Source organism: Aedes albopictus, chromosome 1 (genome assembly GCF_035046485.1).
Source record: "Aedes albopictus strain Foshan chromosome 1, AalbF5, whole genome shotgun sequence".
Lineage (NCBI taxonomy): Eukaryota > Metazoa > Arthropoda > Insecta > Diptera > Culicidae > Aedes > Aedes albopictus.
The window spans coordinates 192,178,661-192,250,749 of record NC_085136.1 but is presented as its reverse complement, the minus strand read 5'-3'; the positions used below and the strand labels follow the sequence as shown (position 1 = coordinate 192,250,749).

The following is a 72,089-nucleotide window of genomic DNA, read 5'->3' as shown; positions in this document are numbered from 1 at the left end:
GTTTCCCCCAGAAAAATCGCCCAATACTGATTTTTTAACGCGACGCTTCTAACGTCAGCTTGCCCATTTAGTGACCATGACAACGAATGAATCACTTGTTTATTTACTACATGAGGGGAAGAAAAAAAATGTACGATACATCTTTCTGACAAAACGTTCGGTTTGTTTTAAAAAGGTTCCACAATCCATTTGTTGTTCATCACTAGCGTGCGCAGGGTTCTTGCTTAGGGGGGGGGGGCACTATAATAATGGTGCAATATATGTATGATCATGGTGCAAAATAGAATGATGGTGTTACACGCAATATGAATTCCCTAGTAGGGGTTTCAACATGTTGTGGTGCCAACATCACCAAGTACTTCATATTGGGATTCTAGAGAAGGCTTCGGATGGTAATGATTTCAAGGCAATACGAAACTTAAATATGAAGTCATTATCTCGACTCTTATCAAATTTAATAAACGTATCAAATACAATGGAGAATATCTAGAAAATTATCAATTATAGAAAAAAAAAATATTGTCGTTGTGAAAGAATTTTGATCCTAGACAATAAATGATGCTAGGAGAATGTCAGAACTCCTAGATAGAACATTTTGATCGGAATCCTTATTGCAATCTACAGAGATTCCTCCAGGATTTCTCCAAAGATTCGTGCATGAGTTCCTCCAGGAATTCCCTCAAAAAATCTTCCAATAGTTCCTTCAGAAATTCCTCCAGGAAGTCTCATATATTTCTCCAGAAATTCCTCAAATAATTCCTCCAGGAATTCCTCCAGTAAATACTCCAGGAATTCCTCCAAAATTACCTCCAGGAATTCCGCTCGAAATTTCTTCTAGGAAAAATCCACTAGAAATGTCTACCCCCAATATTTCCTCCAGGGATTCCTCTAGGAGTTGTCCCACCGAATCCCCCAGAAAATCCTTAAGGAATTTCTGAAGAATATCTTCCTGGAATTCCTTGAGAAATTCCTCCAGGAGTTCCTTCAGAAAATTATCCAGGAAATTCTCAACGAATTTCTTCAGGAATTTCTTCAGGGATTCATCCATGAATCATTCCAAAAAATCCTTCTTAAATTCCTCAACAAATTCCTCCAGAAATTTCTCGAAAAATAACGCCAGAAATTCCTACAGGAATTCCTAAAAAAAATCCTCCAAGAATTCCTCACACGCAACCTGAGATTGGCAGATTCTAATACAATTGGGTATGAAACATATACAAATATTGTATTAGGGCCTTGCAAATACAAAAATTGATAGGTGGCAGTATACCAAAAATTGTATTGGCTTCCTAGAATCTGGAAAAGAAAAATTTCGCATGTGTGCGTGTGTTCTGTCGCACTGGTTTCTCATTATTTGTTCTATTTTTAGACTGATCATGGCAGCAGCGGCGGCATCAAATACCAATACATGTTTAAAAAGAAATACGGGCGGCGGCGGGAATCGAACCGAGACACTATCATGGTGATACACAGTATCCTGCGCTCTAACCAGTCCGGCTATAACTGCACATGAAAAGACAAGAGGCTGAAAGCCATCATCATCAACACAAACGTGGCTTGGTGATGGAAGTGATACAGCCGCCACACTGCACAATGGGTCCAGAGCCGTATTTGCGAAGACAAGACTGTTTAAGCTTCAGCTTAAAGTTTTTAGACACATATTGTGTTTTAGAAAGTTTATTTTCAATTGTTGACCCTATTCCCTATTATTGTTATGTTAGGGTGGTTCGTCTGGTTAAACTGATTCAAAAATCTGCTTTCTAATAATTTTATTTGCGATGCCATGATGGATGGTGATGGATCGTTTAATTAGAAATTCCTCCAATAAACGGCAAATTCTAAATTTCATATATCTCAGGACTCTCACCACTTAGAAAGTTGGTGTCTTCGACAACGTTGTTAAGTGAGTCAAGGGCTTACAGTTAATGGTCCACTAGGCGGCGCTAGTTACACATTTGCAAAATCATTCAAATGATTGATATTTTTTCGTGAAGTAATCAACAAGCTGTAAGTTTGTTTTCTTTGAACGTGTCTAAGTCAAGCCAAAGGTTTTTCAAAGAGCTATGTATTAGTCATAATTGTGCAATGTCGCATTTCATTCGGTTCACTTGATCCAGAGATATAGCAATTAAACGAAGAACACTCAAATATGGACAACTGTATTAGAGTTGCTCCAATTTTATGTAAAGCTATCCAATCGAGCCCAAATTTGTACCGTTTATAGCTTATTAGTTGTGCAACTGGCAGGAAAAATTTGAGAATATTTGGTGCATTTTTGAAAAAGTTACAGCTTGCTGAATATATTTGAAATAATAAATAAAAGTTGCATGCTTCAATTAATTCGTAACTAGCGCCGCCTACTGACAGAACCTTGAACCAATCAGCTAATCAACTGAGCGGCCGTAACCAACCTAACAACATCGCCGAAGACATCAACTTTCTAAGTGATCTGAGTCCTGAGATATATGGAATATAATATTTGTTTGCTCACTAGCGCTGCCTTGTGGTGAAATTTTGAATCAAACGGCTCATCATTTGTTAGTTCTTGACCAGCCAAATAATATTGCCGAAGACATCAACTCTCTAAGTAACCAGGATGATGAGATATTTGGTATAAACATTTCATCAGTGTTACGTCTAATTGTCTCTGGTATGACAGATCACAGACAGCAAGACGTAGCACTGGCGAAATTTCCATACCGTACATCTTTGCACCATGATTACTTAAATATTTGGTATACTTGGCAAAGTTGTTAGGTCAGCCAAGGTTTCACTGGTGATGGGCCGTTTGATTCAAAATTCCACCACTAGGTAGCGCTGACGATAAATTAATTATTATATTCCATATATCTCAGAACTCTGATTACTTAGAAAGTTGGTTTCTTCGGCAATGTTGTTTGGTTTATTAAGGCGTTTCAGTTGATTAGCTGATTAGTTCAGGATTCTGTCAGTAGACGGCGTTAGTTGCAAATTAGTAGAAGCATGTATCTTTTACTTATTATCTAGAATATATTCAGCAACCTGTAACTTTCTATAATGTGTAGGGAATATTCTCAAATTTTATCTGCTAGTTGCACAACTAATTAGCTATAAATGGTACAAATTTGAGCTCGATTGGATAGTTTTACATGAAGCTGGAGCGACTCTAGTAAAATGTTTCATATTTGAGTGTTCTTCGTAAATTTGCTATATCTCTGGATTAAGTGAACCGAATGAAATGAAATATTGCACATTTATGACTAATATATAGCTCTTTGAAAAACCTTTGACTTGACTTAAATATGCTAAGTTTTAAAATTGCCTAAAACATTTTTAGCAAGTTGTATCCTTTTATAAAGTCCACCAAAACTATTCAAATTTTGATTACTTGTTCCTCAACGAGTTTGATTTAATTGGTGCAAATTTGGGCTTGATTGATTATTCAACTTTACACGAAATTAGAGCCCTTCTATCTATATCTAGTTTTTGACTTCCGTTTATCAAATAACTGTACCTTAGGACTAAGCGAACCGAATTAAATTAAATTTTGAAAGTTTGTGACTAATGTATTGGTCTTCATGTATCGTTGGACTCGACTAAAATATGACCGAAGGCAAAAAAGTTGCAATTTATTGAAAACTTTTGGAAAAGTTCTAATGATTCGAATGTTTTATCCAAGGGCTGAAAGTCTTTTGAATAAAGACAAATCAATCAAATCAATCGAATGTGTTATTTTTGTAAATTTGCTATAACTTTGTAAAACATTCTGATATTGTATAGAGAATGATTAATCAGCAGATTTTTGGATAAGCCACACTTGATTGACCGTAATCATTTCACAATAATGAAAAAAAAAACCCAGATTAATCCACCTAGTGGTGATAGTGCCTTTCTCGTCGAATATGTATTCAAGATTTTTCCTGAATTCTGAGAACTGAACTCTATAACGAAAAAAAAAACTTATTTTCTTCTTTGGTCGAGCACTGCGACTCGTTTGTGGGATCTCATCGGATTTGGTAAGAAATTTTCTGGAGGACTCTAATTTCACCATAAAATTTAAAAGTTTATTGAGTTATTTATTTTTGCCCTTCTTCAAAATAATGAATTCCGACCAAAATTTTCCAAGGGGGGTCCCTCTTGACTCAAATTTATGTTCTTCAGAAAAGCAAGAATTTATCAAAGCCATAATTGAATTTGGAAACTGATTGATGGCTCAGATTTTAACGTTATGTAAATGTATAGGCAGAGCTGAAAAATATCAAACCTCTCATTTGACTGCTTGACCACCTTCACTAGCACTGGATGCCGATCATTATCAGGACATTTCGGCAAAAAAAAATTCTGCATACTTTAGCCTTTATTGTATTATCATTGGTTATATAATTCATGTAAAATTTGACAAAAAAAGTGCTATCTAGTGAATTTTCCCATAATAAAACCCATTCAAATTTCAACCGTGTTACAGAGCGCGAGGGCTTAACCAGTTGCGCAATTGTGCGCAGTAATTTAAGACGCAAAAGGGGATTGATGCAATAAAATTTAAATTTTACGGTACAACGTTGATCCATCCTACTCTATAATTACACCTTAAGAATCTGAAATGGTTTGATTTGACAAGATCGCTTACATTTTTATCAAGATTTGGTTCTTCGACGCATATTTATTGCTTGCATCGATTTTGTTCACCTTTGAATTTTTAGCGATGCATCCCGATTCTGCAACACTGCCGGTATCTTAGGAGTGGTCAGAGACTATTTTCTTGCTGCCCGTTTATCTGGTTACAGAGCGCAACTTTTTTTGTCTCAAGAGCAAATTTATGTGTCTCTGACAGATTTTGGGCCGCTGCATCCGAATTTGGACTCAAATTTGCTCCAGCACGTCATAATTTTGAGCTATATCTCCATTTTTAGGGTAAAATATGCGATTTTGGGCTTTTTTGACTGCAAGCCATTAAGCATGGAAATATTTTTTTGAAGTAATTAAAAGGTAAATTGGTCAATTAACATCTAAATTAACGACTCATGCAAAATATTTCGTTTTATCAAATCAAATTTGAAAGATTTAAGCACTTTATGTTAGTATGTAAACTTTTGGAGGGCGACTTGTATGGGAAATATTGTACCTAACGTAAATCACTAAAAAATATTAAATTTGATTAGGTAAAACGAAATATTTTGCATGAGTCGTTAACTTAGATGTTAATTGACCAATTTACCTTTTGATTGCTTAAAAACATATTTCCATGCTTAAAAACTTGCAGTCAAAAAAGCCCAAAATCGCATATTTTGCCCAATACATTGAGGTGTAGCTCAAAATTGTGACGTGCTGGAGCAATTCTGAGCTCGGACTCGGATTCAGCGGCCCAAAATCTGTCAGAGACACATAAGTTTGTTCTTGAGGCAGACTAAGAGTTCATTTTTGTTACGCTGTGTGATTATCGAACATTTTTAATGATTTGATGTTTCGCATGCATGGGTTTGGTTCACTTTTTTAATTGGTTATTTCCGACGGGACACCTGGAACCGATTCCGGAACACAACCTGTTCAAATATGTTATTTGTGGACTGATTGGTAATTATCGGTGAAAAATATCGGAAACAGCTTGTTTAGCGTGACGTGTTTCGACCTACACAGATCGAAAAAAGAGTGTAAAATTCTGTGACATATGATGCACATAATTGGAGCGTGGGATATCACAGAAGTTTACATGACATATCATGTAAAAGTCATGAAATATCATGTAAACTTCCATTATATGTCATGTAATTCAGCATGACTCTGAGAGTTTACATGACATATAACACAAATTTACATGATATATCATGTAAACCATCATAACAATAAGTTTACATGACTAAAATGAAGTTTACATGGCGTGTAAATATCATTATTTTTATCTGTGTACTATTCTTCGGTCATCATCAGACGCATTTAGCTGGATACATCCCTTCAACTTCGTCAGTTTAATATATAAGTGGTTCAGATTTGGTCTGAAACTATTTTCCTACTTACCGTTCATCTGGTTATCAAAAAAGCCGCTATTTGATGTGTCGCATGCCTGGGTTTGGCTCACTTTTTTAATTGACCACTTCCGGCGGGACACCTGGAGCCGGTTCCGGAACACAACCGGTCCAGACATAGTTTGAAGCTATTTTCCTGCTAACTGTTCATCTGGTTATCGAAAAAACAGCTATTTGATGTGCCGCATGCCTGGGTATGATTCACTTTTATTAATTGGCCACTTCCGGCAGGACACCCGGAACCGGTTTCGGAACACTACCGGTTCAAATATGGTCAGAAATTTCTTTCCTGCTTACCACTCAACTGGTTATCGAAAAAGCCGTTACTCGTCGTGTAGCATGCATGGATTATGTTCACTTTTATATTTGACCACTTCCGGTGGGACTCCTGGAACCGGTTCCGGAACACTACCGGTTCAAATATAGTCTGAGACTTTTTTCCTACTTCCCGTTCAACAGATAATCGAAAATGCCGTAGTTTGATGGGTCGCATGCATGGGTTTGTTGCATTTTCATATCTGGCCCCTTCCAGGGGTACCGGTCTGGAACACCTAAATGGCCATAACTCCGGAACGGCTGGACCGATCTGAACCATTTTCAATAGGAAACAATGGGACCAGATGCCGCGTCGAATGAACCATCGGTCGTTGAAATCGGTTCATATTTACTATCTAAAAATGAGGTGACCTTTTTTGTACACATACACACACACACACATACATACACACACACACACATACATACACACAGACATCATCTCAACTCGTCGAGGTGAGTCGATTGGTATATATCACTTGACCCCTCCGGGGGCTCTATCGAATTTTCGTTTTTGGAGTGAACATATAGCCTTTCGGTACACCTTGGTGTACGAGAAAGGCAAAAAGAAATGACAGAACTTGGCAGAAACATTTTTGACTTCGTAAATACGACTCTAGACCCATTGTGCACTGAAAAGCCCGCATCCAGCAGGTTGCTGTTTGCAAGTGGAAAATTCCATGTAGACAATAGGACGCGAAGCTCAGCAGCGAAGCGAAAGTTATTTTTAGACGCAACCCGGTTCAACTTCTCGGGTTTGAATGGAGGTGTTTTTGTGTAGTGGTATGGAAGCTATGGAACCGTGTAGCGCATCTAAATACAACGAATGGATTATGATTTATCACATTTTCTGTATGTTTTTAATACATAAATTGGTAGAAAAGGCATATCTCAATTTTTGGTAGCTTTTCTTGTTTTGCGTGCATGAAATTCCTCCAGGGTTTTCTCCAGAAAATCCTTTAGGAATTTCAGCCAGAATTTCTCCAGAGAATCCTAAAAGAATGTCTCCCGGAACTCTTCCAAAAATTTCGCGAGGAATCTCTACAGGAAATCTTCCACAGTAGTTTCTCCAGGATTTTTTCCAGGATTTTTTTCAGGAATTCTTTCAGGGATAATGAATTTCTTTTAAAATTCTTCCAGATATGCCTTTAGAATTTCATCGAGGGGTTCCTTCAGACATTTCTTTAGAAATTTCTCCAATATGCAACCAGTGATTTCTTTCAGGAATCCCTCCACGGATTCCTGCAGAAAATCCTAAAGGAATTTCTTCCAAAACTCTTCCAGGAATACCTCAAAGCAATCCTGTAGGAATTTCTTTAGGTTTTTTTTCCAAAAATTTCTTAAGGAATTTCTCCAGGGATTCATTACTGAATTTCTTCAGAAATTCCTCAGAAACTTCTTCCAGAAATTCCTCCAGGAATTCCTTCAGAAATTCCTCGAGGAGTTCTTTCAGACATTTCTCCAGGAAACCTCATATATTTCTTCAAATACATCCCCCAGGAATTCCTCCAGAAAAATACTCCTAAAATTCCTCCAGAGATCCCTCCTGACATTTTTCTAGGAAAACTCCTGAATGTCTGTCTCTCAGAATTCTCCCAATATTTCCTCCACGGATGCCTCCATAACATGCTTAAGGAATTTCTCACGGAATTCTTCCAGGTATGCCTCAAGAAATTTCTCAAAGGATTTTACCATGGATTCCTTCAGGGAATTCTCAAACAATTTCATCAGAAATTCCTTCATGGATTTCTTCAGAAATTCCACAAAAAATCCTCCAGAAATTCCACCAGGAATTCTTTCAGAAATTTGTCGAGGAAGAACTCCTGAAATTCCTCCAGCAGTTCCTCCAGGCATTGCTCCAGAAAATCCTCTAGGAATTTCTGCCTGAGTTCCCCAAGAATGTCTCCCGGAACCCTTCCAAGAATTCCTCGAGGAATTCCGCAAGGAAGTTGTCCAGGAAATCCTCCACGGATTCCTTCAGGAAATTCTTCAGGAATTTTTCCAGCAATTTATCCAAGAATTCCTGCAGGAATTCATTCATAAATTTCTTCAGAAATTCCTCAAAAAATTCCACCAGGTATTCGTTCAGAATTTGCCCGAGTAGTTCCTTCAGACATACCTCCAGAAATTCCTCCGAGATGCCTCCAGAGATTTCTCCCCGAAATTCATCCAAGGACTCCACCAGAAAATCCTAAAGTAATTTCACCCGAAACTCTTTCAGGAACTCCGGGAGTTTCTCGAATGATTCCGCGAGAAATTCCACCAGGGAATCCTCCGCGGAATCTCCTAGGAATTTCTCCAGGATTTTTTTCCTGAAATTTCTTCAGGAATTCCTCCAGGGATGCAATAATCAATATCTTCGGAAATTCCTCCAGATATTCCTTCAGAAATTCCTCGAGAAGTTTCTTCAGACATTCCTCCATTTATTTTCCAGGAATTCCTCCTAGAATTCCTCGAAAAATTCCCCCATGGATTCCTCCAGGAAATTCTCAAGGCATTTCTTCAGGAATGCCTCTGAGGATTCATTTATGAATTTCTTCAGAAATTCCGCAAAAATTCTTTCAGAAATTTCTTAAGGAAGAGCGCCAGAAATTCTACCAGGAACTCCTCCAGGGATTCCTCTTAAAAATCCTCTGGGAATTTTCACCAGAACTACAGGGATTTCTCCTTGCATTCCTCAAAGAATTCCTCAAGAACTTTTTCGAGGAGTTTCTCAAGGAGTTCCTGCAGGGATTCGTTAAAAATTTTCTTCAGAAATTCCTAAAAAAAATCCTACAGAAATTCCTCCAGAAATTCCTTCAGAAATTTCTCGAGGAGTTCCTTCACAAATTTCTCCATGGAGCCTCATATATTTCTCCAGAATTTCCCCAAATAATTCCTCCAGTAAATACTTCAGAAATTTCTTCAGAATTACCTCCAGGAATTCCTCCAGAAGTATCCCCAGGAATTCCTCCAGAGATTCCTCATGAAATTTCTTCTAGAAAAAATCCTTTAGGAATGTCTGCCAGAATTTCTTCAATATTTCCTCCGGGATTCTTCAAGGAATTGCTCTACAAATACCTCCAGAAAATCCTAAAGGAATTTCTCCCGGAACTCTTTCAGGAATTCTTCCTGGGATTTCTCGAGCAATTCTTCCATGGATTCCTCGAGGACATTCTACAGGAAATTCTCAAGGACTTCTTCAGGGATTCATTCCTTCAACGATTTATTCATGAATTTCTTCAAAAATTCATCCAGAAATACCTCCAGGAATCACTGATATATGTTTCCCTTTACTGGCATTTACCAGATTTTGCTGGTATGTCATAAACATACAGAAAAACTCGTAGTTAGAAGACACAGAATGTTGCTTATTGACAAATTGAGGCTTCAAATAAAAATAATACGCTCTCACTTGTAGTTATTGGGCACAAACGAGGCTGTGTTGTGGATTGACATCTAAGCCGAAAGAGAGATGGTTCTTGAAAAAGTGAATGTTCATGGTGAGGGCTCGGGTTCAGTTTGGCTTTCTATTCCGCAGAATTATCACCTGTTCTGTGGCTTAGTTGGTTAAAGCACCGGTCTAGCGAATACGGGGTCGTGGGTTCGAATCCCACCAGAACGCGATTTTTTTCAAAAATTCATCCCTCAATTTGTCAATTAGCAACATTTTGTGTCTTCTAACTACGAGTTTTTCTGTACCTCCAGGAATTACTCCAGAAAATCCTCTAGGAATTTCTGTCAGAATTGGTCCAGAGAATCTTAAAGGAATGTTTCCCGGAACCCTTCCAAGAATTCCTTCAGGGATACCTCCATGGATTCCTCCAGGAATTTCTCTAGGATTTTTTCAGGAATTCCTTCAGAAATTCCTCCCTCCATGGATTTCACCAGAAATGTCTCAAGGCATTCATTCAGGGATTTTTCCAGGAAATCCTTCACGGAATCCTCCACATAATCCTAAATCAATTTCTCCTAGAACTCTTCTAGGAATTCCTCCAGGGATACTTTCATGGAATCCTCATGAAATACCTCCAGGGATTGCTGACGGAATTCCTACAGAAAGTTCTCTAAGAATTTCTGCCAGAATTCCTCAAATATTGTCGCCAGGGATTCTTCCAGAAATTCCTCGACTAATTCCCCCAGAAAATCCTAAAATATTTTTTTCTGGATCTTTTTCGGGAATTTCTCTAGGAATTCCTCCAGAGATTTCTTCATAGATCCCTCCGAAATTTCTTCGGGAATTCATCCATGAGTTTCTTCAGAAATCCTTTATTAATCCCTCGAGGACATTCCTCCAGGCAGCTTCCCAAGCAGCACACAAGTCACAAAGGAGTGTCGACAGCGCAGGTTTTTTGTTGTACAAGAGCTACATTTATGTAAATCTAACTCCAAGGCAGAATAACTTGAAAATGACTCTTTTCCAACCAAAAACCTGCGCTGTCAACACTCCTTTGTGACTTGTGTGCTGCTTGGGTTTACATATTTGTCCAGAAATTCCTTAAAGAAGTCATCCAGGAATTTCTCTAGTTATTCCTCTAAGAATTCATAAATGAATTCCTCCAAAAAGTCTGGAGGAATTTATCCAGAAATACCTCCCGGAATGCAAACATGGATTCTCAGAGATTCAGGAATCTCTGGAGAAATTTATGCTCCAGAGATTCCTGAAGAAAATCATCCAGGAATTTCTCCAGGAATGTTTCGCAAAAAATACCTCAAAGAATTCTTTCGGGAATTCCTCCAGAATTTCTTCAGTAATTCCATCTTGAATTTCTACAGGGATTCCTCCAGGAATTTCTGCAAGGATACCTTAAGTAATTCCTGCTCGGATTTCTCCAAAAAATCCTGAAGAAATTTGTCCCGGAACTCTTCCTGGAATTCCTCGTGAATTTTTTCCAGGGATTTATACAGATTTTTTTTCAGAATTTTTTCCAGGAATTTCCTGGAACCACTATAAAAATTTCTCTAGTTTTTGCTCCAGAAAAATCTCTAAAAAAATCTTCATGGATACCCCCAAGAACTCCTCTAGGTATTCCTCCAAGAGTCCATCCACGGATTTCTCCAGAAAAAAACTTCTCCCGAAACTGTTCCAGAAATTTTTCAAAGAATTCCTTCAGGAAATCTTCCAGATTTTTTTCCAGGAATTACTTCATTTTTTCAGGAATTTCTCCAGAAAAATCTTTAAGGATTCTTCCAGAATTTTTTCTAGGAATTCTCCAGGGATTCATCCTTGGATTCCTTCACAGATTCCTTCAGGAATCCCTCCTAGGATTACAGCAGGGATTTTTCCCGGATCTTTTCTGGGAATTTCTCTAGGAATTCCTTTAGGGATTTTTCCATGGATTCCTCCAGGAATTTCGTCGGGAATTCATCCAGGAGTCCATCCATGAGTTTCTTCAGAAACTACTCAAAAAAATCCTTCACAAATACCTCGAGGAGTTCCTCTAGACGTTCCTCCGGGAAGCCTTAAATATTTGTCCAGAAATTTCTTAAAGAATTTATCCAGGAATTTCTCTAGTTATTCCATCAAAAAATTCTTCAGGCATTTACCCAGAAATACCTCTCGGAATTCAAACATGGATTCCTCCAGGAATTTCCCCAGAGATTCCTCGAGAAAATCATCCAGGAATTTCTCCAGGAATGTTTCGCAAAAAAATCCACAAAAAATTCTCTCGGAAATTCCTCCAGGAACTCCTCCATTATTCCTGCAAAAAATTCCTTCGTTAATTCCATCTTGAATACCTTCGGAAATTTCTGCAAGGACTCCTAAATGAATACCTGCTCGGATTTCTCCAGAAAATCCTGAAGAAATTTCTCCCGGAACTCTTCCAGGAATTCCTCGAGAAATTTCTCCAGGGATTTCTACAGACATTTTTTCAGGATTTTTTTCTGGAATTTTTTAAGGAATCTCTCCAGAAATTTCTCCTGGGACAACTATAAAAGTTTCTCTATTAATTGCTCCAGAAAATCATTCATCATTCATCTTGTATTCCTACAAGAATTTATCCACGGTTTTCTCCAGAAAAAAACTTCTCCTGGTACTGTTCCAGGAATTCTTCGAAAAATTTCATCAGGTATTCCCCCATAGATTTCGCCAGGAATTTCTTCAGGAATTCCTCCAGGGATTCCTCAATGATATTTTTAGATATTCCTCAAAAATCCCTCGAGGAGTTCCCGGCCCATATAGCCGAGGCGGTAAACGCACGGGTATTCAGCATGACCATGCTGAGGGTGACGGGTTCGATTCCCGGTCGGTCCAGGATCTTTTTGTAAAGGAAATTTCCTTGACTTCCTTGGGCATAGAGTATCTTCGTGCCTGCCACACGATATACACATGCAAAATGGTCATTGACAGAGGAAGCTCTCAGTTAATAACTGTGGAAGTGCTCATAGAACACTAAGCTGAGAAGCAGGCTTTGTCCCAGTGAGGACGTTACGCCAAGAAGAGAGAGAGAGAGAGAGAGAGAGAGAGAGAGAGAGAGAGAGAGAGAGAGAGTTCCTTTAATCATTCCTTCAGGAAGCCGCAAATATTTTTCCAGAAATTTTTCAAAGAATTCCTTTTTTTAGGAATTTTTCCAGAAAAACCGCTAGGGATTCTTCCAGAAGTTTCTCTAATAATTCTACGGGGATTCATCCTTGAATTGCTTTACGGATTCCTTCAGAAATTCCTCCTAGGATTTCTCCAAAGCTCTCTCTAGGATTTTCTCTATGAATGTCTCCAGGGATTCCTCCAAGTATTCCTCCTGAAAATCCTCCAGAAATTCTTTCAATGATTCTGGAAAGCATGCCTCCAGAAATTCCTCCAAGATTTTTTTCGCGGATTCTTCCAAAAATTCCTTCAGGAATGACTGCACTGATTCCTCCAGAAATTGCTCCACAAATTCCTCCAGAGCTTTTTCCAGTTATTTCTGCAAGGATTCGTCATTGAATTCCTCGAGTAATTCTTCCACATATTCATGCAGGAATTTTTCCATAAAAATCCTCCAGGAATTCCTCCAGCAATTCATCCTGGATTTCCTCCATGAATTATTTCATGGATTCCTTCTGTTACCCCTCCAGTGTTTCATCCTGTAATTTCTTCACGGATTCCTTCAGGAATTCCTCCAGGGATTACATCAGGGATTTCTCCAGGAATTTGTCATAGCTTCCTCCAGGAATTCTTCTAGAAACTCCTCCAAATGTCCCTCCAGAAATTTCCTCAGGGATTCCTGCAGAAATTCCTCCGGACATTCTTCCAGAAGTTCCTCCAGGAATTCTTACAAGGTAACCTCCAGGGTTTCTCCCAAGGATTCCTTCGGGAATGCCTTCAGAGAATCCTCCAGAAAGTCTTCTAGGAATTTCTCCAGGGTTTCTTCCAGGAATGCCTCCAGAGTTTACTCTAGGGGTTCGTTAATGAGCCCCTGCTGGAACTCCTCCAGACATTTGTCCAGGAGTTTTTCGAAATGTTTCTCCACAAATTCCTCCATGAATTCTTTCACGAATTCCTCTACGGATTCCCCCAGGAAATTCTTCAAGGATTCCTTTAGAAATGCCTCCAGGGAATTCCTTCAATAGTTTTTCCAGCAATTCCTTTAGTAGTTCCTCCTGCAAATTCTACAGGAATTTTTCTAGACTCCTCTTCCAGTTTTTGAGAGCTACGTTCAAGAATTCTTTCAAGCACTTCTTTAGTAATGCCTTCAGAGATTCCTCCAGAAAGTCCTTCAAGGATTCCTCCTGAAATTCCTCCAGGGATTTCTCCTGGAATGCCTTAACGGATTACTACAGATATACGCCACGAGTACGCATTGAAAGCTTTAGTAATGCATACAATTTAACGATGGTGCATTATTTCGCAATTAGACACATATTTGATTCAAAGATGGTGCTTGAGATGGTGCCTGGATGATTCTGTGAACATCATGGTGGTGCATGGAATGAATGATGTATGAATGGTGCATTGGCTATGATTCTGTTATACTCGTCATGTTTCATATTAAGGTACACATGCAATTCGTGCAAAGGTGCAGGAAACTCAATGTGGCACAGAAATCAACATGTTCCAGGTACGTGGAATACTATTGCCAAAATGGTGCATCAAATTCAAATGTAAACCACATCATAATGGTACATAAGATACCTAGATGGTATAATGAATGCCAAAATGGTGCATGAAAAGCTTTGAAGAAGGCGTATGATGCTAATGTGCTGCATTAATTGTCGCCGTTATTCAAAGATCATCAACATGTTGCATGGTTAGGTGCACGAATTGCAAAAATGGTGCATAGAAAACAAAATAAAAGTATTTTATGTGATGCTCACAACATAATGGTGCATCAGATGCCTAGATGATATAATAAACGCTGAAATGATGCTTGGAAAGCTTTGATGGTGCATGAAATTTAACGATGGTGCATATCAGTATGATGCATTTGATTTTTAGTTGATTAAAAGATAGTGCATGAGATCAGCATTATGCGTGGATACCTAGTTCATTCTGTGGACGCTTTAAAAAAGGTACATGATGTTAGTGTACTGTATTAGTCGTCATCGTTATTCAGCGACACTCGACATTGTGTATGGATAGGTGTACGAATTGCAAATGTGGTGCCGAAGTCACCATGGTTCACGTACATGGATTACAGTTTTGGAATACGAAATGCCAAAATGGTACATGTTATTCGAATATGGTGCTGACATCACTGATTAGTTAAAAGATGGTGCGTGAGATTAGCCTAAAAATGATTCTGAGAACATCATGGGTGTGCATGAGATACTAAGAAATTTAATGTATCAGGGGTGCATTTGTTGCCACCATGATTCAGTGATTCTCAACATTGGGTGATTAGATCCAAAATGCAAGAATCGCAAAAATGATGCATAGAATTGAATGTGGTGCGGAAGTCAACATGGATCAGGTACATAGAATACAATTTGGTGTACAATATGGCAAAATGGAGCTTATGAAATTCAAATGTGAATTAAATGCTTAGATGACGCGTGAGATGGTGCTTAGATATTTTTGTGATCATCATGGTGGTGCATGGAATGCAAAGGAGCTACATGATGTTTGTATGGTGCATTAGTTTTACCATGATTCAGTTATACTCAACAAATTCCATATGTAGGTGCACGAATTGCAAAAATGGTGCAGGAAACTCGATACGGCACAGAAATCAACGTAGACCAGGAACAAGGAATGCTATTTTGTATGCGAAATGTCAAAATGGTGCATCAAATTCACTTGTGAACCACATCATAATGGTGCATAAGATGCCTAGAAGATATAGTGAATGCCAAAATGGTGGTTGGAAAGCTTTGAAGAAGGTGCATGATGCTAGATGATGCATTAGTTGTCACCGTTTTTCAAAGCTTATCAATATGGTTAGGTGCACGAATTGCAAAAATGGTGCATAGCATACAAAAAAATGTATTTTATGTGATGCTCACGGCATTACGGTGCTTTAGATGCCTAGATGATATGATAAACGCCGAAATGGTGCTTGAAGAGCTGTGATGGTGAATGAAGTTTCATGATGGTGCAAGTTAACGACGTTGCCAACCAAGAGTTCGACATTCCACACGGCAGTTGGCAGAGTCAGCAGAAACCATCCCGATGGTAACAGCGATCGATAGGTCGATGGGTCGGACGTGGTGCCCATCGCATGAGGTGCTGATGCAGCAGCTACCGGCGTACGTTCATCGGTTAGGTGTTACTTAGCTAGGGCCAATAAAGTTAGTCTTTAGTTAGTAGTAAAGAGGTGTAGACCTTTTTTTAAAAAGAAGTCCCGGTGGTGAAACTCCGAACTGGCGCCCGAATAGGGACCTGCTGAAGTGGAAATCGTATAAGTTCCTCGGTGAAAAATCGTAAATTCAGTGTTAGTGCAAAAATCCTCGAAAAGTGGAATATCACAAACTCCACACGATTGGTCCAAGGAGCCAAGTACATATCACAAAAGGGTCCCACGAGCCCCACCGTAGCAACCGAAGCAGAGATCAGGACACAGTAGCCAGCCGGCTCGATCGTCATCAGGGCCCCCAGTAGCACCGCAGCAAACAGGACAACCCGAAGTGACTGCCTGGTTTCTCTCCACAAGCAGAGGTTCCCGAAAATCATCCCCAAAAGTCCAATGAAGGTGTTGGCAATTTCGTGAGTACAAAAAAACCTACTTTTTCTAAATACTAGTGATCGTCCCTCCGAAAATTTAGTGTTCTAAAGTGACAAGTGATATTGTGTTTCCAAAGTGTCGAAAAAAAGACAAAGAGTCGGTCTTTACTTCTCCAACATCATGAATCAAGCGGAGGCTAACATTCGGGAGGTACCACCTCCACCTGCTTTAACCACACAGCAATTTATTGATCTCGGTAGAGTTCCGGATTTTGTCCGCGACGTTAAAACATTCAGTGGTGACCCAACCAAATTAATTGATTGGATCACAGATGTGGAAGCAATTTTTAGAACATACCGGGATAGTGGTGCGACACAAACGCAATTAAACGTCCTAGAAAGAACGATTAGAAGAAAAATCGACGGCGAAGCAGCCGATATTTTGAATTCCAATAACATATCGTCCTCATGGGCCGATATAAAAACCACCCTGGTCTTGTATTACAGAGATCAGAGGGATATTAAAACTCTTGACTATCAATTAACCTCCATAAAGAAAACGCCTGACGAAAGCCTTAGCACCTACTACAGCCGAGTCACGGAAATGCTATCTCTTATGATCGCACAGGTACAAACGGACGAAAAATTAAAAGAAAACGCCGCTGCTCATATAGACTACTTTCGAGATAAGGCTCTCGATGCATTCATTAGAGGACTAGATAAGCCTCTGAGTATTTTGCTTAAAAGTACAAACCCTCGAACGTTAGGTCAAGCTTTTAACTTTTGTGTTGAGTACCATAACATGGATATTCGCACAGCCCCATTTAGAAATGAACTTGGTAATCATTCAACACCAAAACCGCGAGAACCACCAAAATTACTCCCAAGACCACAGTCTATGCAACCGAGGCCATTCATACCACCTCCACCACCTCCAAGAAGACCAAACTTTTTCCAAAACTATGCTTTACCTCCTAAACCGATTCCACAAACTAACCCGTTTAGACCAAATCCACAAAACGCATTTAGGCCATTTCAAAACAACCCATTCAGATCATTCCAAAACACTCCATTTGGAACCCCGAAACCAGAGCCTATGGAATTAGATTCCAGTGGTCAAACCCGAATGATAAATTACGGCAACCGTCCGGTAATGAATTTGAAACGTTCTCACCCACCGTCACTGCAACAACACCAAGCATTTAAACGACAAGCGCACCCGCTAGAAGCTTCCTATGCAAACCCCGAATACTACGGATACCCCGATTATGACTACGATTATAGCCTAGTTTGGTGTTTGAAAGGAATCGCTCAAGAAACTTCTTGACCGATTCCTGGCAGAAACTTTCCACGGTGACTGCCATTTGAACTGTCATTTCTTCACAACTGCGTACTGTGATCGAAGAAAAACGGTTTCTTGGGCGATTCAGGCAAGGAATTTCCCATGCATTAAGATAGGCCGAAAAATTCCTTCTGAACTGCAAACAGCGCTTATGGGTACGAACAGTATTGGGATGAAACTCAATACGACGGCTCGTATGAACAATCCGAGCAAGCTGCACATGACCAACCCGAGCAAGCTGCATTGATAGAGGTCAACGATCAAGACAGGAACAATGCTCAAGAAACCAATTTTTTAGAATGGCACCCGAGTTGGTAATACCAACGATGCCATACATCAATTTGAAAACCAGTATCGGTGAATTTCCATTTTTGATCGACACTGGTGCCAATATCAATTTAATACACCCCATGCTAGCCAACAATTATTCACTCCGAAAACCATATTATTTCGAAGCTAACAACATAAGTTGTGCCAACGGAAGGTTCAAGGCTAAAAAAGCAATCGATGTAAACTTTTTTCAACCAAAAATAAATCATTACGCCCAATTTTTACTACATGACTTCCATCCATTCTTTCATGGAATTATTGGAACCGGCGTGCTAAATGCACTTAATGCAAAAATCGACCTGCAAAACAACACATTGCAGTTACACAAAGAAAATGAATTTTTATGCGTCCCACTTCTAAAATATTCCCCCCAGCAAACAGTTACGAATGCATCAAGTAACACTGCTGAACAAAGCACACCTCATGAAGCTCAAACGGCTTGCCAAGCAAATCCGACCGAGCATGCATACCGAACGTCTCATCTTTCACCAGACGAGAAAACACAGCTGTTAAGGGTGTTGAACCGGTACGAGGAAGTGTTTCATAAACCCGACGCAAAATTGACATGTAGCACTGTCGTTGAATGTGCTATTAATACCTACCATAGATGAAATACCTATTCACCAAAAAGTATATCCATATCCTGCTGCATATGCTGCAGAGGTGAATAAACAGGTTGATAAGCTTCTGCAAGATGGAATTATAAGACCATCACGATCCGCATGGACGTCTCCAGTGTGGATCGTTCCCAAAAAATCCGACGCCTCCGGAGAAAAAAAATTTCGAATGGTAGTGGACTACCGTAAATTAAACGAAAAAACTACTTCAGACAGGTATCCAATGCCTGAAATAAATTATGTCATTGACCAATTAAAAGGTCAACAGTATTTTATCACCCTTGACTTAGCCTCTGGTTTTCACCAGATAAAAATGAAAGAGAGTGACATCGAGAAAACCGCATTCTCAATCAACAACGGCAAATACGAGTTCAACCGTATGCCGTTTGGCCTTAAAAATGCTCCCGCAATTTTCCAACGAGCAATCGATGACGTATTGAGGGAACATATTGGAAAAATATGTTACGTCTATATTGACGACGTAATTATTTTCGGAAAGACACTCGAAGAGGTACTTAAAAACCTCGAAATAATTTTAAAGGCGTTGAACGATGCCAATTTGAAAATTCAGTTGGATAAGTCAGAATTCCTTCATAACGAAATCGAATTTCTTGGCTACATAATCACTTCCAGCGGTATTAAACCGAACATTAAAAAATTCGAGGCGATTGAAAATTATCCAGAACCTTCAACTATCAAAGAGCTTAGATCATTTCTGGGAATGATGGGCTATTACAGACGGTTCGTAAAGGACTTTGCAAAAATTGCAAAACCCCTTACAAACCTTCTGAGAGGGGAGGCATGCACATCGAACAAAAAGGTGAAATTAAACGAGTCAGAAAAATCTTGCTTTCAGAAAATGAGAAGTATCTTATCTTCATCAGATATTTTAATCTACCCCGATTATAGCAAAGTATTCATACTCACGACAGACGCATCCGACTATGCCATCGGAGCTGTCTTGTCGCAAGGCGAAACGGGTAAAGATAAACCCATTCACTTTGCTTCAAGAACTCTTTCGAGGTCAGAAGAAGGGTTCTCTGTACCAGAGAAAGAAATGTTAGCTATTTATTGGGCCTTGCAAACATTTAGAAATTATTTATACGGCTCAAAAGTCAAAATTCTTACTGATCACCAACCCCTAACGTTTTCTCTTTCTGCAAAGAATACCAATGCGAAGCTGAAACGCTGGAAAGCGTATCTTGAAGAGCACGACCATACTATTGAATATAAACCCGGCAAAAGCAACGTTGTCGCGGATGCCCTCAGCCGGATAGTCTGTTCAATGACCGCTACACAACACTCAGCGGATAATAGCGACCATTTTTATATAAAATCAACGGAAGCACCAATAAACGTGTTTAGGCATCAAGTAATTTTAATGCACGGTCCAGACAAAATAACGACCGAACACCCATTTGAAAATTACACTAGAATCAATGTTACTATCAGCGAAATTAACGAAAACTCCCTATTACAGGTACTAAAAAACCACTTCGACTTGAGTAGACTGAACGGACTTTTAACATCTGAAGAAATAATGGGAAAATTACAAGAAGTGTATAAGAAACACTTTGGAGATAAAAAGATGTTAAAAATTCGTTTTACGCAAGGTCAACTTCAGGATATCCGAGAGGAAGACGAGCAATGGAATATCGTCTATAAAGAACATTATCGCGCACATCGAGGTGCTGAAGAGAACAAGCAACAACTTTTGAGGAAGTTTTATTTTCCAAAACTTTCTCAAAAGGTACGCGATTTTACGGCAAACTGTAAAATTTGCCATGAGAACAAGTATGAACGGAATCCATCCAAGCATCCAATCCAAGAAACCCCTATTCCGAAATCGCCGTTTGAAATCTCCCATATCGACATTCTATTTTTAGAAAATGAGACCTTCTTGACATATATTGACAAATTTTCAAAATTCGCCCAAATCAGGCCAGTAGCTTCCAGAGCCGCTGTCGATTTGATACCAGCAATAAAAGACCTACTGACAAAATACAAAACTCCTGACATACTAGTAATGGACGGTGAAAAATCTTTCGCCACCGGTGAACTACTAAATTTCTATAATCAAAATAATATTGAAACATACATTACGGCCACTGGTCGTAGTGAAATGAATGGAATAGTGGAACGGTTCCACTCTACGATTCTAGAAATTTATAGGATTACCAAAGCTGAAAATCCGACGATGACTTTACATGACTTGCTGATACTGTCAGTAAACAAATACAACAACACAATCCATAGTGCGACAAAACACACACCGCAGGAAATTATTTTGCCATCTGCCCGAAGCCCCGAGATCGTCGAATCAGTTTATAAAAATTTAATCGAAAAGCAAAAAGTTGATTTAAAATTCCACAACAAACATAGGAAAGGTAAACCCTTCAAAGAGAACCAAGAAGTTTATGAAAAAACACGCCAAAGGGTAAAACATAAGCCTCGCTATAAAAAAGTGACAATAGATAGAGTTACCCGAAGCACTGTTTTGACAAAGGACGGAAGACGAATTCACAAAGGCGACCTAAAAATACGACAAATAAAATAATAATCTCTTCCTCTCTAGATCTTCTATCCTTTGGATACTTTGGACATGTCAACCAACCGCAACTCAGACGATAGACATACGACAAATAAACAACCAGTCGCTAATCGCCCTCGACCACGGGCCAGCAAGGATCCAAAACGGTTCATATTACTATTTACACCATTTCAACCTAACTTCAATTAGAATCTATGTGGATATATTAAGTAATCAGTTTGAAAATCTCTCACCAAATCTGTTTTCACCAATCATATCTCAACAGTTCAAAACTATCCACTTGCTCCTTCAGAGACTTTCCCCCATCAGGAGACAAAAGCGCTGGGATCGGGTAGGTACGATTTGGAAGTATATAGCCGGGACACCAGACGCTGAGGATTTAAAAGTGATTAATTCCTCCATCAATAACCTAATCTCAAATAATAATCAACAGGTAAAGATCAATAGAGAAATCACTCTCCAACTAAAAGAAGTAGCCTTCAAAACCAAAGAAGCGATACAACTTTTCAATTCAAAAACAACAGAGTTTAATGCTATATCAATTTTAGAAAACCTTAAAGTTCTGTCCCAAAAACTCGAACATATCTTAGAAACGATTACATTAGCAAAGATAGGAATTTTGAATACTATTATACTTAGCGATAACGAAATCACTACATTTATTCATGACTTAGCTAGGGAAAAGATCATCGTAGTCACCGCAGCAGAGGCCATCTCCTACGCATCTACATCCATCGCCACCAATCAGAAAGAAATTGCACTCCTAATAAAACTACCGAAGCTCGACAGCAAAATTTATCAGAAGATTCACATACACCCCATCACCCACAATAATCAACAACTCCATTTACCGAACAGGAATTTTTTGGTTCATAACAACGAAACGCTCATCCCCAACTCCCTAAAGTCGAATATATTCAAGCTCAGTGAGGTAAGACTGGAAACGTCTACATGTATACCAAATCTCCTACAAGGGCAGCCAGCCACCTGTAACTACACCATGAATCCAACATCCGAAGAAGTCGTCACCATAGACGATCAACATCTGCTGATCAATACAGTACGAAACCTCACCATAAAATCTAACTGTGGATTGTCAGAAAGGAATCTATCGGGAGCCTACCTGATATCTTACGACAACTGTACGGTCAACGTGAGTAGCATCATGGTCAGCAACATTATCCAACACTTAACAGGAAAACCAATTCATTTATCACTGGATGGTCTTGCAATAACCAAAGGCAAGCAAATATTTAATCTGAGTTTGGAACATCTAAACCTCCTACAAACGGAAACAAGGAGAGATTTGGAGCAAATACGTCTGGAGAACAACAGCATCCAATGGACCCCTTGGTCAATCTTCGGAACATTCTCGTTCACCCCTACCGTAATCGACTTAGCCATATTCTTTAGTATTCTCGCCCACAGGAAAGCTATGAAGATCCAGTTTACCCAACCATCTAGGGAAGTACCTATCACTACGGACATGAAAGTTGGCTTCCAACACACGAATTTGGAAGATGTAATTCGGACGGAGCCTCATCACTTGGGCCGGGCAAGTTAACGACGTTGCCAACCAAGAGTTCGACATTGTACACGGCAGTTGGCAGAGTCAGCAGAAACCATCCCGATGGGAACAGCGATCGATAGGTCGATGGGTCGGACGTGGTGCCCATCGCATGAGGTGCTGATGCAGCAGCTACCGGCGTACGTTCATCGGTTAGGTGTTACTTAGCTAGGGCCAATAAAGTTAGTCTTTAGTTAGTAGTAAAGAGGTGTAGACCTTTTTTTAAAAAGAAGTCCCGGTGGTGAAACTCCGAACTTGCATATCAGTATGAGGTATTAGATACTTAATTGATAAAAAGACATTTCATGCGATCATCATAATACGTGGATACCTAGATCATTCTGTGGACATCACGATGGTGTATTGAAAGCTTTGAAGATGGTGCATGATGTTAGTGTGCTGTATTAGTCGTCACTGTTATTCAGTGATACTCGTTATTTTGTATGGCTAGGTGCACGAATTGCAAAAATGGTGCTTAGAATTCAATGTGGTGCCGAAGTCACCATGGTTCACGTACATTGAATACAGTTTTGAAATACGATATACCAAAATGGTGCATGTTATTCGAATATGGTGCTGACATCACTGATTAGTTAGAAGATGGTGCGTGAGTTTAGCCTAGATGATTCTGAAAACATCATGGTTGTGCATGAGATACTAAGAAATTGTATGTGTCAATGGTGCACCATGGCTCAGTGATTCTAAACATTGCTGCAAGAATTGCAAAAATGATACATATAATTTTTTATAGAAGGGGGGGGCAAGTGCCCCCCCTTGCCCCCCCCCCTGTGCACGCTAGTGTTGTTCATTCATATCGTTTAGTATGAATATCAAAAGGTCGCCCTATGACGCAGTATCCGTTCATAGATTGATATTTATACATATTTAGCAACACGATATCCTTGAGCGTCGATAGCCGTGTGGATTAAACACTAGCTTAGTGGTCTCAACGTTCAGGGAACGATTCCAGTCTGCATCATTTTACAATCCTTTTGCTCTCTCGTTTATCCGATAAATATGTGTAATACCAAGCACAACCAATTTGGTTAAACTAGGAATGATTTTTTTTTAGAAAATCTATACTACGCCTACTGTGATGGGTTTAGGCGTCGCTGCGGGTTACATATTTTAATTCAAATAGGGTATCGCGCTACTTGGGCGGTGGCTTCTATATTCGTCTGTTTTCCACTATGACTCAGTCAATTTTGAATCAATTGACTTGAAATGTTGTACACGGGCAGATACTGTACCTATCTCACCACATCCCAAAAGTTGTGTCAATTGGTTCAAATTTGACTGAGTTATAGTGGAAAACAGACGAATATAGAAGCCACCGCCCAAGTGCACAGTGGCGGGCCTCCATACAAAAGTCGGACAAAACCTCACATGTTAACCGAAATTGCTAAAATTCACAGGTTATGATGATTTTAGTTCCCTAAATCTTTTTTCGATATGGAATTTATCATATATTTTGATTTTACTATATTAGGGTGGTTCAAAATTTTGAAATCTGCTGATTATGGAAAGCATGTAAAAATAATCGATAATATGCTATCACGATGTGCTTTCTGAACGTAGGTTTTGATCAACCTTTTAATTTGGGGGTTCTTAAATCATGTATTGGTATTGAAATAAACTATAATTCAATAACTAATTTTGAAAACGACGTATAATCAATGCTACACCATTGATTATACGTCGTTTTCAAAATTTGTTACTGAATTGTGTATTTGTTGCTGTTAGGATGGTCCAAAATCTTCAAAAGTACATAAATCATTAGAAAAAATCGTTTATCTACGTTTTCTTTCAATGGATCAATTCAGATACACACCAATGTTGGCTGACAAGACGTGGTCTATTCTCAGGGACTGCCCACGTGACATTTTGCGGTGGGTGCACGGAGGTATGTTAATTCAATCGTTATGGGGTCAGATAGTCTAATATAGTGAACTGCGTAAAATTTGAACTGCTTTTTATCAATCTCGTTTCCACAACTTCCGAGTTTGGGTTGTAAGGTACATCGATCCCTGCGATCACTTATCGAAGCAATCGAAACAACCTTATCTATAAAGAATTGGCAATTCATATTCGCAATATTGAAGGGAGTTTTTGATAAACGATCATCAGAAATTGATAATCATATTTATGAACAGTTGAGTTCCAGCAAATATTTTCAAAATCTTTATCACTCTGTGTGTAGTTCAGTAGAAATGTGTTTAACGAAACTGCATGAATAACATACAATAAAACTTTAAGTTTAAAACAGTATAGGGGGTTTCACTAAAAAGCGAAAAATGTTCGTTTCATAAAATTGAGATAAAAATATTCAAAGATTTCCTTGGTGATCGCGACGTTTACGCAGAAAAATATTTAACGTAGCGTTTAACGCCGTTTAGTGAATTCCTTTATATTTTATAGATGATCGTTGCTTTGAACTGTAGCGATGTGCGTGTAGAAAAGAAACACGTAGATGTCGACGAACTTGTGTTACTATAGGGTATGTGTGCCATCAGTAATCTCACGCTCCCAACAGCGCTTCAATCCCTTGTTTTTCGTAGGATGAAAATGGGAGCCACATGCTTAATAAGGGAACCAATACCCTATATTGAAACTTCGATAGAAGTTCGTGAAGAGATTGCTTCCAAGGTTGTTGAGCAATTCTTACGATTAAGATAAATCGAAGAAACGACCAGTTTAAGATAATCAATGATCAATGGTTAGTAGTTATTTTTACATGTTTTTCACAATTGTTTTTGTCTTTCTTTTATTTTGAAGGTGTTAGGAAGTCAGTCGCGCTCGGAACCAGAACACCATATCGATAGCAGCATTATTTCACGCAGCTTCAATACTGCAAATTTACTCAGTTTTATTATATTTTATTAAATTACATTTCATTCAAACTTACAATCTAGTATTCCTATTCCTTCACGAGGCAGACAGGTCACCTAACCACAGTGCAGTTCCTACCGGGGTCACTGATTAAACAACACTGCCTAATCGATTGTTTCTAGGTAGCGCCGGCTCTTGTAGTTCGCAGCCTTGCTTCAGTGTTGCCGGTTTCACCAAGCACCAATCGTACCACTATCTGTACGCAACATTCCCCCCCGTGAAACAGGTAACAATCTGAACCTCCAAATGTTCGCATGTTCATTTCATGTCCATCAAATTTGCGAAGTGCTTTCTTACACATCAAACTGTACCTAGATGGCAGCACCGTACTGCAGTCGATACGAATTGTGGTAAATACGCTGCAAGTCGAGCTGACTCGTTCCACTGCTGCAACACAATAGCCACCGGGATCGAACAGCAACGTTTTCAACTGATGACGATTGCCTTCCTTCCTGCGGTGGCGGCGACGACGACGACGGCGGCGGCGGTGGTGGTGAAAATATTGTTCCATCTTCGGTTGATATATCACTCGACAGGCTACCTGATCCAAACCAAATTGTTCCGCACTGGTCTCGTAAACGAAGATCATTGTTTGTACGGGATTTGTTTTGCACTCTGGTTGACTCTCTGGTACTTTTGCAGATATTTGATTGCTCCTATGGATTAATGACGTCAGAGACCGAGTGCTCACGTACGAATCAGCTGTAGGGGAATCAGCTGATACTGTTTTGGTCATCTTTCCGCGCCTTTGATGTGACGTAGACTCGGGCTCAACATTGATGACGATTCTTGGAACAGTAGATTTTTTCGACAAAGGTTTTGTTTGCGAATGCTGTTTGGAAGAGTCTGCTTTATTCGGATTCGATGCTCTAGAGCAGTCATTGTTCGGCTGGGTTTTGTCACCTGCCGGAGCCGGTTCCACCGCCGCTCCCTCGCTGACGTTACTCCCACTGTTTTGCCGTAGTACTGCTTTCATCTTTGCGCTGAAATCCGCCTTCATTCTCTTTGCAGCCCTTTGGAAATCCTCTTCAATTTTCACCAGTTCTCGCTGGTATTCTTCTTCGATTCGACGATTTTCCTCTTCATAGTACTTTCGTCGCAACTCACTCTGCTCTTCATTATGCTTCCGCCATAGCTCGCTCTTCTCTTCTAGAAGATAAAGTTCTATTTCGAACGTACTTTTCATGGCGGGATGATTCTGGTAGGTGAATTAGATTTATTGAAGTTTGTTAGGAAGTCAGTCGCGCTCGGAACCAGAACACCATATCGATAGCAGCATTATTTCACGCAGCTTCAATACTGCAAATTTACTCAGTTTTATTATATTTTATTAAATTACATTTCATTCAAACTTACAATCTAGTATTCCTATTCCTTCACGAGGCAGACAGGTCACCTAACCACAGTGCAGTTCCTACCGGGGTCACTGATTAAACAACACTGCCTAATCGATTGTTTCTAGGTAGCGCCGGCTCTTGTAGTTCGCAGCCTTGCTTCAGTGTTGCCGGTTTCACCAAGCACCAATCGTACCACTATCTGTACGCAACAGAAGGTTAAAAGAGTTAGTTGTATCTGGTGAAGCAACATGTGGTTAATGTCCAAGAAAATAAAAGCTTATTCATACTTGGCATTACTCCTTTCCTCTCCAGCTTACTGTTTTTAACTGGAGCACCCACCTTCTTGTGTTATTATAAAAAAAAAATATTTAAAAAAATAAATAAAACAATGTTAAAGCTGTGGCCATTACATTAACAGACAACCAACCCCCCCGCCCCCCCCCCCCCCCCCCCGACCCCTTATGACCATCTGACTTGGTGAAAGTCTCTTACAAGAATGAAAATTACATTAAATTCTTAGTATTCTGAAGTCAATTCGAACTATGTTAAGATAAAATTTAAACTTCCAACAATATCACTTCCTCCACAACCATGCGGCTCCATTGTGACCTGATAGAAAAAAAAATTTTTTTTTCGCGCTTAGCGCAAAAATGCGCAAACAGTGACCTATATAGCCGAAAACAAGACAAAATTGCACGTCAGATTCGGGATACGGCGTCGTTTTCTGATGTTTCCTAAACAAGTACTGGATCTCTTTAATACGAAGTTTTTCTCCAAAATTTCATAAAAGTCAATATGTTGGCATATTGTAAAAACATAATAATTTTGTGATTGAATTCCAAACAATCTTTGAAACGTAATGGTTATTCATACCCAAAAACACAAAAAATATTGTTACATTATTCAAGCCTTCCTAACTTTTACAACGAACTCATGAAGGAAGCTCATAAAATAAAGACAATAAATACTAATATTGTAGCACATAAAACTTCAACTTTGAAAAAATCTACAAAACTCAATTTTCGACCAAATGACTTGAAAATTTGGGGTTTTCTTAGTTGAAGTATCAATAATGGAAGAAAAATATTAGAAAAATAAAATATTGAAGTCGATTTTTGAGGTTTTGTCCGGCTTCCGGCCACTGTGAAGTGGTGCGATTCCCTACTGCACGCCTACTGCTACTGACGACACTCCTCCTCGTGCAGATCTGGATTGACTCCAGAGAGTCTCCAAACACAACGATGTAATGACTTGGTCAACAGGTAGGCAAGCATTTCTTCTGACGGACAGTACTGCAAATCGATTTGACAATGTTGGTGTAGATCACGAACGAAGTAGAATCTGGTTTCAATGTACTTCGTTTTGCGCTCCATACGGACAATCTCAACCAATTTTATGCAGCTCTGATTGTCTTCGTACACGACAACATGATCAAAAGAAGACACTCCAACGTTCTACAGCAAACGCTTCGTCCAGATGAGCTCCTGGTATCCTTCTGCGAGCGCGACCAATTTAGCTTCGTTAAATCTCAAGGCCACACATGATTGCTTCCTGGAACTCCACTGAATAACACCTCCTCCGAACATGATCAAATGCCCAGATTTCGATTTTCAATCTCGATGATCTCCGGCCCAGCCTGCATCAGTATACATCAACAAGCTCAAATACTGGATGTTATTCGGAAGCTGCTCCCGCTCCTCCTCCTTCACTGCTTCCCAAAAGTCCTCGAGTTCCAAAAGTGTCTCCACCGTGAATTTCCATGTTGTCCAGTTTTCACGGCCGACCAAACGTTTGATGCACGATAGCGTAGATGAAATTTGAACTGTGTTCGGGTTTCCTTGGGGGTCACCGATTCCGCGGACTCCTGCGGGATTTTCCAGCAATGCCATTTTCAATTTCTTTTAATTTTCTATACTACGCCTACTGTGATGGGTTTAGGCGTCGCTGTGGGTTACATATTTTAATTCAAATGAAGCACGCCTACTGCTACTGACGACAGGGTATTGCCGCTAAACTAAATACTGGTTGCAGCGAGAACACTTTCTCGTTTTCTGCAAAGGTAAATTTTTACCACATGTTGGGCCATCATCGCCTGGAAACAGTTTCCTTCTGCAACAATTTTCACTGTCCAACAATCATGTGTTGAAGCTGTGTCATAAAAAGGAAAATAAATGATAAGAAAGTAAAATATGCTCAAGCAAAAATGCACGTTTGTTAGGTATGTAGTATTTTCTTTGGGAAAATGTGAAAATGAGGGGTGGATGACATCTCAAAATTCATTTTCTTCGTACATATACTAAGCGTACCTCCGGCACCCACAAACTTCCGTTGTACTCTCTACCAAAACCTCAGCTGCATATAGGGTAATTCACCTTTCCACAGAAACAATGGTTGAACTTTTCTACCATTCAAAGGTACCGTAAACCGGGGTCGAAATTGATCAGACGTTTTCCGTCAGATTTAGCATACTAGTTTCTACAATATGAACGACTACGCAGTCTTTTAACTAGATGACACAAAACCCCTGTGTCGAAACGTCGGGTAAATAATACCTCTCGTTTTCCAATATTAAAAAAACTGCGTAGCCGTTTAAATGGTAGATCAAAACCCTTAGTCGCTCCGCCTCAAGAGTTAAATAGTTACCTTACAAATATTGTATCATATCTGCTTCCAACAGCACAATACATGCAAGGAAACTTTTTAAAGTATGCTTAGTCTAATGAAAAATGCCTAATAAATTACGACCCGAAGATTATTTTGACCCTGGTTTACGGTACCGTAATTTCGGGTGACATCGATCAGGGGACCATCATTCGACTCAAGGGTTTGTGAATGATGAGTTTTGTAGCTTATGCGTTCTATATTTCTGTGTCAATTCAAGAAAATTTCTTACTTTTAGGAGTGTTTGTGGGTTAAATTAATTTGGAATACAATTTCTGCAGCACTCAAATAGTTACATACCTGGCTGATTAATTTCTCCTCAGAAGTAGAACTTTGCATTTTTTAAATTTCAAATATTTTTTATTATACATAACATAATATATAGTGAAAGCTTCAACCCCATTGACTGATAAAATCCATTGCTGCTCTTATTTAAAAGCATTGAATTTGATAATATGTATCGGCAACTATTTAAAAATTGCACGCCAAAAGCTAAGAAAAGGAATCGTTTTCACTTCACGGTACACCACAGTATAATGTCAAACTTCCCCAACTAAGAACCCGTTTTAGACGGACCAACGAAGAGATAGATGATGCTGATAGTGTCGGGTGTCGGGTTTGAAGCTCTGAGGCTATACGAAGAAGGACGAAATTTATAGATATCATAATGGTGTTGAAACGAACGTGAATGGCGTGCGGAAGTAGTGCGTGATGTTTATTCTGATGATGCCAAAGAGGAACCTAGTGTGGAAGAATGCTTCAATCTAATTTTTCTGTTGCAGGTAGAACATCTATCTAGTCATTTGATTAAAAGTGAACCTACAATAATTTAATCAAGTAAAACCTTAGATTTTAAGAAATAACATACTCCCGAAAAAAAGGAAATGATCTACAATCTCTTGATTCTACCATGAAGGTGAATTCTTTTATAAGCTTCAGACATTTGTGACAGAGTTCCTTGAAGTTTTATTATGATTTTCACATTTTTACATTGATAAAATAAGTCAGAAATTGCAATTTGCAACCAGCCTGAGAGATAAGCATTTATGCAGCACTTGAAGCGCATTCACGACTGAATTGCCTTGAATGTCCTGCTGTAAAGGCTCATTTTAACTATTTATTAGTTATTTGGGATGTAGCATTTTAACTAACAAAACGAGGTACACCATAGCTTTTTTCAGAATTAATACAACTCAGGAAAAAAGTATTCCTTATACAAGATCAACGGCCGTGCTGAATGATAGCAACAGAATAACGCAAAAGGACGAAAAGCAAACTATGTTATGCCGTCAGTAATTTGATTGGCGAAGTGCAGTGCGGAAAAAAAGCCTCATGTATTGACGCAGAATCGAGTGCTTGGCAAACAGTATCACACAGATTGCTTCGGTGAGCTATCCAATGAGCAGATTTTTCCTGGAGCGTTTCAACAAAACACAGCACAACTGTATTTAACCCGTAAACACCCGGGACGATCTACTTTTGGCAGAAATGCAATATCTTCTTTATTTTGAAACATTTTACCCCGATTTTTTTTATAGTCAAGGGGAATAGTTGTACTATGAAGTGCATGGTACCTCCCCCCTTTGCACTCTCCCCCTTTTAATGGTAGCCGAAAATACGTGGCTTTCATTTTTTATTATTTATGAATTCTACATGTTTTTGCTCAAATTTCACCGTTTTGCTAATCATCAATAGTTTTTACTGATCCTTGACATGCAATATACTACTACCCATCATAGTCTGTTGAAGTTTTGATCCCAGAGCTATTCTAAGGCCTCAAAGTACTCCGAAGTTTGCGTCACAAATCCAACATTCTAAACCAAATTTGATACACGATGAATCATTACAGCACATAGTCTACGCTACTCAGAAAGCCTCAAAGCACTCCTTAGGTCATCCAAACTACTCTGGAATTCATTTTCTTAAGATCTACAACATCTACCATCGTTTGTGTTCACTCTGTTCAAGTAATTTAGTCACGTTGATGTCCATTAGACCTCGCAATGTTACGAGCAATTCAATATTGTGGTAGTTGGACATCATAATATTTTTTTTAAGTGTACCCTCCGCTCACCCCCACACCAAAGAGCTCACACAGAGAGCCCTCTGGTAATGGACACTTACTAAAATAATATACAAAATAAACGCGGAGATATTAAACAACAAAAACAAATAGTGTGAATTCCCAGTGGAACTTTGTTCCTTTGAAGGGATTCATAGATTAAACTAAATTAAAAATAAAAATAAACGAACAAATAAACTATAAACAATGTGATCATGGTTGTGGTTTTTTACATGAACTCTAATGTTATTACTACAAATTCAATAAAAACGCAGGCAGAAAACTAGCAGGAGCCAGAAAAAATCCACGCATTTATGAAAAGAAATGGTTGACACTCTAAACGATGTATTCGGTTACATTCCGTAGTAAATGTTGCTTCAGCTTACTTTTGAAGAGACTTGTACTTGTAATACCTTTTATACTGATAGGTAGAGAATTAAACTTTAAAGGACCATAGTTTGAGATGCAGACTAGACCCAAGTTCGTGTTCGCTCTGTTTCTCAAAAGTTCATGTGCATGTCTTGTGGTACGAAGATTAGCTCTGTTTGGAAATGCGATGTTGTGATGAAAGTTACGATTATTCAAAATATTGTGAACAAACATAATTGTTTGAGAACCACGTAAACCAAGAAACGGAAGAATTTTATGACCCAAATTAGTGTAAAGCGTGTTTGTCGGAAATAAGGGGGATAAATTGAAAATAACTTTTATACATCAATTCTGTAGCACTTGAATTTTTTTGATTTTTGATTTAGCAGCGTGGCCCCACACTATGATTAGATACTGTAAGATAGAATGTATGCAAGCATAGTAAAATTTCAGTAATGCATCTTTACGCACGAAGGACCGAACTCTTTTCATTAAACCACACAATGTTGAAACTTTTTTAGAAACTTGTTTTATGTGAGTATCCCAAGAAAGAAAAGAATCTAAGTGTAATCCCAAATATTTGAAAGATGAAACTTTTTCAACGTGAACATTATTGATGCATGGTTCAGGGTGGTGTGGTATCAATTTACGCAATGAACGGAAAATCATATATTTTGTCTTTGTGAGGTTAATAGACAGCCGATTTCCGTTAAAGTATTTTATAAGACATTCTAGATCTGATTCTATGTTTCTAACAACCGAGTGAATACTGTATTGGGGATAAAACAAAGCAGTATCGTCTGCAAAAAGTCTTGGTATCCCATGAAGCCTCAAGTTACCCAAGTCGTTTATATATAGTAGGAAAAGCAGGAGACCAATGTTACTTCCTTGGGGAACACCAATGTCCGTCGTTCGCAAGCTACTACGGTCACCATTTATGGTAACATATTGCTTACGATTAGATAGATAACTTCTAATCAAATCATTAGCAACCCCTCTGATCCCATACTTCTCAAGCTTTTTCAAAAGGATTTCATGATTTAGGGTATCAAAAGCTTTCTTGAGGTCTATAAAAAGACCTCCAACAATCTTTTTGCGATCAATTTCACGAGCCAGTTCATCAAAAAGTTCTATAATTGCAGTTGTTGTTCCACAGCCTTCCCGAAATCCGTATTGATATTTATATATAACATTGTTAGCACACAAAAAGTTTACAAGTCGACTAGTTAGAAGCTTCTCAAGTATTTTATTCAGGGCCGAATATTACGAGTATCTCTATGTGTTGCCTTTTGGGTGTCCACTGGCATAAAAATAAATTTGAAGTATGGGTCGCAATATCTGTAAATCTAAGGATATTTTATTGTAGCAAATGCTCGCGGAATATATTCTACGCTACTCTTAGAGCCTCAGAGAGCAATTCTGATAGCTGAGCAACATCTACCTGGTGATCTAAGTCATCCAAACTATTCTGGGATTCAGACCATCAAGGTCCACAAGCTTTACTTTTGAATCTCTTTACTTTATCGGTGTAGCCTCTCCAAAAAAATCTTCAGGAATTCCTCCAAGACTTTCGCCAATGATTTCTCGAAAAATCTTCCTAGGTATTCCTTCAAGAATTTCTGCCAATAATTCCTGGAAGAATTCATCCTTGAATTTTTCAAGAAATTTCTCGATAATTCATCCAATAGTTCTTCAAAGAATTCTACAGGAATTCCTACAAGAATCGCTCCATATTTTTTTTCCAAGAATTCCACCAGAAATTCAAGAATCGCTCCAGATATTACTCCAAAAATTCTACCAAGAATTTCTCAAAGAATCCCTCTAGGTGTTTCTCCAGAAATTCCTCATAGACTTCTGTCAAGAAATTCTCCAAGCATTCCTGCAGGAATTCTTCCAAGCGTTTCTTCAGAAATTCTCCAAGAATTCCTCTATGATTTTTTCCAAGAAGCACTCTAGAAATTTCTCAAGAAATTTCTCAAAGAATTTCTCCAAAAACCTGCCAGATATTTTCTAAAAATATTCCAGAGATTCATACGAGATTACTTTGAGGCATTTCTCCTGAAATTCCTCCAGGAATTCGTGAAGATTTTTTTCAAGGAATAGCAATAGACATTACTACAGAAAACCCTCCAGGAACTTCTTCAGGAATTAATCGAAGATTTGTTCCACGAATTCCTCCAGGGATTTTTCAGGATTTTTTTCAAGAATTTCTCAAGAGTATTTTCTTGAGGAATTACTAGAGGTTTCCTGATGGACCCTGGGGGTATTCATGGAAGAATTTCTATATTATGACCAACTCTCCAAACGGTATAATCACATCCTGACAAAGTGTTCGTTGATAAGTTGTTAATTTGAATATACATTCTTAAGTTTACAAGAAAGTGACTTCGTGGTCGTGTCACCAAGCACATAGTTGCTTCGTGCTGAGGAGCGTGGGTTCGATTCCCATCGCAGCTGTCAGGAAAAGTTTTCGGCTGTGCCACTAACGACCAGTGGCATGCCAGTCCGTCGTCTAGTGTCGTGCTTACTTCAAAGAGCGAATAGCTCACTGGAAGCATTAAACGTGTCCGTGTTTTTTTAAGTTGAAAAAGGTGCCTTGGAATCCGTGTTAAAAAAAAAGTGTCAACTAGTATGGGTAATGTTCCAGATATTTATTAAACTCCAAACCATTCGACTAATTGAAGCACAGTAGGACATATTTTCGTGCATAGTGATTCTGCACTGCGGTATCTTGTCCAGTCTTGTTAGAGATCACAGTTATTGGAACCTTTGCGTCGATATTCGGCCTCCTTTGACTCCGACATTCGCAACAAAAGCAATCGAACTACCGTACGAAACAAAAATGTCAAACGAATACTCTTCACCACGATAGCGGCTTCGGCAGACGATTCGGTTGCAATGCAACATGCAAGAATAAACTAATATTAACATTCATAATCGAAATTGGTTGAAAATCTATGCGAAAATCTAGAATTAGGCAAATGTCATCGTGTCATAGGACTTTGATTTGACTCTTTCTTATGTTTATTGATCTTCGTTCTACAGCTCGTGTTGTGTGTAAGAGGTAACGGTAGCACACGAATGTAACAAAGTAAGCTGACACACGACTGCGGCAACGAAATGAAGGTAGTGAATAGTGTCGAATGTTTACAAGAATGTCTTGTCCGTTTTCAACCGGTCGTCGCTGGAGTGAGGCAATCATATATACTATCATCTATGTTGTTCTTTTGCTTCTCTTCTTTTTGCACTGGGACTTGGCCTGTCTCGGCGCAACTTAGTGTTCTTTGATCACTTTCACAGTTATTAATTGAAGGGCTTTCTTTGCCTGCCATTGCATAAGTTTGTATATTGTGGGGCAAGCACAATGATACACTATGCCCAGAGTCGGAAAAATTTTCCCGAATGCTCCAGTCGATGCTGTTGTTAAACGTGAAACATTTCTGATAAACCAGGTACTCCTTAATATCCATTTAGGTAATGTAGAAATTAAATTTTTGCTTAAATGATTTCTGGTATTTATTGCGAGTTTCAAATTGGTTCCAGGACAATACAGGGCGTTTAAGAAAGTATCAAAGGCCTTCAAGATGTTTCAGGGGCTTCCTGGGGTCCAATTGGGTTCCTTAAGATCAGTAGATTGCAAGGGGTGTAGGGGGGTTTACCAGGAATTTCAGGAGGGTTCAGAGGAGTGTAAAAGTTTCAGTATGTCCCAGAGGGTTTAAGCCTTTATGGTGACATTCATGATTAGAACTTCGTATGTCGTCATTATTGACTTTGGCACAAAACGTTGAAGGCACAAAACGTCGAATACGAGTTATCCAAGCAATTGATGGGGTTAGAAGCAAAGGGGTGTAATTGACATCCCATACAAAATAAATAGAGTTTCAAAATCAAGCCAATTCACTGCGATTTATTGTAATTTTATTATTTGTCATAGAAATATTCTCAAAAAAGTTCCAGAAAGCTAGCAATCTGAAGAATTTTTACATATGCTCAGCTCATAATCGACAAAATGGTCACTTACACCCCTTTGCATCTGGGCTTCTCAATTAATGAGTTATTCATTCTGTTGCAGGAAATCAGTTCTTTCATTTTTCATTGTATTGCTCTTTCAAAGTTTTGGCATTCGACGCTTTGTCACCCAAACGTAATAAATCATGTGGTTTAGCCAAAAATGTGTAAATAATTAATCTTGGTATTATACTAATGTAATTCGTATCCATTTTCACCAAGACAATTTTGTACACGTTTCAGTATTATTTCAACCCAATTCTTGGCAACGAAAATTCAGCAAAATGTAACTTTCACTGCGTACAACATCGTACCCAGAGTGGTGGCGTCCTGGCAATTTTTAGTTAATTAAAAACTGTTCACTTGTTTGCATCGGATGCAAAATGGATGCTGTTATGTCCGTCTTGTTGGTTTTACGCTTTCATAGCGCTGCTGTTGCTGTTGTGGCTCCTGTTAAACTAGCCTTGTCTTGGTTAGCTGGTGGTGCTGCTGTCCTTTCGAATATATACATATTTTCGGCGCTTTGGTTGCGGAGAAGCGCGAAAACGTAAAACCATTATCGAATGTTGGGAAGAACGAAGGCAGACGAAAGCATTCGGTTGCTTGTTGTTTGCATGTTTTTACAGTGGCGAAAAACTTAACGATTGGTGGGGTTTCAATCACATAGTATGAAACCTGGAGTAGCCAGCAAGAATACCCGATTTTATATTTGAATGAGCAGTAGATATATGGGGTAATGTAAGTATGTATAAGGAATACGGCTGGCCGTATTTTTCAGGATGTTTGAACTTCAAAATTTAGAGTTTTTGGTCATGCAGCAAATGATCTTGTGGTTCCAAGACTTTGGTCGCAGACAACAGGACGTAATCATTGAAGAACTAGATTGTAAGTAGTGAGCTGGATTTTGTGAGGTGAAATGATCAATTCTTCATTGTGGCAATAAAATGGTGCAAGCAGCGTAGGTATTATGATTTCGGGTATAATTTGATGCTGTTTGAGCAAATATTTGAGCAACTGTGTTGTTGAAGTTGCAAGAAATAAATAATACAACAACACAGTTACCAAAAGTTTTGCTCAAATAGCAACAAATTAGTCAAGAAACCATAATACCTGTAGGCGCGGAGTCTTTGGCGGTTTTCGGAATCACGAACAGTTCACAACGCGGCGGAGTTAGAGGCAAGATCAAACACTTTATTCGCGCTAACTTTTCGTTTTTATTCGACACTCTTTCTGCTATCGACAGATAGTACGACCGACGTGTATGGTTTGATAGGTTTATTACAACTGATTTGTTCTGTTTCGGGTATAGGAATATATGCGAATTCAGTAGGTACAAAATTGGTAAGAGTAGAAAAAGGCCTATTAAGAGATGATTCTCTTCTCTCACTAGCTTCTGGCTAGTGATAAGGAAGGGACACTTAAGGACAGACTTGTTAGAATCCCAAAATGGCCGCCGCAATGGCCGACTTTGGTACCTACTCACGATTTCGAGGGCACAAATCTCTTCGTAAACAAAACCAGCGCACCTGATCTTCTTATTTTAGGCTTATTACGAGTGAGCAAGAACAGAATAATGAAATGCACTGTTGTGTGAAGCTTGCTTCTTGAGATTTGTGCGTTTGAAGTTCTGATGCAATGTTGAAGCGGGATTTCAAGACGTTTGTCCTTAAATATAAATTGATCATGGGTGATCGAGAAAGATCACTATCGGTCTTATATACTATAGGGGCTTACAGATAGGGTTTGCGGTAACATATGCCGGTCCCCGTTGAAAGGTTAAGCCTTTCAACCAACACACTTACATTTACTCACGACTCTCATCAGTCTCGGTTCGTTGATCATCGTTTCGTTGCTCTCCGTAAGCATACTACTCTCCTCGCAGTTTGTTTTGGGTCTTCTTCCACACATAAAGGTCATCGACACTCGTACCGCCTGGCCATCGATGAAACCTCTCCTCGCTGCTCCGGTCGTTGAACTTGGTCGTTCGCTTGGTTGATGCTGGTGACGTCATCGCTCATCGCTGGCTCAAACCGGTCGAACACCAGTTAGACATCGGGGTTGGGCGCACTCGAACCGGGATGGAGTCGCCGTCGACGGATCCAGGGTACATGCCGGAGGACGAAAAATTCTTGAGCTTTTTGCAATTTCAATAAAAAACAATACTTACAGGGCTCGGAGGCCCGCAGGCCTCCGATCGTTGCGCAGTATCGAAATACCGCGATCATGGAGTTCAGTGGTCATCGAGATCTCGAGCGATCCCACCGGTCGTTCCTGTGCGTACAGGGAGTACACACACCTTGGAGATGGCTCGTCGATACTCTCCGTCGGAGGTCTTCACGTCGACCACTCTGATGTTGCCGTCGGGTCCTCGGATGATTCGAGCGATTCTGCCATATCTCCACCTTAGCGGAGGGAGGTTATCTTCCTTGAGGAGCACCATGGTCCCCACGTCGATGTTGTTCCGGAGCTGTGTCCACTTCGTGCGCGGATGCAGCTCGGACAAGTAGTCCGTAGACCAGCGCTTCCATACTCGTCGAAGGAGCTCTTGATTCTCCTGCCAACGATCGAGACGATTCCGAGGGACTTCCGATAGCTCAGGCTCAGAGAAGGAGGTGAGGGGACGGTGAACCAAAAAATGGCCCGGAGTCAACACTTCCAGGTCGTTCGGGTCTGTTGAGATTGGGGTGAGTGGTCTGGAGTTCAAGCAGGCTTCGATGCGGGCTAGCAGCGTAACGAACTCGTCCTGCGACAGAACGTGCCTCTAGAGCCGACCTACTGATCGTTTGCGCAGTTGTTCACAACCGCCGCCTGATGCTGCTGCGACCGAAATTGCATGGCCAGTTCAGCCAATTCTCGAGCAGCTCCCTTGAAGTTTTGGGCGTTGTCGCAATGGATAGTGTTGGGCTTACCCCTGCGAGCGATGAAGCGATGTAGTGCCGCAATGAAGGCGGCTGTTGAAAGATCGTAGACCATTTCTACGTGGATGGCCTTGGTTGCGAGGCATACAAAGATGGCTATGTAGCACTTCGTAGATAGGGATTTGCGGACTTTCCGGTATTGAAACGGTCCACAAAGATCAACGCCAGTGTTGAGAAAAGGCAAGGTTGGCGTGACTCTTTCTGGAGGCAAATCTCCCATCAGTTGCTCCAGGACTGTAGGCTTGCAGCGGAAACAGTTGACACAAGAGTGGACCACGCTCCGTGCCAAGTTACGGATGCGCAGTGGCCAGAATTTCTCCCGGACGCATGCTACCAGCAATTGTGGCCCGGCGTGTAGGTGTTTGAGGTGGTAGTGCAGCAAAATGCTGTCAGTGAGCCGATGCCGCACGGGAAGGATCATCGGGTGCTTTCTGTCCTCCGGGATCGGAGCGTTAGTAAGACGTCCACCGACGCGCAGAATGCCATCCTTCAAAACAGGGTGCAGATTTTTCAATGGGGAGTACGGTTTCACCTGACCCCCGGAACTTAGCGCAGCAACGTCATTTGGGAACGCTTCGGATTGAGCTAGTTGCACCAAAGTCGAAATAGACTGATTCAGTTCAGTAGTCTGTAGAAATCCAGATTTACGGTTCGCACGGTTTGCTGGCTTGATGTTGTGCGCGAAACGTTGGATCAAAGCTATGAGCCGAACTATTCCTCTAGAGCTTCGGCGGGAATCTCTGGTAGGTCGGCCTGGATTACAGGAGGCCAGAAACGTGACGGCTGCTTCAACCATGAAGGTCCGGACCACCAGTTCGAATCCTCTAGCTGGCTCGGTTCCATCCCACGGGAGATTATATCCGCGGGGTTTTCCAAGCCCGAAGCATGCGCCCATACACCAGCAGCAGTCAGGTGTTGAACTTCGGAAACCCGATTCGCAACAAAAGTTTTCCATCTTGAAGGAACCGAGTTGATCCAGTGGAGCGTTATCGTGGAATCCGACCAGAAGAATGGTCGAGTGTTCAGAGAGATGCTAGTGTTGACCTTGTGGTAAAGGTGGCCCAAGAGTAGAGCCGCTGATAGTTCCAGACGTGGTAGGCTGACCTTTTTCTGCCTTTTCGAATCTCCGAGCGTCCGTTTGTGACCATTTTGAAACGGAATAGTGGAGCAGATCCGTGGATGGTTCCCAGATCAGTCCTAGAGTTTTGATGGTTGACGGTGTCTCCAAGCACAGCATCGAACGTAATTCCGGCGGAATGATCGACAAAATGGCTTCGGAGTTGGATGCCCATTTTCGCAAACTGAAGCCGCCAGAGTGTAACAGCTTCCGAAGTTGGATGCAGAGTTCTGCTCCATCGCTTTCGTCGTCGACACTTGTAAGCATGTCGTCGATATAGAAGTCCTCGGCCAAAACCTCCGCAGCTCGAGGGAAATCGTTTGCTCCTTGCTTGGACAACTCGAGGAGGCACCTGGTGGCCAAGTACGGCGCCGAAGCCGTATCATAGGTAACGGTGGTGAGCTCGAACGTTTTGAGAGGCTCCAAGGAGGACCTCCGCCAAAGAATACGGTGCAGCGGGTAATCGGATGGATGCAGACGAACCTGCCGATACATTTTTTCCGCATCGGCAATGATGGCGTGTTGACGCATTCGGAAGCGAAGCGATATTGCGTACAAATCGTCTTGTACGACAGGTCCCACCATCAGCGCTTGGTTCAACGACATGCCAGAGTCCGTCCGGCAGGAGGCATCGAAGACTACCCTTAATTTGGTAGTTGTACTGTCTAACTTTTCCACACCATGATGCGGAAGGTAGTAGGATAGGGAACAGTCATCGGTGTCTTCAATTTCCCGCATATGGTTGAGTTGTAGATACTCCGAAATGAAGGCAGAATAGGCCTCCTTAAGATTTGGGTTGGAATCGAGGCGACGTTCGAGGGCGTGGAATCTACGAACAGCTATTTCCTTGGAGCGGCCGAGCTGAGCCAGAACATCAGAGCGCTTTGGAAGAGTAACTACGAATCGGCCTGATTCGTCACGAAATGTGGTGGCTACAAAGTGTTCTTCGCAGGAAGTTTCTTCCGGCGATTTAGTGCTGGGTGACCAGCAAGATTCCAGTTCCCAGAAACGAGAGATCGAGTCTTCGGCATCCCCCGTGCTGCAAACATGTGCAACCTTCCGCTGGTTTCGATGAGGCTGGATTCCTACCCTTCCTGCAGCTACCCAGCCAAAAACGGTGTTTTGAAGAGCCGGTTGTTCGGGGCCAAGTTTTATGAATCCCTCCAGAAGCAATTCGTAGTAAAGTTCCATCCCCAGCAGCAAATCTATCGCACCAGGTTCGTGGAACTTCGGGTCCGCTAGGGTAATACCAGGCGGGATCTTCCACTGGGAGGAGTCAACTGCATTGGCTGGGAGTTCACGAGTGATTTTCTTCAAGATGTGACATGGTTCTACGACCGCGTATTCGGTGCAGTGTGACCCTAAGCGAACATCCACAGCGTGGTACGAGATGACAAGTGTGTTTCCTACCCCACCGATCTCTTCTTCTTCTTCTTCTTCTTCTTGGCGTAACGTCCTCACTGGGACAAAGCCTGCTTCTCAGCTTAGTATTCTATGAGCACTTCCACAGTTATTAACTGAGAGCTTCCTCTGCCAATGACCATTTTGCATGTGTATATCGTGTGGCAGGCACAAAGATACTCTATGCCCAAGGAAGTCAAGGAAATTTCCTTTACGAAAAGATCCTGGACCGACCGGGAATCGAACCCGTCACCCTCAGCATGGTCATGCTGAATACCCGTGCGTTTACCGCCTCGGCTATATGGGCCCTTGATCTCCTGTCGACTGGGAAAGCGTTGCAGTTTCAGCTTCTGAACCATGCTCTCGGTGATCAACGATAGCTGTGATGCAGGATCCAATAGTGCTCTGGCCCATAGAGTGTTTCCATCGGAGTCGAAAACCTTGATGATGGCGGTTTGCAGCAGAACTGTTGCAGGAACTCTTCGACTACTACCCACGAGAGTGGTGGAAACGAGACTGGAAACTGCAGCAGAGGCGGCTGGTGGTTGGGTTTCAGACGACGAGGAGGACCGAGCTGGCGAGGAAGACTGATTCGAGGAGTGTGGCTGATTCGCCGATTGCGAACTCAAGCCTTCAACAGAGGGTGTGTTTGCTTTCTGTTGGGAGGGCGAGCGATCGCTAGGAGGTTGGTGGAGCATAGTATGGTGCTTCTGGTTGCAGACTCGACATCCGCTGGACGAGCAACCTCTGAGAAGGTGCAAGAAGGAGAGGCAGTTTATACACAGGTTCTTTTTCTTCACTTGGTCAAAGCGTTGGGACACGGCCATCTTCAGGAACGTATCGCATTTGAATGGTGAGTGTGGATTCTTCGAACAGAACGGGCAGGAACCAGGCGTCGAATTTGTTACGGTGTGGACTGTATTAATTTTCGAGAATATCAACGGTCGGTTTAGTTCCGATTTGGGAGAATCGGACGAACGAGATTTCGAAGGCACCAACGACTGTAGAACCATCAGATGCGTACGCAGGAATTCGATGAGATCCTTGTATTGAGGAACTTCGGTAGACTTGTGGTGGGCTTCCCATTGCCTGAGGGTGAATGGATCGAGACGGCTGCAGACCATGTGAGCAAGAAGCACACTCCAGTTGTCTGTTTGGATGCCCAATTTGTTGATTAGGTATAAGTTGAGCTCAAAATCGTCAATGAGACGCATAAGGGATTCGTAGCATTCCCTTTTCATCGGTTCGATGGAGAAAATCGAATCGATGTAAGTTTTAACGACCAACTTTTTGCTGTCAAATCGTTTCTCCAGAAGCTGCCACGCAACTGCATAGTTTGCTTCAGTAAGCTCAATCGATTCTATTACCTTCTTAGCATCTTTATTGGTAAGCGATGCTACGAGGTACCGTGATTTCGGGTGAAATTGATCACTTTTCGCAGTTTTTGGCGAATAAATTTTTGAATACTTATCGATATGGTTAAATTCAATGCTTTAAAACAAGTACGACCATGGTTTCCATCAGTCAAAGAGGTTGAAAATTCTACTGCATATCATTTTATTACAAAAAATATCATTTGAAATTAAAAATCAAAAATTTTACTTTCGGGGTGAAATTGATCGGTTAGTGAAATATTGTTGTAAGTGCTGAAAACATTTTTTTGTAATTACGTTGTGAAAAGTTGAACATTTCAGTTGGCTGAAGTATGCTGAAATGACCTACTTTTCACACCTAATGCAAGTGTGCCGAAAAGTATCACTTTTCGGCACTCTTAAGAGTGCTGAAAAGTAGCACTTTTCGGCACTTTTGCTCGTACGCACTTTTTACTTACCACCATGCCTTCCGTAGATTCAGCCTCTGCTTCTACATCTACTGAGCAGCTTGAATCCAAATCAGGACGATTTCAATTCGGATTCGAACTACAAATCAAGTGTAGGTAGAGGCAGCTGCTGAATCTGCTTTTGCTTTTGCCCGCGCACAACTGTTTGACAACGGGAGCTCGATCGTTGGTGACGCCTACTACACCAGAGCCTACCTGATCACACGAAAAACTACGCCGACACGCATGAGCGCGCGCACGTGGTTCCTACTGATACATGTTTGTGTAACTAGATGGGTGTTTTTCGTTATTACAAAAAACTTTGTATGCAACTCGTTGCAAAACTCGATTTTTTCAGCACTCGTCGTATTTATCCAACTCGGCAAGCCTCGTTGGATAAATGTACGACTCGTGCTGAAAAAATCATCATTTTGCAACTTGTTGCATAAATAACTATTTCCACCTAAATTAACCACCCCGGAATGCGAAAAGCTATGCAAAACTTTTACAAGTCTACTAAATTTTTAATTATTAAGGTTAGAAGTTTAATAAATCTTAAGAAAACGCCTGAAACTATGCAATTTCCATACTAAATTTGTTATAACTTTCAGAAAAGTACAATAATTGTTTTAATTAAAATTATTTTATGCATAAATTTCAATATTAGTAGAACTTTCAATGACGCAATCGGGGTTAGCGAATACTTGGCAGCTAGAAACAAAAATTCAAATATTCATTACATGTGCGATACAGCTACGGTAACAAAAGTTTGAAAGTGTCTTTTAAGTTCGCCTAACATGCAGTTTCCGAAAATATTGAACTTTATACAGAAATATGTGTCTAATTGGCTGTAAAACATGTCAACTCATCATTCAATAGCTCTTGAGCCAGATGATGGACATTTTTTACAAATTGTTTTATGTTTAAAGCGCTATTTTCAACAAATAAAAATGGTCCTCACGTCGATCAATTTCACCCCACTGATCAATTTCACCCGAAATCACGGTACGAAAATTTATCAATTTGCGATAATTGCTTGTTCGAGTCAATCAGAGATTTGTATGTGTCTCTGAATGTAATCCATTCAGAAATGGATCCATCAAAAGTGGGAAGCTTCACTTCAGGGAGTTTGATTCGTGACTGAGGGGGGTTTTATAGCACCCGCTGCTGCAACGGTTTAAACTAGACACGGACACGTTTAGTACTTCCAGTGAGCTATTCGCTCTTTGAAGGAAGCACGACACTAGACAACAGACTAGCATGCAACGCCCAGTGGCACAGCCGAAAACTTTTCCTGACAGCTGCGGCGGGAATCGAACCCGGACTTCTCCGCATCCCGTTGTTCTTCGACTGAGGTTTCCTCATTCGTATCCTCGAACAGCAGTTCAAGGCTCAGGCGGTTAATCTGGAATTCCTTATAAACCGTTTCTATCCGTTGCTTCCATCCCTCCAGTTGGTGCTTATCCCGATCGGCGTCAAACCGTTCCATAAACTGCTTCATGTTGGTCATCGTATCCACATAAAACCGCTCTTGGTATATCAGTTCACGAAGCTTCGTCATCTCTACTATCAATCAGTTAACCACCAGCGATATTACGAAAAAAGTGACCAACCTGAGCAACCAGAGCACACTACGCACCTCAACTAGCAAGGGATGAAAGCAAGCGAATGGAACTAAAAAATGTCAGCACCAGAACGAATGCAAATAAAACTACAAATCCCTTTTTATTTCGCAAATTAGGTATCTCGTCATCACTCGACGCTTCAACTCGCATGCGGTACTTACAGGAGATCTTCCACACTTACGATGACGGCGGTGCAACGTCCCTGGGTGAATGCTGTATTGTCCTATTGTGAGGTGGTACACAAAGAACCCAAGCCAAGCCACGGTTGGCGTCACCACGCGCTTGCCCGGTCTAATTTGCCGCGCTCCACACTGACCAGCTATCTCCGTCAATCACTAGATCTTCCAAGATCACTTCTTAGGATCTTTCGCGCACTTTTAGTCAATCTGCCACTTCGCTTTGATCCACAGGCCCTTGGTTTAGGTGCACTGTGATCGAACACTGACGCCGACGACGTATGGTATTGACGTGGCGCACGTTTTCCCCCAAAAAGACTCGCGACGGATAGCGAAAATCACCGCGATTTTTGTCACTATTCGCGGTTGATCCGGCTCGAAGGACCAAAAAATGTAGGCGCGAAGTCTTTGGCGGTTTTCGGAATCACGAACAGTTCATAACGCAGCGGAGTTAGAGGCAAGATCAAACACTTTATTCGCGTTAACTTTTCGTTTTTATTCGACACTCTTTCTGCTATCGACAGATAGTACGACCGACGTGTATGGTTTGATAGGTTTATTACAACTGATTTGTTCTGTTTCGGGTATAGGAATATATGCGAATTCAGTAGGTACAAAATTGGTAAGAGTATAAAAAGGCCTATTTAGGGACAAGGTATTTGGAGTACATTGCTCAAAATTTTTAGAGCACCGTTTTTTAGAACCGTTGAACGGATTTGGATTAAAATGCATCACGCTATTGACAACCACTGAACAATTAGCGTGATGCATTTTCATCCAAATCCGATCAACGTTTCTAAAAAAACGGTGCTCTAGAAATTTTGAGCTATGTACTCCAAATACCTTGTCCTTAGAGATGATTCTCTTCTCTCACTAGCTTCTGGCTAGTGATAAGGAATGGACACTTAAATATAAATTGATCATGGGTGATCGAGAGAGATCACTATCGGTCTTATATACTATAGGGGCTTACAGATAGGGTTTGCGGTAACAATACCCACGCACAAAATTTCACTTCGAGAACAAAATGTGAAGCAAGAAAAAAAATAAGTGCAAGAAACTTCTTTTGATTTGGCTTTTGTCATACACACTTAATTCAGATTGCCGGGATATCAGCATTTTTCCATTCTTTTGCCGAGATTTGCACAGCCGAGTAATCAGCAAACAACAATTTTGCTGAGATCTCAGCAATTTTGACAGTTCATTGCTGAGCTTCGGCAATCGTTTTGCTGAGAGTCAGCTAACAAATGTCACTTTTTGCTGGGATATCAGCTGATAGTTTTACTGAGCAGATGGCTGTGCGCGTTTTTGCCGAGCCCGCAAATCTGTTTTGAGTGTGTAAGAACTTCAAATTACGTTCTACTGGCAAAGATGCAGATGTGACATGTTGTGATTCTTTTGAGAAAGACTGCAACTATTTGTCCATCTATTTATCAAATTTGCCTCCTAAACTTATTAACATTTTTTGTGCAATCGCTTATGAAAAATCACCAGATATCCTGAAGTATATCTTCGACAGAATTCTAGAGAAATCTCAAAACTCTATAAATTGCAGAGTTTAAAAGGCCCTTCTAAATTAGTTTTTTTTTTTCTGTCTAAAGTATTTAAAAACATTCCGAAGATTTTTCTACATTTTTAGATGAAATCTAGCATTTAATGCACATTATATTGAAGAGTTTTTGTTCGAATTATGAGAGTTGAGAAATTTGTTTACTGAAATAAGGATGAGTCCATGGTGAACTCCTGACAAAAAGAGTTGAAACAATGTAGGTGAAAATTTATGGATATTTTGTCCGGGATTTCCACTAAGAAATTTAATGGAAACTATTAGAAATTAAGTCAGAAATTCCACCAGGAAATTATCATGGATTTGCTCTAAAATTTCTTCAGCATTTTTTTTATAATTTCCTCTTTGATATCAGAGTTTTGTTGAAAATTCTTTTGGAAGGTCATCAGAACCTCCCCTAGTGGTCGCATTAGAAAAAGTTTTTATAAGGTGTTCATTTTTTTATGACAAACGTTCAGCAATTTCACACTTTAAATATTTTGCCGAGGTCAGCAGAAGAAGTTGCCGAGAATCCAACAGCTGAGAGCTCTGCAAAATTCTCGATAAAAGTTCAGATTACCGACTGGGCTGCAAATTAGAAGAAAGCTCAGCTGTGAAACTTTGACGAGCAGCTCGATTATGCATTACAGTCCCGCATTGCATTACAAGAACCCGCTGGTTGGGGGCTAAAGATGCAAATTCAAATGTTGTTTTATGCAGCATGTGCACGTGCAATATATTTTTCTATTCTAAATTGATTTTGCGAATTTCACAACACTTAAAATCGTACACAATTTCCAATCTTGCCCCAATATTTATTTGGTGATCAACATCACTGCTGAATATCCAAAGCATATAGGATTTGTCGCGAAAAGTAAGCACCGAAAGGCGATTTATGCTCATTTGATTAACATATGTAAACACCCCGCATCGCACACGATTTGTTGTGCAGCAAATCCGTTGTGATAGCAAATAATGTGCGTACCTTAGCACACAAACCGACAAACCGGTTCCTTCCCAGCCCAGGGTTATCGTTTTGCCACATGAGTCTGCACTGCAAATCGGAGGGTCGTCGTCACAGTTACATGATTCTCTTGAGAAGTGCTCTTGTCTGCAAATTCGAATGCGCCGTAGGACTCGGTGAAACCATCAATGGCAGAACGGAGTCAACTCTAGCTCGACAGACTGCATCCGGAAGCAAATTTGAGAAAAGGAAAAACAATCGTTCGATTTGGATTGGTATAGTTACGAACCGTCGGTTGAAGTACATAGTGAAACGTGATCTCATGCGGAAAATACATCCACTACTGGCTGGCTGCTGAACAGGCTGTTGATGTTGCCGCTTCTGATGTTTCGCGATACCCATTCAGAGCCAATCTTTGCGCCCTGTAATAGAAACTGTATCCCGGAATCAGTGCAAACCGTATCGCCACTCTTTTCGATAGCTGTGCTAACCTGCAGAAGAAGTTATCCAATCCATCAATTAGAGTCAATGTTCCATGGTGGTATGATGAGGTTCGGCGAGCTAAAACTGCTGTTAAGGCACTTAGGACTGTTGTTTACTTACCTTCTTCCGCGCGGCTACCACACCGTTTCCAGTGGAAAATAAAAACAAAAAACCAATATGGACTACGCGGAAAACAACTCTGGCAGAACATTAACGAACGGTCATTCAGGAAAAAGAAATTCAAGATATGATGATTTTGGGTAAAATTGATCGATGTGTAATCCGTTTTTATTTGTTAAAAAAATGCAAACACATTGTAATAATGCGTGTAATATTTCACTCGATCACGTTTTATGGCATTACACGGAGACAAATTTCGTTCGTTTGAAACAAAAATATTCATGTTTATTCGGTAAACTGATAAAATATTTAAAACGAAAATATTAATTTTTAAAACAAACTCAATTACATATTGATTTCTACAATACCCATTGAAGAGCCCCCCATTCCGCCGTCTAGAACATAAACAAAACTCTCAAGTTCCAGCTGCATCACCAAACAAGATTTCCTCTTGCAAAAAAGGCAAGTTTCATCAAAAGTTTCCACGAAATCCCATTGCTTTCGGGAGCGTATGTTATCTACATGATGTTGGCATTGAAAGTGCCACGCGGGAAGTGGATTTTCCTAGAGAAGGAAATAATTTTGTAAATTTTATTGGAAAACAAAAATTTCCGTAGGGCCAACCTGCCACAAAAAAACAATTTTTTTTACATTTGTTTCTAACATAACCAGTCAGAAGATACATGTTTGTTTCAAAAATGGATTGAATTTGCTTCAAATGTGACGTTCGATTTGCTCCAAACAGTTTTATTTTTGTTGCCAGAACAAATTGACATTTTATTTGAGTTTACCTGAAATATTTTTGATTTTACCATGCTTTTTTCTGCGTGTAATATGCCGAATCCTTGCGTAAGTGTTTGCGTAATGATTGCGAATTTTTATAACTATTTTTGGAGAGATTTTGTGAGACATCTTCAAACTTTCATTTTACAGTCATATCAAACTAATGCTAGTTAATTAATGATTTTTGTATATCCAGTTCTCATGTCCTTACAGCTCAGTTAAAAATGCGTAGCTTTTCCTTAAGACTCTATTGAGGTGAGCTCGTGCTTTAGTACAGACCAGAATGTTATAATGGTGATATTTTCTTTGGGTTTCCGTGGTATATAGTATCTTCATGTGCAGTACACGAGTACGAATGTAATTGTCCAAGCGAGACAAAGAAAGATCTTATCTTATAACCAAACCAAAATGAATAATTCTTGTTCCTGTATACTGTTTGAGGTACATTTTAATCCCATATTAACTCTGCATAATATCAGCTCAATCGGAGAAACTATATTGTAGCGCCCGCCAATTTGGAATGATCGCTGGCAATCGGCACTCCAGCTCCTGACGTCCTTGAGCAGCAGCTGATCCAGGGGATGACGCAGCTCGTGAATATTCCGTACAAATTTGCCATAGTAATTCACGGCACCAAGATAGGACCTCAGCTCGGATACGTTCGTTGGTAGGGGAATGCTCGAAATTGTTTCCACTTTCTCCGGGTCAGGGCGGATACCATTGCGATCGGTGATGTGGCCTAGGTAACGGACTTCAGTTTGGAAAAACTTGCATTTTTGAATTTTCAGATGAAATCCGCAATCCGTCAGTCTTTGCAGCAACTTGTTCAGCGATTCAGCATGAGATTTCGAGTCCTTGCTGAAGATGATGATGTCATCGATGGAAGGGCGTACTTCAGGAAGATCGGCGATGAGACTTTCTATCATCCGTTGGAATGCCCCTGGCGCTGATTTGACTCCTGGGGCCAAGCGGTTGAAGCGAAACAATCCTCTATGCGTGTTGATCGTCAGAAGTTGTTTCGAATCTTCGGTTACTTCGCATTGAAGATACGCATCGGACAGGTCGATCACACTGAAAACTTGACATCCTGCCAGCTGGGCAAAAATTTCTTCTGGTACCAGCAGGGGATAGTTGTTGGCTTCCAGAGCGTTGTTCAGGCCTGTCGAGTAATCCGCGCAAATGCGAACTCTGCCATCCGGTTTCTTCACAGCCACGATGGGGGCTGCCCACTCCGAGAAATCCACAGGTGTGTTTATTCCTAGGCTTTGAAGACGATTCAGTTCAGCATCAACCAACGGTACGGAATGAAACGGAATGGGTCGTTTTGGGCAGAAAACTGGCTTACTTCCGGGCTTGAGATGCACCTGTACCTTAGTGCGGTTGCACAGTCCAAGGGTCTCGTTGAAAACTTCTTTGTGCTTGAGTTTCAACTGCTGAATCTCTCGATCGATTTCACGTTTGGAAGGCATCACGATATGATTGCAAATGGAATCAAACGGAATTGACCAGAAGTTGAATAAGTCAATCCATTCAATGCCCATCAGATTCAGATCACGTACGGATGTGACGAAACATCTGCCTCGCTTCGTTTCTCCTTTGATGGATACTTCACATTCGAACTCACCGACTAGGGATAGTGGATCACCCGATGCGTTTGAGGCTTGGCTTGATGATGGATTGATCGCCGGCTTGCCGAGTTGCTTCCAGACAGTTTCCGAAACAATTGAGATGTCGCTGGCCGAATCGAGTTGAAGAGGGACTGGTACTCCGTTAATCGCCACGGTAACGTACTTCCGCAAACTTTCCCGGTGTTCAATGTGGTTGACAACGAACACGCCTTTAGCTTCAACACTGGATTTCCCCTTCTTTCGCTTCTTGCTAATGGTTGATTGTGATTGTGTGATTTTAGCCGGATTTGCTGATTTCTTGGAGCAGGAACAGTATCCTTCCTTATGGTCGACACGGTTGCAGTCTCTGCAGAGGTGGTTGTTGAAAGCGCATTCCTTCACAAAGTGCATTTGGCCGCACTGCCAACAAGGTGTCTTCGGCTTCTTACTTTCTGGCTTCGAAAAACTGTTCTGAGACGCTGCACCCTTCCTGTCCCTGATGGCGTGAACCGCTGACTTCGAACTGGATTGCTGTTCGATGATGCTTGTGTCTTCCTTCAGGTTGATGAGTCGTTGATACTCGTCAATTAACGACTGGAGAGTGGCTGGTGCTTCAGGTTTCTCGTGTTCCAGGATCGGAAGAAGTCTTGCTCGAACATCGGCGTATTTTGAGGCTTTGAGTCCACTGACGAATGGCATTTGAAATGGTCCAGGGTAAGGTTTTGGAATTGAAAATCTTCACAGGCTCGGTTGACATGTCCACCATAGCTGATAATATCTTTAGATTCACTCTTCACCAACTGGAGACATTGAAAACGCTTCCGGAACGTGGAGACTTGATTTCCAAAGATTTTCTTCAGAATCTTCACGGTGTCTTCAAACGTCACGTCTTTTGGAAGCTTCGGGAGTATATCATTGATATAACGGCTGTGCGAAGGAGTATCCAGCTTCCGGAGGAGCAGGCGAACTTTTGCGGCGTCTTCCAGCTGGCGGGCGTCATTCTCGAAGAGGTCTTGATAGTGGTCAGACCAACGTCCAAACGTCACTCCGTTTTCTTCATCGAAGGCAAACTCGGTTATGTTTGAGGACAGGGATTCCAAAATCTGCTCTTGAGATTGAACCTGCGGAAGTACTTGCTGGTGCTGTTGTGTCATCTGTTGTAGGAGCTGGGCCATTTGAAGAATGACTTGCTGGATTCCAGGAACGGCGTTATCTCCTTCTGGCATCTTCGTGAGTTCTAACTTCTCGTCGCCAATTGAAATGTCCGTAGATAAGTCTTACTTATTTGAAGGTTGGACAAAGAATGAATTGAAAGTTTATTAAATGTCATAATCAAGTTACATTAGATTGCTTAGATTTATCGGTTGCTTGGTTGCTATGATGTAACACTTGCCGATATAGGGCAGTGCATGAAATTATCTCCTTCTCTTTCACTCTTACAGAAATTTTGTAAACAACAAGGCCACGAAACGTCAAAATCCCATACAAAATCAAAACAGTGCAGTGCCCTATACTGAAGGACCGCGGGTCCCGCATTCTTCATTACACCAACGCACCTAACCTCAAAATGACTGACAAATCTCAGGTCATTTTGACAGATGTAACATGTGCATGAAAAGGACAACAACAAGATCGATAAAGTAGAATATGTTATCCGTCTTTTTCGTGCATGTGTGTGATCTGTCAAAATGACCTGTGAATTGTCAAACATTTTCATGGCTAGCTTTGTTGGTGTAATGAAGAATTGAAGCGTTGCAGTAGGTGTGTTGGACAGGATCAATGGTAAGAACGTTTAGAGGTTATCATACTATGTTCCAGAACTGCGGCAATACACACGAGCTGGGAACAGCTTTTATAGTGATGGGCTATCACCCATATCTGCAGGAGTGCGTGATCGGTTGATGCCCGGATTGAGAGTCACGGGTCCGTTCTTCAACTTTAGCATAATAAACGTACACAGCCCACTCTGATGATGACATTCTACGCGCAGCTTAAAAGCGCGCATGATTGCAAAAAACACGACGTCAAGATCATCATAGGAGATCTAAGCGCTAAGCGCGGAATTCAAAACGATGATTGGAAAGTTCAGTGCCCACCAGTTGACAAACGAAAACGGTTTACGACTATTTGATTCCGCCGCCTCTAAGACCATGGTCATAGGAAGGAAGGGCTACGTATGCGTAGCAGCTCCTTCAAGCACATATTTTTTAGTTACATCTGGAGATCGCCACAGCAAACGGAATTCCAAATCAACCACGTTATGATTGACGAACTGCACTTTTTCGAAATTATCGACGTCAGGAGCTATCGTGGTGCTAACATCGACCCTGACCACTACCTGGTGATGGTAAAATGCACCAAAATCTCTCTATGATTAACAACGCACGGTACCGACGGCTACCTCGGTATAATCTGAAGTGTCAGAAGCAACCGGATGTCGCCATAGCATACGGACAGAATCCCGACGCAGAATTTTCAGATGAAGGCGAGTTCATTTAAGCCCCTATAGAGGACTGCTACAGTACGATGAAAGCAATCATCAACAACGCATCTGAGATCCACGTTGGGTGCAACAGATCCGATTGGCTCGACGATGTATGCAGAGATGTTTTGGAAAAGAAAAACGCAACCAGGGCGGTCATGCAGCAGCACGGGACCCGGCAGAATGTACACGCAAAAAAATCCGTTCCTATATACCTGAACTCCCAGTCACGGCAACGGGAACAAACGGGAACTATGCATAGCAACGATAACAACAATAAGAAATGTACACCGTAAACTAGATGTCACGGTTTCTAGAACGCCCAAATTGACAGCTGGAACTAGTTCCAGTTCACGGTGTATATTTGCTTGTTCTCATATTTGCGTTTGTTTGTTCACGTTTATCAGAACGGTTTTCTGAGCGTGTAGAATAATATAAAACAACGTGGAAAAAGCAAACCCGCCTCTTCCGGGAGAAAAGGCGACGCTTGGAAGAAGTGGAGCGCGAACGAATGGGCACACATTATTCAAGAGGACATTACTGCCTTTTGAAACAAAACCTTCTTGCATAACTGTCGATCGTATTTCATTGCTCCCATGCAATCGACCGCCCCTATTGGAAAGAAAGTCAATTTTTCTGTCCAGTAATGTATGTGAAATACGAGAGCAATATAAAATAGGATCCACAGCTTTGAAAAAAGGTGATGTATTCAAAAGCAGTCACACCCTATCGAAGTTTTGGGGCCGAATTGAAGCTGCTGTGCCGTTTACCTACAAGAAACACGGAAGTTCTACCAGAAGCTCAACCCATCTCGCAAAGGTTTCATGGTGCAAGCTGAAATCAAATCTTCAGGGATAAAGACGGGAGCAGCTTGACGGACGAACGTGAGGTCCTCCAAAACTTGGGACCTGCACTTTACAAACACGTGAATGGAGTGGGGAGCGCAGACATGGAAGACCAAGGCAGCGGAAGAAATGACTACGGCGGTAGACCAGGGGGCAACAATGAGCCAAATTCCAACAGGGAAGTTAAGGAAACTATCTAGCAGCTGAAGAACAATAAGATCCGCTGGTAAGGATGTCATCGGAGCCCAATTGCGGCAAATCTTTCCAAACTGTCTCGAATACCAGGTCCCAACACATTACCTGTTCATCGAATCAAGGCGGCGTATGACAGTATCGAGCGCAGAGAGCTATGGAAAAACACAGACGAGAACGGCTTATTCGGGAAGCTCACGTTGCTGATCGAAGCGACGATGGACGCTTTGCGATCTTCTAACAAAAGTTTAATTGTAATCCGCTCTAAGGGGGCAGTTGATTTATTTATTTTTAGATATTAAAATGACGCTCTGCCAGATGTTTAATTGTGAAACTAACTTTTCCCATACTAAATCAGGCCAAACATTTCTAAAGGTTCAGCAGAAAAGAGGCTCTCTTTGGTTTCCCTCTCTTTCGTTAATAGCTCAGCTGTTTATTTGAATTATGATTGTTTCCTTGCATAGAACGATGGTCAAAACAATCGTCTTTTTATTTGTACTGCAAAAATACAGTTCCTTACCGATTTTGGCATCACGAGGTAAATTTTATGTTGCCAAATTGGGGTGTTGCCTAAATCGGTAAATTTTTTTTGTGGATTATTTTCAACTTTTATTCGTCAATTTGACTTATATTTTAAATATTGACTATTCACAAGTTATAAAACGATCCCTCTAGGTGATGTTCATAAACTACGTCATGATTTGTAAAATTGTTGATTTTGGAAAATTTAATGAATTTTGATTTTTTGAAGAAGAGTAAGGCTAAAATATAAATACATTTACGAATACAAACGATTTTTCGGTAAAAAAATTTGGTCGAAATTTTTTGTTGCCAAAATCGGTAAGAAATTGTTGCCAAAAACGAGTGTTGCCAAAATCGGGAAGGAAATGTTGCCAAAAACGGGTGTTGCCAAAATCGGGAGTAGACAAAAACGGGTGTTGCCAAAATCGGTAAGAAACTGTATTTCAAAAGTGTATCATTACATTGTAATAATTGAAAGAGAAAGTGAACAAAGAGAACCTCTCAAATGCAGATAGGACCTATTGAAATGTTTGGCCTGAAATCCAATGTAAAATTGAAATCATCGGCGCTGAAATAGGGGAACCAATGCAATGTGGACATAGCGTTACGCCAATATATTTTAGACACTTCTATTTGTTTTTGCCGTAAGTGTCCAAAAAATATTAGCTCGTCTCCGTGTCCAAAATAGGTTTTTTTCCCCTATAGTTTCTCTAATCGAGTTGAATTTTGCACAGTTAAGATGAAACATCAAGACATCCAATTTGAATTTCGATCATTCAAACTTCTAGGCACAAATCTGAAGAACGAAGCATCGAACCCAGCTGCATTTGTTTATCCTGGCATTGCTCACTTGAAAAAAGAGGCAAATAATCCAAATCAGATCCAAAAGATTAATGCTCGCTCGATTGAAAAACGTGAGTAGAGGTTCAAGTTGGCCATTATGGTAAACATTTTAGTATTTTCTGATGTTTTACCTTAATACTGGACCTTATAGGCATCCGAAAATCATACAGGCTCTTCGTATCGTTGTTAAGAATGTCAATTTGGTTATTACTTGCTCAAGTCAGTTATGAATTTTCCTATTAATGACAATGATAAGGGCTAGTAAATGAGCTATGCATGGAACGAAATAGTTACCCATATGGTTATTGCAAAAGACCTTATTTAGTTGATCCGTAGCATTACATTAAAGTGGTGCGGCATATGATCGGCTTATGACGTGCTAGTAGCCGTGCTAGTACAATAACTGGTAATAACAAAACATTCCACACGTTCAACGCTGTGCGAGTAATGCGGTTTTAGCATGTAACACATGATCACTATCGACGCTGCCTCATTGGTGATGATAAACTGCACTGATATGAGCATTTATGTTTTATTATATTATTATCACAATTACATTAATATGACTACTGATTCGATTTTACATGATGGAGGCGTTTGTTTACATCCTGTATTTGTAAAAATGAAAAATCTTTATAAAAACTGCGTCCTCAACTATAATTATTTTTTCAAGTTTTGATTGAGTTGAACTTACAAACACTCTGTTTATGCTACATTGCAGTAGGATAGAAAATTGACATAATGAATAAGATCTAATCGGGATCAATTTACAATAAGTGGTTTCCACCATTCTCTGACTATCGATCTAAAACTTATCTAATTCGCTGAATCAATTTATCTAACCCCTGCCAGCCTGCGTTTTTCCGAGTCCAGCCAGGCTCTCTGGTTTCATCAATGTGGAAGACATCGTTACTCGTAATTGGCTCATTTGCTTTCATGCGGTTATTCGCGCCAAGTCTGCGGTGCACCCAACTCGAGCAGCCGAAGTTAGTGGTCGATTCCAATTTTACTTAATATAAATGATGCCTTCGGTGAAATGGTGCTGCTTATTCGACGAACAAACGCCACCCTGTCAACATTGGATCTACATTGTGTACTGTCTGCCTAACGACGATCGCATCATTTGACCACGGAAAGTAAACCAGTCGGAAGCATAGCGTGCTTCTGGAGTCGCTTGGATGGGCATCGTGAGTTGTCTATGGGAAGTGCAGGTGTGGTAAAAACAGTGCTGAAAGTGTAGCTCAACAACCATTGGTGTTGATGCAAGGAAGAAGAAATGATATCTCAAGTGAGTTTGTTGTAGATTGAAATCAATTAGAAAAATGTGCAATAAAAGGTTTCATTCTGGTTTGCAGTTGGCTTTTCTCGCAATTGGTGCTTTAGTTACCCGTGCTGAACCCGTTCCAGAGCCTGATCCAGCCCGAGTGCTGGGAAAATATGTGTTTTCATATGATCCATCTGAAGATAATTACAATGTGCGAAGACCAGTACATTTCAGCCATATAACTGAGAACGACGATTATGATACAGACGCTTCCACAAACCATGAAAACTATAGACATTCGTCATCACACTCATCGAACAGCCCAGGGTTTATGACTTCTTTTACTTCTTCTGTGAAACATAGGTTACCTCCGGTTGATATTGACAGTGATAGTGAGGAAGATGCCGATGACCGGGGGAACTACGGCAGCAGTAACGCAGGATATTATAAGAAGAACTCAATCATTCCTATCTTGCAATCGTACAGCATCATTCACTCGTCGAAAGAACCCTCTTCACCGGTTATTAGAAATATTCATGAAAATGATGACGACGATGAGGACTACGGGCACCGTTACAAGGCTCCAAAAATTATTCATACTAAAGCCAAAGCAATCCCTATTAGCCAACACATCGAAGTGGAAAAACCTGTGCCTATACCATATGTCAAGAAAATACATGTGCCGATTCCAAAAGCGGTCAAGGTTCATATCCCACATCCGGTTTTAGTACCGGTTCCTCAGCCATATCCTGTCCATGTTCCTGTATCGCAACCAGTAGCGGTAAGTTGATATTGTTACCAAATAGCAAATGTTTTAAGCGTCCCGACAAGAAAATAATATCAAGTTTATATAATATTGTGCTATGATGTTATAATAACTTTCTATAACTTATTAAGTTATAAACTAGATGCAGGATGATGTTGAAATATCTAAATAACAATGAACTTTACAATCAGATCAAAATTATAACTAAATGTGATATGAGTTTTAGTCTCAAGATTACCAGTTTCTATCAAAATTTGTTACATTTTTGTAACAAAATTTTCTAAACGTCGAAGACTCGAAACTAAACTATAATACAATGAGTTTTCAAAAAACATTTGTAACATAATGTGATATACATGATTGAGTTTTTTTTTGTTTTTATTTTTGTGTATTTTAACTTAGAGCTAATTCTACACTTAGCATGATTGAGTTATAGTATTTCGAAAACACCAAGGATGTTGAACAAGATTATATCACAATGAGTTATGAATATCATGATTAGTTATTATTATGTAATATTTTTGTAACAATTTTCTAGTTTTGATCTAGAACAATGTATCAGTTACCAGAAGTGAGAAAATTACACAGCGCAACATTTTTTTGAGTCAAGAGCAAACTTATGTGTCTCTGACAGATTTTGGGCCGCTGAATCCGAATCCGGGCTCAGATTTGCTCCAGCACGTCACAATTTTGAGCTATACCTCAATTTATAGGGCGAAATATGCGATTTTGGGCTTTTTTGACTGCACGCCATTAAACATGGACATATTTTTTTTAACCAATCAAAGGATAAATTGGAATATTAACATCTAAATAAACGACTCATTCAAAATATTTCGTTTTACCAAATTAAATTTGATAGATTTAAGCATTTTATGTCAGTATGTGAACTTGCATGCAACTTTTGGAGAGTGACTTCCCGAGCAGGAGAAAGTAGCTGAAGAATAACTAACTCAGGTATGGAAAACCGAATACCTACAACTTGAATGAGGTATTAAGTAGCCCTGCATAAGAGGTAAAATTCCTAAAATAATAACTGGTGTGCATTCTGTGCATAACGCGTGAATAATGACATCAGGTATGGCAATACCTAAATAATAATTGGCGGTTTTTCCATACAAATAGCGAAATTTCCATAATTGAATAATACCTCAAGCAGTCCTCAACGCCAAACTAATAACTCGTTGAGGTATTGTATCAATACCTACAAAATACCAAAATAAGTTATTTTCAATATTTGGATAACCGACCAATACCTTGTCTTGGTATGGTACCTGACTTTGGTATGCTCCTGTTATGTGGCAGTTATTCATTCCTGCTCGGGTTGTATGGGAAATATCGTTCCTAACATAAATCGCTTAAAACTAGCAAATAAATATACGAAATATTTTGCATGAGTCGTTAATTTAGATGATAATTTACCAATTTGTCCTTTGATTGGTTAAAAAAAGTATTTCCATGCTTAATAGCTTGAAGTCAAAAAATCCCAAAATCGCATATTTTGCCCTATAAATTGAGGTATAGCTCACAATTGTGACGTGCTGGAGCAAATCTGAGCCCGGATTCGGATTCAGCGGCCCAAAATCTGTCAGAGACACATAAGTTTGCTCTTGAGACAGACCAAAAGTTAATTTTTGTTACGCTGTGTTATTTATCGAATTTCGTATGTGAAACTTCGAACTTTGACGCTCTGTAAATATCTTCAAAAGTTATGAAATTACATTCTCTATTATACCTCGTCAATAAATTCAACGACTAGCGCGTCTAACCGCACGGTTACGAAGCCCACATTGTAATGTACACCGTGTCCAATAAGTTCTCATACAAAATCAAATTGAATTTATTTCACATCTGTAATTAGGATTTTCAAAGTCAATTTATAAATTGACCAAATACAGCATATGTTTTGGAAATTATTGTCCTTTACCCTCCTCTGCTGATCGCTTATGTGCCGTAAGGCCATTTCATTGATATTTCGTCTCTCTCTCTCTTCTTGGCGTAACGTCCTCACTGGGACAAAGCCTGCTTCTCAGCTTAGTATTCTATGAGCACTTCCACAGTTATTAACTGAGAGCTTCCTCTGCCAATGACCATTTTGCATGTGTATATCGTGTGGCAGGCACGAAGATACTCTATGCCCAAGGAAGTCAAGGAAATTTCCTTTACGAAAAGATCCTGGACCGACCGGGAATCGAACCCGTCACCCTCAGCATGGTCATGCTGAATACCCGTGCGTTTACCGCCTCGGCTATATGGGCCCTATTCGTCTCATTTTACCGAATAATGGTTTTAAGTTAAAACAAATTAGGTTCCTGTCCTCAACATTGCTAGTAGCAACTATGACCAGAAGAGAAAAAATATTAGACAATGTATTGGTGAAGTAAAAAATCGGTTTGTGTTATACAAAATGAAACTTAAATCAAACAAAAATGTACATTTTCCTGTTTTTAATGAGATTTGTTGTGTTAAAGAAGCATGTCTGCATTTTATCTGGTTTGTTAACACTGTTCTCACTTCTAAAACATGCTTGTAACACCATTGTGGTAAATGTTGCCTAAAATTTACGTTTAATGATGCTTATCTTCAATAGAACAGTCATTTTCAAGAAAATCAGTCCAAGTTGAGCTTGAAGCCTGTATCCGCAATAATCGGGACACAGAAATACAGCTGTAACTCTGCAATAGATACATCAACATTGCTAAAATTGAACCTTTTAACATCTACAGATGTGTTCATTTCACCTACAAAATTTTATGTGAATCGGTGCACTACTTTTTGTTGTAGCAAAGGAAGAGTAGAATGTGTACCATTGAATTTTATACAGCCCCTAGTTTTGCATGTCAGCGCTGTAACTTTTGAATTTGTCAAGGGAAATGGCTGAAATTTTGCACACAAACCTCCCAATCTACATTTATTGCATAGGCAAAATTTCAAAAAAATCTATGCACTATCAACAACTTTATAGTCGAAACATTTATTGGACCTAAACGTGATTTTAGCACTTCGAACAGCAATGAGTCAGCACCCTTTATTGTTTCGATTGTACTATTGAAAACACTATACCAATATTCATTAAATTTTGCAGGTATAATATACACATAATTAACTACCTTCTGTGAAAATTTCATGACAATTGGCAGAGAAATTCAAAAGTTATGAATAGGCAAACATCGCACATGAAAAACACGAACAATTTTCACTAACACTCACCCCAATCAACACCAGTTGCTCTCAAACCAATTGATCAAAGATGATGGAATTTTGCAAGAAAATGTCTCTATAAGTATCATAACTGCTTATGAAATTTCATAATTTTCATCACAGAACATTGAACTGTAGCGTGAAAGAACCATCTATTATGCGAATGAAAATAGGTCATGATTATACAAAATGTTTAAAACCACGTCTGTTTGTTTTTCATCCACAGTTAAAAGTAATGCATCGATTTTTATGAAATTTGGCACAAATAATAAACATACACCAAAGAGTTCTCAATCAATTATTTGGCCAATTTTACAGATTCGTTTCAGAGCTACAGCCGTGCTTCTGTGTTCCGTTTATTGCGGATACAGGCTTTACTTGCGAATTCTTATTAAAGTTGTATTGTTTTAGCCTTAGTATATCCATTTGGAACCATACTTGGCTTGAAAACTAAAAATTTGACATCATGGACTCTATTTAGCTACCGTAAAATGAAAAACTTTTCGATCATTTTTCTCGCGTGCCGGAGCAAACGAATTTCAGTAAACGGAAGGGTACTGCTAAGCTTATAAAAACAAATAGAAAATAATGTTATTTTAAACCACATGCTTTGTTTAATCGGTATTATGTGGCCCTTCAATACATGCATTCGTTTTGAAAATATGAATCACAGATTTGAAATAAAATTATATTTTGTAAATTTGTATTTTGTTTGAGAACTTATTGGACACGGTGTAATTATCAGTAAGAAATACTTCGATCAGGCTGCTACAGTAAAACATTCTGTTGCACCTATCTCGACTCTATAAAGAGTCTTCATCAAAACCGAGCAGGTGTATAAGAGCCATGCGCCGAAAAAATATTTAGTTAAAAATTACCACACAAGATGTAATTTATACCTCGGATATGTTTGTCTGCATACAAATGCTCCTGCAGTGATTTATCTACGAAAACATTCAGCAATTCCTTCCGACAACACTCCGTGGATTTCACCAAAAATTTCTACCAGGTTTTATCTTATTATCCTGTAGAGATTCGACCCCAGATTTGTTTGGAAACTTCTGCCAGTATTTTTCCAAGGATTGTTTCAGGTATCTCTCGCAGGATTCTCTCCAAAATACAACCCACGACCCTGTAGGGATTGAGAGGGATACAAAGAAAGCGAGAAACTGGGCATATAGCATCTGTTGACCCGGACATACATGTTGACATACAGAATCGGTTCACCCCGATTGCCACGGTGTCCGCCCGGACACGACAGACCCCTTCATTGATTTCCCTCGGGTATCCTTAAAAATGTCTCCTGGAAATCCATCACAGATTTCCAGCAAGATGTCTTCCGAAATGTTATTTCTCTCGAGTTTCCTTCAGGGATTTCTCCTGGGATTTCAAGGCATTTCTTCAGGATTCTGTCAAGGATTTATCCAGGATTTTTTTCTCTGAAATTCCTTCCGACATTTTATGCAGAAATTCATCCCACAATTTATGCATGTGTTCTTCTTTCATTTTTTAGACATCAATCAAATACGTCGAAATTTTTAACAATCATAAACCATATATTAAAGCTCCATTGGTAAAATTTTTCTGAAAGTTATAGAACTTTAAGTAAAATTTATAAGATTTTTGAACATATTTTTAAAACATTTTATCTCAATGTGTACTCGATGAAACTTTTTCCAGTTTTTTTTTGTGATACACCTCTTTCTCAAAATTTTCATTCAAAGATTCTTCCTAGATTTCTCCTGGAATTCTTTCAGCACACGATTCCTTCAAAATTTTCTTAGGGACTCCTATTAAGATGTTTTCAGCGATTACCCCGGTATTCTTTTAGAGATGGCTGCTGTGATTTTCCGGCAAGGATTTTAGCAGGGATTCTTCCTGGATTCTTTCAACAATTTTGTCTGAGATTCCACTTTTTTCTAGGATTTCAATTTATTTATTCGTTTGTTTTATTAGTTTATCTATTGGTTAATATATTTATTTATTGAGGTCAATCAAAAGACGTAGATCCGCAGTTACATGCTTAATATATACATTTTTTAGGCTCATATCTTCACCAATTCGCATCCAATTTCAAAACCCTATAGGTCTCATTCAAAATATAATATGTCAAAGAAACTTTAAACATGATTTAGGTGAAATTTTTACTAAAAAATACCCTAGAACCTCTTTTAAGCATGATATTTCTATGCACTTTCAATTTATGCCCTGCATTTAAAAAGAGAAAGCTACTCAGAACCAATATATTGTGCATAAGAGAATTTAATAATGACAGTAACTATTGCAACGGCGGCCAGGAGGTATTTATAGGAGAGAGCAAAGGATGGTCGCAGGGGCGTTTCAGGCAGTCCCAAGGGGTTTCAGCGGGGTACCAGGAGATCTCAGGGGAGTTTCCGGAGGTCAGAGGAGGCGTTTTCGGGGATTTCCGAGGGTCTCAGGTGCGTTACTTAGGGTCCGAAAGGGGTTTTAGGAGGATTTTGAAAACATTTCAGGTAGTTTCCGAGCCTTTTTGACGGGATTCAGAGGCGTTTAGGAAGCGCTTTCGAGGGTTTCGGAGAGTTTCAGATGTGTTACATGGTGGGGGGGGGGGTGGTTTAGGGGGATTTTTGAGGCATTTTAAAGAAGTTTCAGAGCATTTTTAGTGAGATTCAGAGACGTTTTTGGGAGTTTTGGAGCGTCTTAGGTGTGTGACATGGGATCCGAGGAAGCTAGGGCGATTCAGAGTTGGTACGCAGGTGTTTTCGGGGGCTTCAGAATGTCTCAGTTGCGTTACATTGGGTCCGAGGGCGTTTTAGGGGGATCTTGGAGGCATTTCTGGAAGTTTCAGAGCATTTTTGGCGTTCTCGGGGGTTTGGGGGGGGGGGGCTCAGGTGCGTTACATTGGGTCGTGAGGGGTTTTGGGGGGATTTTGAAGGCATTTCAGAATATTTCAGAGCATTTTTGGATGGATTTAGAAGGCGTTACGGAGTAGTTATTGGGTATTTCAGAGCGTCTCAGGTGGTTCAGAATGCCAAAAATACCGTCTTCAAAGGGTAAAAAATGCTCTTGAAATTCCCTGATACGACCCTGACCTGAAATGCCTCGATACGCCCCTAAAACCTCCATAATCCTATTGAAACGCCCCTGAAACCATCATAATTTATTTACAGACAAACAGACGTAACACTCTTCAAAACGGCTTGGCACATGCATTTAACGATCAATTTAAAAATTATTTGATTTCTGTGATCCTTCACCAGAGGCGTTAGTGTTCGATCGCTTTGACGTATGCCAGTGTACACGTTGCTGAATGATGCAAACGAAAATTGTAGGAATTTCTCCGGGAATTCTTCAATGACTCCCATCAGCAATTTCTCCGGTGATTCCCAAGGTGGTTCCTTCAGTTATTTCTCCAGGACTTTTCCGGGATTATTTCCAGGAATTCTTTTGGATATTTCTCCATGATTTCTCCCGGGGATTCCTCCAGAGATGCGTCCAGAAATTTTCGTCAGCGAATCCACCAGGAAGGAGGATTCCCTGAAGAGTTTTCCAGAAGAATTCCCGGAGAAATTTCCAGAGGAATTCCTAGAGAAATTCCCGGAGAAATTCTGGGAAAAAAACCGGAAGAGTTCCTGTAGAAATTCTTGGAGACATTCCCGGAACTTAACGGAGCAACATTGTGGGGTGACAAAATTTGTCTACAGGGGGTCAAAGATGGTGTAGCGAATGACCTAACGAATAAATCACAACTCAAAGACTCAACTATCAGACAGTTTTTAGCTTGCTGACGAACTTTGTTGAAGACGGCATAATTCTATCTTATCAGGATTCTGAGACATAGAAGTTTGATTATTTTTTACCCTGGCGCCACCTAGCGGACGATTCTCGAACCAAAGACGCCATTGCCAGATAGTTCTTAGCCTGATGTTCTTTGCTGAAAACGGCATGCTTGTACCTCATTAGGGTATCGAGATATACGTGTTTGAATTTTTCAGACACAAGGCGCCACCTAGCGGATAAATCCCAAACCAAAAACTTTACTATCAGATAGTTCTGAGCTTGCTGAAGAATTTTGCTGAAGACAGCATCATGCTATCTTATCAGGTTTCTGAGATATGAGGGTTTGAACATTTTTGACACTGGCGCCGCCTAGCGGCCGAATCACGAACCAAAGTCGCCGTTGCCAGTTAGTTCTTAACCTGCTGAACAAATTCGCCGAAGACACTATACTTCTATCTCATCGGGATATTGAGATATACGTTGCGCAAAGTATGTGGCCAATTTTGGTACCCCAAGACAATCCGGAATAACTCCGGGACCATGTGGACCAGGCACCCATGTCCTCGGCATCAAAAACTAGAAGAGTTTTTCGGGAAGTTGTGAAAGTTTCATCAAAATCCATCGAAAAACAAAAAAGTTATGACCATTTTTGTGCTTTTCCGAAGGTGGAAAATGTACGTTGGCTGGATGAAGGTTAACTAAATATTGCAACATTTTCTTAAAAATAAATTTAACTTAAGACAGTGTCGCTGAAAATTGGGTTGACCAATTTTAAGATGAGAGCGTTAATAAATAAAACTTAATTTCTATAAGATGATAAATACTCCTACAATATATAGGGAAATTGCTAAACTGTTTGAACTGGAATTTTTGTTTGAAATTTTTCTGTGCATTATTCCACGGTAGTAGAAAAATGTCCAGTAATTCTCTAGATATAATCATTTTTCCATCATCCATTACAAATTAAACATTTGTACCCTTTAAAAATCCCTGGAACGCCCCTGGAAAACCCATGACACTCCTGGAATGCCCCTAGAATCACCGGGAAGGCCCCTGAAACGCCCCTTGGAACGCCATTGAAACTCTCTGGAACGCCACTGAAAATCTTTTGCAAGCCCCTGGAACGCCCTATAATACCTCTGAAATCCCTTAAAAACCCTTGGAGAGACCCTGAAGCCTTGTGAAACAAACCTGATGCCCAGAAAGCCTTAGGGGCTGTTCATAAACCACGTAGACCAAAATTTGGCCATCTCAGACCCCCCCCCTCCCCCCTCGTGGACTTTTGTCCATACAAAAATTTTAAAATTTGTATGAAGCGTAGACTTTGACCAGACCCCCCCCTCCCCCCAAAAAGTCTACGTGGTTTATGAACGGCCCCTTATAAAACACCCCTGACGCCCCAGGAATTCCGCTGGAATGCCCTGGAACGCCCATGAAATACCTTGAAACATGCGGAACGTCCATGAAGCCACCTGTACTGCCCAAAAACACATTGAAAGCTCCTGAAATCCTATGGAACACCCTTGAAACTTCATGCAACCGTCTTAAAATATCCTAAGATCTTGGAACTTATCATGGTCAAGTTTATTACTGGTTTGCAAGAGAAACTTTTTTCGGAATAGAAATTTAATTTTAACCCTAGTCGTGCATTGGGGTCATTATGACCCCTAAACTTGTACTAGGTGGGCGACAGGCCCGGATTAAAGATTGTGGGGGCCCGGAGACCGAGCGGATATGGAGGCTCCTCGGAGAGATGACCACAAATGTTTTTCCTTATTTTCGAACAGTACTTGAGCAATATGAAAAATAAAACCAATGTTAGCAACCAAAAAAAAGTTTTTGTGGGGGCCCCTAAAATGTGGGGGCCCAGACGCCCCAACCGACCTCCCCCCGGCCCCCCGTTAGATCGGACCCTGGTTAGCGAGGTGACCGCAAGCTGATGTACGAAGAAGGTTATGAATAGAATGAATGCTGTTTACATTTTTATTGATTGCTCTCAGTTGGCGCCAGCAGTGAAAATTGCATGCAAGAACTTTTATAGCATCTAGTTTCCAGCGCTGACAGCCCGGCGGCGACACCATCACTTGTATTCAATGCATCGTCTGTGCTACTCTCGGTTATCAACTTTCTCTAATTCTTACCCCAAGCTCACGGAAGCATGGTAGTCAAGAACTGTCAAATCGTATGAAAAAATCGTGAAAAACGTTAATTGTTAGAAAACGGGTTAGTTTTGTGAAAAGTTAGTGATTAGAAGTCAAGAATGGTTTGAAAAGGCAACGTTTTGTTCCGTTTGAACAAACGGAACGTTTGAACGTTTGAACGTTTTGAAAATTGCATGCAAGAACTTTTATAGCATCTAGTTTCCAGCGCTGACAGCCCGGCGGCGACACCATCACTTGTATTCAATGCATCGTCTGTGCTACTCTCGGTTATCAACTTTCTCTAATTCTCACCCCAAGCTCACGGAAGCATGGTAGTCAAGAACTGTCAAATCGTATGAAAAAATCGTGAAAAACGTTAATTGTTAGAACACGGGTTAGTTTTGTGAAAAGTTAGTGATTAGAAGTCAAGAATGGTTTGAAAAGGCAACTTCATGTTCCGGAACAATTTCTTCGCCGAGAAAATTCGATTTTACTACCACACAAAAAAGACCCATCTGTGATATTTTTAGCTTGGAATGTCGATCTATTGTGCAATTTTTGTGTCACACTAATGGGATGATTGTTGTTTAAATTTTTATTGATTGCTCCCAGTTGGCGTTAGTAGTAAAAAATGCATGCAAGAACTTTTATAGCATCTAGTTTCCAGCGCTGACGGACCGGCGGCGACACCATCGCTTGTATTCAATGCATCGTCTGTCAGTGCTACTCTCGGTTTTCAACTTTCTCAAATTCTCACCTCAAGCTCACGGAAGCATGGTAGTCAAGAACTGTCAAATCGTATGGAAAAATCGTGAAAAACATTAATTGTTGGAGAACGGGAGAGTTTTGTGGAAAGTTAGTGAATAGAAATCAAGAATGGTTTGAAAGGACAACTTTCTATGTTTACCTCGTGTTCCGGAACAACTTCGTCACCGAGAAAATTCAATTTTTCTACTACACAAAAAAGTTCCATCTGTTATATTTTTAGTTTCGAATGTCGATGTATTCTCATACCGATAAGTCATCGGATACAGGCCCGTATACGCAAAAGGTGGAGGCTTGCCTAGTGTATCAAGCGCCAATAAGGGGGGGGGGTGGGGTTGACACATCCGCCCCCCCCCCCCTTTGTGCACGGACTTGGTCGGATAGACAATGCCCGAAACTCACGACAATTTAAAAATAATTCTTCTCCCGCTCTGATATTTATACACATTGCACACAACAGAGACGTCTACTGCCGTGTGCAGCAAAGTTGTTCCATGCTCTATGAAAATTCCTATTAACATGGGACAACTATGCTGCACATGGTAGAGTAGATGATAGAGTAAATGAGATTTCGATTGTGAAAAGGCATAAACCATCTGCGTTAGTAGAATCGAGTTCAGTTCTGTACCTTCAGAGGACGGAGATGGTCAAGTGGCTCCGTAGCTTGGACGAAAGAAGCACCCGTCTAGCGAATTGGGAGTCATGGGTTCGATTCCCACCGAAGTACGTAGATTGCTTTTCCCGTGAACTTCCCTAAAGGTTATATAAACTAAATAAGCTTTTTACGCAACATTTCTACATATATACTGTAAAAACACGTTCATCGAAAACGATTTGGTTTTACCGGTATTAATGATTGAAACGGTGGTAAAGTGATGTTTGGGAATGGGTGTAGGTGACTGCTTTTTGCAACAAAATCGTCATACCTAGGTGTGGATTACAGAACATATAAAATACGACCACAGCTTAGAAAGAAGCAATGTATCCATTAGCAGTTCAGCCATTTTGAAATGTTGGTTACAGCTTTTATTTCTTTATTTTTTATTTTTTTGCATTATACATGCCATATTTAGCATTTTTGTTTTTGCTGTTTCTATTGCTACAATCCACATTAAATCATTTTTTCATTTGCTCTCGCAGGTACCAGTCATAAAGGAGATCACCATTCCGATTGAAAAGATTGTGCCCTACCCGGTGGAGAAAAAAGTACCGGTACCCATCGAAAAACCAGTTCCGTATCCCGTGGAGAAACACGTCCCAGTGCACATTCCGCAGCCGTATCCGGTGAAGGTTCCGGTGATCAAAACCATCGTCCATAAACTCAAGGCACCGCGTACGGTTGGTGTGGGTAGTGTCACAATTTAGGTTTTCTTTTCTGGAAAATTAGTGCGCCGAGCTACGCATGCGACCGAGGTGAACACATAATTGAATTTATGTTATTACAATTAATGCGTTTGTTTCGCATAAATGTAAATTGAATCGCCAAGCATCATTGCATTGGTAGTAACATGCGTCGGATCGTAAACTGATATTTGCAGCTAAACGAGAAATTAATGGGCAAAATGCAGTACTTTAGTTATGATGGAGAAAATAATGGAACAAAACCTGCCCAATATCAATGAAATTATTCAAAGGGCTGCTCTCTTAGGTGTGGCAGTTTTGGACTGAAAACCACTATTAAAACGAGATTAATTTAATTCCGATTACGATTTTAATACACCTGTTGTACATATCAAAACAAAAATCAAAGAACCAAATTGAAACCATTCAATTCAATAAGTCTAGACAAAGCCTTTGTGCATATTAAAATATTTTAACGTTGTGCTCACTTTTTAAAAACTTTTGACTTTTTTTGACTTTTGATTTTTTTTTCGAAAAACTGAGTAATGTTCTGTGGTGGCTTCCAATTTTACAAGAACCTACGTCTTTTTCATAGGCGAAGCCACGAACCCTATACCGAATATACATATACATGTTATTTGTAGTAAAATGCATACGAACATTATGCGTTAAACAATAACCACCAGCTCCAAGGGAGCACGCGGTGTACCATATGTACCACCGATGCAAGCTTATCCAAGTAACAACGCGATACGATCGGTCCAACCCCGTGTGACTTATTAATTTATTGCTTTCCAATTATGATCGCAAGCAAGCGCCACCGACAAACAATGAAGGGTACGACGACGAGGCGTAGACGTTGAGGTGAAATAAACGCAACATGCACGTAGGAAGGTTAGCCTGCTGCTGGAGGCGTTCGGGCTTCCTTCCTCGTGCCAAGCTGAAGCAACCGTAGCGTTGCTGGTAGACGGTATGTGCAAAAATATGAACAACTTGTTTTCCTCCTTTGAATGCGCGCTTTTGGTCGATACTTATTAGTTGCTCTTTTTCTAACCGTCTGGCATGTAATGCAACAAAAAAGACAATTCATGTGCACTTGTTAGTGAATGCCTTATAAACCTATTTAAAAATCATGTTACTGTTACGTGTTTTATATTTGTAGCTTACCGTAGGAATCAATGTTGTTAGGTTTGTATTATTGACATTTATGTTGAATAAACGGAAATTTTATTAAAAAAAACATCGCTGTATTTTTATCAAGTTGAAGAATCACAATGCTATGTAAGAAAAACTTATGTGAATATATTTTTAATTGATGGAATTATTTGTTCTCTCTCACTTTTCATTCTGGCAATACAACTTTTTCAGAGGTTTTCCACGGGTTTACCACTTTGGCAATATGACCACAGAATTTTTAACTACACGGTGTGAAACATTGATATAGGGTCACGGTGCCATGAGTCACACTCCCGAATCCATCTTTTTCAAAAATAAACTCACCATCCTTGCCCTGCAGACAAAAGTACATAGAACTAGAACCATTGGCGTATGTAGGATTTTTTTTCTAGAGGGTGTCAGCTACAGTGGATTCCAGTATTTTTTTGTAAAAGAAAATATCGATCCGATCGCTCCAGGAACTTTTTGAAATGGATATCTCCTTGTCTTCTTTAACTTCTTCAGTTAATAACTGTTGAAGTGCGCATGAAACACTAATCAGAGAAACAAGCTTTGTTTTGCTGGTTACGTTACGCCAAAAAGAGGAGAGGAAGGAGGAAAATTCAGGTTAATAGCGACAACCATTTTGTTTTATTGGTTAAACACTACCATTGAGCATGATACTTACTATAAATGTTATAAATACTATTGTAGAGCAAATGTGAGTATAATATTTTTTTTAAATACACAATTTTCACATAGTACAGGTTTGGTTCGATTATCTTGAGTCGCGTTCTGAAGATTCACAACCATATGTCTGGTGAATGGGATGCTCGTAAAACTGGAAATTTGACTTTTTTTAGAACCAAGTTGGATTAGCAATCACTCAAAATTTCATCTTCGTTCAGTATTCCGTTTGCAAGATATATGTTTTGAAAAGTTCCGAAACTCAAATTCGGATAATCGAGTACGGCCTGCACGTATAATACAATAAGTGTATGTTTTTGGCAAACATTTTTCGGCAATGTTTATTTGGAAATTGTTCTGCAACTTGTTTGTCAATTAAGATTCTTTTTGGAAATCCCTCAATAATTCCTTTGGAATTGACAAATTTTTACGGCAATGACTTTGGATCGGCTTTGGCAATTTCGTGAGAATTTTAGAGGTTATATGTTTAGAATTAATAACAAACACCTTTGAAACTTTCGTCGGCAATTACTTTGGAATCTTCTTCGGCAATTCCTTCGGATTTTTTTCGGGGGTTTCTTCGCTAACTTTGTTACTAGTATCAAAACCATTTTTTAAATGATGTCAACAATTCTTTTGGTTTTTTTTTCTGCCTTACGGTTTACCGGTATGTTTTTGATTCTTTCACCAATGCTACGCAATATTCCTTAGACAATTCTTGAAAACTCCTTCGGAAAAAAATATTTAACAAATTTCGAAAGCATATTTTTTTTTCGAAATACCTGTGACAATTCCTAACTAGCATTTTAACAGCAACTCCTCCAGAAATTCCTATGATGATTGCTCCAAGATTTTTTTCATAATTTATTTGGAATGGCCTTCATGAAAATCGTTCAGGGATTCCTTAGGTAACTCCTCAAACTATTTATTGAAGAGTTCCTTCCGAAACTTTTTCGGCATGTTTGAAAATTTATTTATGAAGTTTGAAATTTCTGCGGTTGCTCCTATGGAATATATTTCGTTATTTGATTTGGCTATTTTTTTCAAATACTTTCCGTAATTTATCCAGGCATTCCTTTCGAAATTCTTATAGAAATTTCTCCAGCAACTCCTTTGGCTGCTTCTTTGGAAAAATTTCAGGTAATTTTGATGGATTATCATCCGGCATTGGGAATTTATCAGCTAGTTTGTGGGATTTTCTTCGGGTTTTCTTTGAGAATCACTTCAATAACTCCATTGCCAATTGATTCGGAAATCGAAATATCTTTGAGCAAGCTCAATTGGAAATTTCAAAGAAATTGTCTGGAAATTTATTAGAATAACTAGCCACAGCAGTCGCGACTTTTCGTGTGACTAACATCTAGTTTGCCACGCCCTTACAGCATAAGTAGTGGTACTAGAAGTATCAAATCAATTTTGTTTACCAAAACAAAAGACCCTCTACAAGTTGGACATTTAAA

At 40.1% G+C, this 72,089-nt stretch overlaps 4 protein-coding genes across 4 annotated transcripts; 1 reads left to right on the top strand and 3 right to left on the bottom strand.

The window, feature by feature from the left end:
- Window positions 1–38,879: 38,879 nt before the first annotated feature.
- Window positions 38,880–39,920, bottom strand: LOC134290465 (uncharacterized). Its single transcript, XM_062857615.1, has one exon. It carries the CDS (start codon window positions 39,918–39,920, stop codon window positions 38,880–38,882), a length of 1,041 nt encoding a protein of 346 aa, XP_062713599.1.
- Window positions 39,921–40,058: 138 nt separating this feature from the next.
- On the bottom strand, window positions 40,059–44,923 carry LOC134290459 (uncharacterized). The gene is made up of 3 exons (XM_062857607.1): window positions 44,682–44,923; window positions 41,836–42,632; window positions 40,059–41,503 (listed from the first exon to the last, which is right to left on the bottom strand). The coding sequence occupies exons 1-3, from the start codon at window positions 44,921–44,923 to the stop codon at window positions 40,059–40,061; spliced, it is 2,484 nt and encodes an 827-aa protein (XP_062713591.1).
- Window positions 44,924–47,993: 3,070 nt separating this feature from the next.
- On the bottom strand, window positions 47,994–51,892 carry LOC134290452 (uncharacterized protein K02A2.6-like). The gene is made up of 3 exons (XM_062857600.1): window positions 51,549–51,892; window positions 49,614–51,351; window positions 47,994–48,164 (listed from the first exon to the last, which is right to left on the bottom strand). Exons 1-3 carry the CDS (start codon window positions 51,890–51,892, stop codon window positions 47,994–47,996), a joined length of 2,253 nt encoding a protein of 750 aa, XP_062713584.1.
- A 4,453-nt stretch (window positions 51,893–56,345) lies between these two features.
- On the top strand, window positions 56,346–70,005 carry LOC109423182 (uncharacterized). The gene is made up of 3 exons (XM_029852079.2): window positions 56,346–56,838; window positions 56,906–57,595; window positions 68,587–70,005. The coding sequence occupies exons 1-3, from the start codon at window positions 56,827–56,829 to the stop codon at window positions 68,809–68,811; spliced, it is 927 nt and encodes a 308-aa protein (XP_029707939.1). The 5' UTR covers window positions 56,346–56,826; the 3' UTR covers window positions 68,812–70,005.
- The last annotated feature ends 2,084 nt before the right edge of the window (window positions 70,006–72,089 follow it).

Excerpts from the sequence above, each read along its gene's own strand:
- LOC134290465 (XM_062857615.1), bottom strand. The coding sequence starts at position 39,920 with ATGGGCGCATGCTTCGGGCTTGGAAAACCCCGCGGATATAATCTCCCG.
- LOC109423182 (XM_029852079.2), top strand. Across the intron at positions 57,596-68,586 it reads CTGTATCGCAACCAGTAGCG|GTACCAGTCATAAAGGAGAT; the intron begins GTAAGTTGATAT and ends TTGCTCTCGCAG.
- LOC134290459 (XM_062857607.1), bottom strand. The coding sequence starts at position 44,923 with ATGACGAAGCTTCGTGAACTGATATACCAAGAGCGGTTTTATGTGGAT. Across the intron at positions 42,633-44,681 it reads CGGGATGCGGAGAAGTCCGG|GCAATGGGAAGCCCACCACA; the intron begins GTTCGATTCCCG and ends ATTCACCCTCAG. Across the intron at positions 41,504-41,835 it reads CAAGGGCCCATATAGCCGAG|GGTCACACTGCACCGAATAC; the intron begins GCGGTAAACGCA and ends ATGTTCGCTTAG.
- LOC134290452 (XM_062857600.1), bottom strand. The coding sequence starts at position 51,892 with ATGCCAGAAGGAGATAACGCCGTTCCTGGAATCCAGCAAGTCATTCTT. Across the intron at positions 51,352-51,548 it reads AAGCTTCCAAAAGACGTGAC|TGGACTCAAAGCCTCAAAAT; the intron begins GTTTGAAGACAC and ends GCCATTCGTCAG. Across the intron at positions 48,165-49,613 it reads ATCAGCTGCTGCTCAAGGAC|GTTAGCACAGCTATCGAAAA; the intron begins GTCAGGAGCTGG and ends CTTCTTCTGCAG.